Source organism: Apium graveolens, chromosome 7 (assembly GCF_009905375.1).
Source record: "Apium graveolens cultivar Ventura chromosome 7, ASM990537v1, whole genome shotgun sequence".
Classification (NCBI taxonomy): Eukaryota; Viridiplantae; Streptophyta; class Magnoliopsida; order Apiales; family Apiaceae; genus Apium; species Apium graveolens.
Window position 1 is genome coordinate 71,247,769 of NC_133653.1, and position 72,089 is coordinate 71,319,857.

Here is a 72,089-nt window from a genome sequence, read left to right on the forward strand (position 1 = left end):
AACTGAGTTTAAGAATTCTGTCATGAGAGCATTCTGTGAAGAAAATGGGATACTGCATGAGTTTTCAGAAGCAAGGACTCCACAACCAAATGGAGTAGTGGAAAGGAAGAACATATCACTTATTGAAGCTGCAAGGACAATGCTTGAAGAATCTAAACTACCAACATATTTCTGGGCTGAAGCTGTAAATACTGCATGCTACACTCAGAACATTTCTCTGATTAATCAAGCAAGATGCATGACTCCCTATCAATTGTTTAAGAATAAGAAGCCAACTCTAAACTTTCTTCATCTCTTTGGCTGCAAATGTTATATCCTGAGAAATCAAAATGATCAAAATGGGAAGTTTGATGCTAAAGCAGATGAAGGAATTTTTGTTGGATATGTTGTTGGTAAAGCATATAGAGTCTACAATCTAAGAACCAACATTGTTGTGGAATCTATACATGTTGTGTTTGATGATAAAAAGATTGAAGGACTGAAAGATGGAGATTACCATGAGAGCCTCAAATTCAACAATGTGGAGATGGTTAGTGATGACAGTGATGATGAGAGTGATCAAGAAACAGTGTCTAAGGATAATGCAGACAAAGCTACCACCAATGAAGCACAAAACTCAACATCCGTCGAGTTGCATAATGTTTCATCCGTCGGAAGGCAATCTGTGTTATCCGTCGGAAGACAACCTGCCTCATCCGTCGGTACTCAAAATTCACCATCCGTCGGGTTATCAAAAGGAGCAAGAGGTCAAGACAGATCACCTACAGAAAATTATCCTTTCTCAAATCAAAGATCCATAAACTCAGAGGGAGTTTCTAGCAATCAAAACTCAATCACAATTCAAGACAATCATGAGGTCTCTTCATCAAGAGCTAATCTACCTCAACAAAGGAAATGGACAAAAGATCACCCCTTTGAGCTTGTCATTGGTGATGTTTCTTCTAGAGTTCAAACAAGAAGAGCAACTCAGGAAGAATGTCTATACAGCAGCTTTCTATCAAAGGAAGAACCAAAGAACGTAGAAGAAGCTTTGTTGGATCCTGATTGGATCTTAGCTATGCAGGATGAACTAAACCAATTTGAAAGGAATAATGTATGGAAGCTGGTACCCAAGCCTAATGGAAAAAATCCAATAGACACCAAGTGGGTATTCATAAACAAGATGGATGAAAATGGCATAGTAATCAGGAATAAAGCTAGATTGGTTGCTAAGGGTTATTGTCAGCAAGAAGGAATAGATTTTGATGAAACTTTTGCTCCTGTTGCAAGACTTGAAGCCATCAGAATCTTCTTAGCCTATGCAGCCCATGCCAATTTCAAGGTCTATCAAATGGATGTCAAAAGTGCCTTTCTAAATGGAGATTTGGAGGAAGAAGTGTATGTTAGTCAACCTCCTGGTTTTGAAGATCCAAATTTTCCAGAATATGTCTATTATCTTCTGAAAGCACTTTATGGACTGAAGCAAGCACCAAGAGCCTGGTATGACACTTTATCAAATTTCCTTTTGGAAAATCATTTCATAAGAGGTATTGTAGATAAAACTTTATTTTTGAGAAATGTTAATGGCTCTAGTATACTTGTTCAAATTTAGGTAGATGATATTATTTTTGGCTCTACAGATGAGAAACTTTGCAAAAAGTTTGCCAAATTGATGCAAAGTAAGTATGAAATGAGTATGATGGGAGAACTAACTTACTTTCTTGGTTTGCAAGTTAAGCAAGTTATTGATGGAATATTCATTAGTCATTAAATATATTTTTGATCTTTTAAAGAAGTTTGATCTAATGGATTGCACATTTGCAAAAACTCCCATGGCCACTGCAACTAAGTTTGAACTAAAAACTACTGAAAAGTCTGTGGATATTTCAAGTTATAGAGGCATGCTTGGTGTGGCGCCCTCCAAACCCGGGTCAGAAGTTTGGGGTCCACACACACACCTTAATTATAACCTGCTTATAACAATAATAAAGATAATAATAATATATGCAATGACCCTACTTACCAACCACCACGGACCGCAACAGGTTAAAGTATGCACACAAGCCAAACACACTAATATATTACAAACCGTTCAAATCCCAACTATTTCAAATTCAAACTGAGTATTAAACATTATTACAAACTTTTACAAACTTAAATTATTCCAAAAGAAGCCTACTAGCTCAGCTTTCTCAACCTGAACCCCTAGCTCTCGCGCAGGACTGGGGATCCTCTTTACCAACTGGTTCCTTTTTAACTGGAAAGAATATAAACAACATCGCACAAATGAGCTAACTAGCTCAGTAAGTCACAATGACAAGACTGAGAATAATGATCATCAGGTGAATATGGTTATGATATCAAGTGAACAATGGATTATGATTTAGAATTGGATATTATACTTTTAATTTAAAACCAAGGTTAGGCTGCTGATCAGTCACGCACTAACCCCGAGCAAGGCACACAGCATTGCTCTAACTACTGGATCCAAGGCACACATTGGCCTAACTTGACCATTATATGGTCTGACCACGAATCTGGTCCACAATTTTATAAAAACAATCCAATTCTAACATAATAACAGAATATGCAATAATAAACAATAACCGAAATCATTAATAACAATAAATGTTTAACAATGAAAGGGTTTCAATCCATGTAAGGATCAACAAGGTACTCTCAAAGCTTGAATGCTGGGTAATGAGAGAATTGGATAACAAAGGAAACAACGTTTCAGGGTTTCAAGGATTTGGTCTTTCAAAGCATAAGATATCATGGATTGAGTATATAATAATTCAGTTCAGTGTCTGGTATTTAGTTTGTATGTATTTGCGGAGTAGTATCGTAGATTTATGGTTCGTGTTTGGGTATACAATAATCAATGGCTTAGAAAGAATATGGTTCATAGCTCAAGAACAATAACTGAAATCAGGATTTAGGTTTCCGTGCTTCAAAGCACTTGTAATGTCAACAAGACTATCAAGAATTACAATATCTCGAGAAAGTTCAGAACACTTGTCTGATATTAGCTTACTATCCTGCACTTGCTTTCAATCACAATCGTCTTACTCCTCAACTACCTATTTCCCTTTCCTACGCCTTGCCTCTTCTGCTCACATATCATAAGCATCTATCAATCATCAACTCACAGGATTCTATTCAACACATACTTCTATCTACCCTTCGTTTTACCCAAATCCGATTAACGGATTGAAATCTATGCAATAACCAAGTAAACACCGAATATATAGACCGATAGTCAAACAACAGGTCACGTATAACACATAATACATCACGTAATCAATGACATATCATCTATAAAGAAGTCTCGGGTCATAAATATGCTTTCGGGTATTTAAAATGATTTTTAAAACATTTTTCGGAATTAAAACGGGTCGTTGGATCAATTTCGGGTTAATAAACAGGGTTCGGTTGGCCCATTCTGGCTTCAAAATAATTTTAGAATAATTATCGAGCCTTGGAAATAATTTAGAATAATATTTTAAAGCTCGAAACTATTTTTCAGAATTTTTAAATCATTTTTAAATAATTAAATCTAATTAAATAACTAATTAAAATCAATTAATAATAATTAAATCAATTAATCAATTAATTTTTGAATTAATTAACAAATTAATCAATTAAAAATTAACTGAAATTAATTAACTAATTAATTCAGATTTATTTGTGAATTAAAAATAATTTTCGGAATTAAAATAATAATTTTTAGAATTTTCAGAAATTAAAAACGAATTTTTATAATAAAAATAAATAGGAAATATGATTTTTAAACATTTTTAAAACAGAAATCCAATTTTTGCAAAGTCTGGAAAATACAGGGACCAAACTGCATCATTTTCAAAACTATAGGTACTAAACTGTAATTTTCCAGGGGGTCGCCGGAAAATAGTCGGGTTCGCCGGAGAACACGTTCCCGGCGTCCTCACCCCACCAACACCTCCAGATCACATCTACACCACATCAGGAACACAACCATGCAATCAATTCATCCTAACAATCCCTGAGTTGGCCGGAATTTGGCCGTGAAATTTTCCAGTTTCCGGCGAACATCGGAAAACTTCAAAACATAACTCCCTTCTCTACAGACCTTGTTGGTTCATGAAACTTATACGACTAGATTGCAAATTTCACAGAGAACACAACCCACTATACCACAACATCAATCTATCACAGAATAAGAAACCCCCAAATTTCAATTAAGAACATTCATACGGGTTATAAACCCTAATTTTGAAATTTGAAAATTAAACTCAAATTTGAACATGTTATTGAACTCCAAATCAGACGTATGACATATGAAAATCATCAGGAAAACAAGCTCTACAACATGCAATCATCAAATCATACAAACAATCATCCGAACAAAAATTCATATTTTTAATAAAATAAATTCGAAAATAAATAAATTTTTAGAAAAATAACCTTGATTTCTGCAGTGAAACAAAGCTCAGAATCTGATAGAACACCTCAAATCCTTCATTTTGGTTACTCAAGCTTTAAAAACAGAGATCAGTAACGCCTTCGTTTTGCTGTTTGATTCTTAGAACAGTTTATGTAATTAGGGTTTTTCTCTGAAAATTATATAATTAACTATCTGCAAATGATTTTGATACGAAATAAAATACGGAAAAAGGCTATTTATAATTACGGAAAATTTGTATCCCGTTGCATCATTCCGGATATAAAACAGTACGTTTAGCTGAAAAAACTGATCCAAACGGTATCGGTTTTCGGGATAATTATCCAAATCAGTACAATTTGTACTGCGGTCTTGGTCTCAGCGCCTGGTTACACGTATTACGAAGTGATAATTGGGATAGTTTAATAAAAAGCTCACGTTTATCGAAAATACGGGTTTTATTGATTTACCGAAACGAATATTGTATCGAAAATGTTGCGCCGGGACCCGCGCAGGACAAACCCTACGCCGGATCGAAAAAGTCGAAACATGGAATATGCTCGGAATATTACAATTAGGTTAGGAAGGAGTTCTCGGAAGAGTTTCGGGTTCCAAAAACGTAACAACGGTTGACATCGGTTGGTTCCCGTTTTTATAAAATAGATTTTAATTACCCGGAAAAAGATTTTAGAAATTTCATATGATTCTTATAAATCCATAAATCAACATAAAAATAATTAGGAAGATATGACAATTATCTATATTTTATTTTGGACATATAAAAATTAAAATACTCAATTAATATTATTTTTGAATATTCAAGTACAGATAACACTTAACAATTAACTCACAGAATAGATACTGGGCACACATAATAATATCAAAAATAATTACACGATATATCCCGGATATTACAGTTGGCTCACTTCTGTACTTAACATCTAGTAGGCCAGATATAATGTTTGCTACATGTTTATGTGCTAGATTTCAGGCTGATCCTAGAGAATCTCACTTGATAGCTATTAAGAGAATTTTCAGATATCTCAAGGGAACACCAAAACTTGGCATTTGGTACCCTAGAGATTCTGGCTTTGATCTAACTGGTTATTCAGATGCAGATTATGCAGGTTGTAGAATTAATAGAAAGAGCACAACAGGAACCTGTCAATTTCTAGGAAACAAGCTTGTGTCCTGGTTCAGTAAAAAGCAAAATTCAGTTTCTACTTCTACAGCTGAAGCTGAATATATTGCAGCTGGCAGTTGTTATGCACAGATTTTATGGATAAAAAATCAATTGATAGACTATGGTTTGCAAGTTGAAAGGATTCCTATTTTCTGTGATAACACAAGTGCAATTGCCATCACTGAAAATCCAGTGCAACATTCAAGGACAAAGCACATAGACATCAAGTACAATTTCATAAGGGAACATGTGATGAATGGTACTGTAGAATTACATTTTGTTCCAAGTGAGAAGCAACTTGCAGATATCTTTACCAAGCCACTGGATGAATCCACATTTTCAAGATTGGTAAGTGAGTTAGGTATGCTTAATTACTCTTAAATTTATCTGAGTTATTTTGCAAGTTGTAATGCAGCCAGAAATTTAGTTGATCTTTAAATCTTGGATGAAATTTTGGCTAAGTCAAAATTTGCATCTCGACGGATGACCCTTATCCATCGAGTTTAGTCATCTGTCGATATACTACTTGCTAATAAAAGTCAATTATTTTTCTGGAATACTTTATGTCTCGACGGATATCAGTTTATCCTCATCCGTCAAAATGTCTAAATCTCAGCCGTTAATTCCCTGAACATTATCCATCGAGTATACTTACAGTTTGTAAGCATTACACGGCGGATAATGGGTGGAATTTTTACAGTTTATTTTTAAACGGCTATTTCAGGCGCTTTCTATTAGTTAATTTACTTAACTTTATTATTTTTATCAGTTATTTTTGAGATAGTATAAAAGCTTATTTCATTGCAATTATTTTCTTTTATCATTCTCAAATTCAACTACTCTAATTTCATTCTCTCTTAAAAAATTACTCTCCTTCTCTTCAAGCTTTCATTCTCTAACAATGGCACCTGTAGTAAAGATTATATCTCAAACTGGGTTCATTTATGAGAAGAACAATTTTACTGCATTGGTCAATAAGGGTATTCAGCAATCAGAGGACTACCACAAGATGATGAACTTTGTGAAAAATTGCAAGCTCAATTACGCCATGCTGGAATCACCCACAATCTTCTGTGAAGTTGTTGAAGAGATGTGGACCACTGCTATATACAACTCTACTGACAAGACCATCACTCTAACCATCAAAGGTAAAGAATTCTGTATCAATAGTGATGTGATAAAAGCATGTTTCAAAATACCTGATAACAATGTGACTTCACCACACACTGACACTGATATTATCAATATGCTTAATTCCATTCACTATGCACTTTCCACTTCTAAAATGAGTGATATTAGGAGAATGGGTCTTAGGAAGGAATGGAGTTTCATGTGTGATGTAGTTACTAAGGTCTTCTCAGGAAAAATCAGTAATTTTGATTCAGTGAATATTTCCATGCTTAACATGCTATACATGCTAGTTACAGATAAATTTTACAACTTCAGTGACCTTATCATGTTTGAGTTAGGATACAAATTAGGAGAGCTAAATAAAAGAGGGAAGAATGTTTATTATGCCAGATTTTTTATGTTATTGGCTAACCACCTCTGTGAAGAAATAGTTCTTGAGAACCCTAAAAACAAAATGGATTGTTGGGTTCAAGAGAGGAGGATCATTGCAGATCTGAACAGGGCCAACCATCATAGGGATGTGCCAATGTTCTACTTTCCTGTAATGCAGGCACCTCAGGTAAGTGAGGCAAGTTCATCCATCCCAACAGCTATTCCAACCTCCACTATTTCTTTGACTTCAGGGGTAGCTATGGCAACTGTGCCAATGACCAAACAGTTGCCTGCCAAAGCCTCCAAACCCTCTACAATTTCCAAATCTAAATCAAAGAAAACCCCCTCTGGTATCTTTCAAAAGATACCAGTTGTAAAATCCACAAAAGCAAAAGAGGGGAGTGTGAAGGAGGGAAGGTCAAGTGAGGGAAGGGGTGAACATCAAAGAAACCCCAAGAATAAAGATGGAGAGTTAAGTGAATCCCGGCCTAGCCACACTGCAGTTTCCCAACAAACTGCAGTGCTTAAAAAGGATAAAAGCTCACTTCTAGCTACATCCTCCCAAAAGGATGCAGTTATTGAACAAAGCTCTCAGCCAAGAGCACAGGCCAAAAGGGTTAGGGACACAAGATCACCCTAAACTTACATAAGAAAGAAGAAATTTAAGACCTTTGGGGATGTACAGGGCACACACACAGTGCAAACTGGTGCTAAAGACACAGTCCCTGCACTCTCTCAAATTCAGCTTGATGTGGCTCCAATAAATGTGGAGTCACAGCCAAAATCTCTAATAATAGAAGCATCTGAAACACCATATTCACCAACAAACTCTCTGGAAGTGGATATGATAAACACTTCAATTCCTGATTCCCCTTCTTTAACTCTGTTGGGGAAGCCAAAATCTAGTGCAAGTGAGCATCATCTTTGAGATGATTTGTTGGCTCACTTGCCAATTCTTTCAGATTCTAATGTGACATCTGTGCCCCAAATATCTTCAATCAACACAGAGTCAACAATAGTTTCTCTTCCCACCTCATTCATTTCTACTCTCTCGATGGATATTGCTCATCCATCGAGTAGTGATTGTATCCCGACGGATAAGCCTAACAGCAGTTATCTGTCGGATAGCATTACCACTCACTCGACGGATATCACTTATCCGTCGAGTATCTCTGCACAACTTCAAACTTAAATTATTTCAAGTGCAAAAGATTTAGTGGTTGTACATTCACTCTTAGGAATGAGAGAGGAGAGTGTATTGAGTGAGAGGCTGGGTTGCTCCCAGGCAAAAGGAGAGGAAAAGAGTGAAAATCAGCAATCCATTTATTCAGGATTGGCAAAAGTGAGTGAGAGGAGTCCCACCTTAGTAGATGAAGGTGAGGGTGTGAGGGTGGGGAGCCAGGGTGAGACCCTGATGCAACAAAAGAGAGATTATGAGAGAAAAGAAGGTACAGAAGCTATAAGGGTGGATCCAGCCATTGCTAGTGAGTCAATGATTGTGGATGATGCTGAAAAGGAAAGACAATTTCAGCAACATTACAAAGCTGTAATTGATAACATTTCCTTGGATGCTGACAGTTTTACTCACCCTGTGTCAGCCTATCAACTGTTGGCTGCTCAGGGCAATGTGGAGGCAGAACAGACTTTGAACTTAGTACACACTTCAGAATCTCTTCAAAGAGATAAAGCTGTTGTCAATAGGATGCCTTCTCAAGCTGGTGAGCCATCTGAAGAATTTGAAGTAAATTCTAATGATGATGACTCTGTTTCTTAGGATGGAAGCATGAACTTAGGGGGAGATGAAGGCCCAAGTTCTATTCTAAATTTACCTGAATGGGCATGGACAAAGGAATCTACACCAGGACAATTTGGTGTATCTTTGGTTAAGCAGGTTATGGCTATTCAAAAGGCCCTTCAGGAAACTTCAGATTCTGGTACCAAGGCTATCCTTCAAGCTCTCCTAGACTATCTACATCTCATGAAGATACAGCAATTAAGACATAATCTGAGTGTGGATGAACTCAAAAAGGATATAGCTGACTTGAAGACCTATAATTCTGAGAAGCTGGATTCAGTCATGCCATATGGTACCATGCAGGATCTATTACTGAGACTGAGGAGAGAATCAGATTATGAAAAGAAGCTGGCCAAGCTGGAAGATAGAGTTCAAATTATTGAGAATTCAGTGGCTACCCTTCTTCAAAACCAACAGTCTCAGACAAATCTTCTCATGCAACTGGCTAAAGCACAAGGCCTAACTCCTCAACTTGATGATAACAAAAAGGGGGAGAGAGAACCAAGTGAGGGGGAGAAACTTCAAGTTCAAATCAGCAAAGTAATTGTACCTTCAATTACTGTCTCCAAGCCACCAGTTGCAGATGGTATAGATCTAATCAAAGCAGCAGCAGGAAATTTGAAAGTTGTTGAGAAAGGAAAGTTGAGTTTGATCAACTGGGATAAGATTGATGAGGATATTCAGAAAAAGTTTGAACTTGTTAAGGAGCCAGTTAAGTCAGCCATCCATCACTCTCAACTCAAGCAAATCAGTGTGAATGAGATGAGCATGAATTATCTGGAAAGAGGACAATCTTCCTGCATCAAGTCTACAAAGGCTAAAATAATTCTTAAACCAAGGGCAAACTATCCAAAATCATCTTTAAAGAATCCCTTGGACAATGTGTATGAGACACACAAGCCTGATGAGAAGAAGCTTCTGTCAAGATCAATTGTCTTCTATAAAGATCCAGTTGATTCAGCTTCATAAAGGAGAATTGCTAAGATATTCAGAAATGGAAAGGAAATTTGTGTGGTAGCTGGACATCCACAATTTGCTCAAGCAAAGAGAGAAGAAAAATCTAGATTAAAGCAGGAAAAGAAGCAAGCTGCTCTAGATGTAAAGAAGACTAAAAAAAAGAAAGAGCAGATTGCTATCTTGGCCAAACTACAGGCTGTGAATTCATCTCAACAAATCCCCTCTCAACCATCTAAAGCTGCTGAATCAAAGAAGAAAATTGAAGAACATAAGAAATCTCCAAGAAAGAAAGAATTGGCTAGAAGAACAAAAAGGAAACTGGATATTGTTGGCAAAGGATTGGAAGATCAATTTCCTAAGGTACCCACACCAGTTACAACTCAAGCATCAAAGCCCTCTATGGTATTTGAAGATATAAGGGTGGTGGATCCCTACAGGAATATTCATGGTGAACCTATTGTGCCCAAGGATGAGCCAATAGAGTGGGATAAAATACCAATTCCTGACTTCAGTTTACCAATCCTTAGCAAGCCAAAAAGAACAAAGTCAAGGGCAGTCAAGAAAGTGAAGCTGTCACCTCTCAAATCCAAATCAGTAGTTAAAGCTCAACCCAAAGTCAACAGGGGAGACTACTTGTACTTGTGTGACATCAAGGAATTTTCTGATCTAAACCTCTATCTGGATGAACTAGATGAAGTGAGGGGAATTGATGCATACAAAAACCTACCTGAAAGGTTAATGTTCAAGTACAAAGGAGGAAATGAGATTGTGTGGCCACTTCACAGGATTCTTCAAGAAAGCCAAGCTGTACTTATTAAAATTTATTCATCCTTCAAGAAGAACTTTGGGTTCAATGTAACTGCAAGAAGACTAGTATTGAAGAAGATTGAAGAACTAAGGAGTACTAGAGCTAAAGATGCACTCCCAAAGACTCTAATCATCCCATACACAGGGAGAAGAGTGCATCTAAGGCCCTACTGGCTGATGGAGTTTATAGATGACAAAGGTGTGAGAAGATTCTTCAGGTTAGAAGACCAATTGAGTCTCTCTAGCAATGAGACTCTCTTAGAAATGCAAGAAAAGCTAGATCTCTCAGACTCTGATGAACTGGAATTCCACAGGCAGCTCCAAAATCAGATTGATGTAAATAACAGGAAGCTTGGAAGAAGATCCAGACCTTCAAGAAACTAGAAAAATATGCTCAGGCTAGAGGAGCATCTTGAAATGACTGTGAGCCAAACTTTGTACATTTTGATTAATTGAAGCACTTTCAGTATTATCTGTTTATCTTTAAAGCTGTATGTTTAGGATGTTTTGTTATCATCAAGTATCTCTTAATTTATGGCTATAATTCCAGTAGACATAAATTAGGGGAGATTGTTGTGCATATGTTGTGTACTTGATGATTTCATAAACAAAACATCTAAGTAGATTTTACTTAGTAAAATAATGTAGCACTCGACGGATAAGAGTTATAGTCCCGATGGATAACTCATTATAGTCCCGACGGATGTTAACTTATTATCCATCGAGTGAGTAGCTTATGTAATAATAAGTCTGTAGCACAGTTCTATATACATCTTTGTATAGATTCTGTAGTAGCCTATAAATCATGTTAACTTTAACTAGATATGCAGAATAGGTTGATTAATTATATATAAATGATGTCTTGTAATTCTGCATAAGTGAAATGAAGTCAAGTGCCAAAATAGCTACCGACGGATGATTAACAAAGCCATCGACGGATGATCAAATGACTATCAACGGATGTTTAATATAGCAGTCGACAGATGATCAATGAAGCCATCAACGGATGTTCAGAAAGTCGACGGATGATCATATATCCAACGGATATTCATAAAGTCCAACGGATGATCATATAAAGAATTCAAACAGCAGTTGAACAGTGAAAACTGAGCACAGCCGTCGAGATGTATACAAATCTACTGTGGAAGCCCATTAACTAGGTAATAGAGGATGAAAAGTAGCAAAGCTTAAGATTGATAGTTTTTATATTTATTTAGTCTTTTTGACTTTGTAATCTTGGTAATATATAAACCAAGAACGTAGCAAATAAACAAAAAGTAGCTGAGATACAAACATAACAGAGAAATCTTTGTAAGCAATATCTTTAGCATTTCCCTGAATTCTCAGCAGTTCGATTTGTAAGCAGCTGTGAGCATTCTTGCACACAGAGTCCTCTCGATATATAATATATATCTCTGGTGGAATTGTTTAAATCCACCAGAAATTTTTTAAAGACTCTTGTTTTTAATTACTTATGTTTTGATTCAATTAAGTTTCTATTCCGTATTGTGCTAATCAAAACACTTATATCTATATTCGAGTTGAACTTTTTATTTCGAGAAAAAGGTTCAAGAATTCCATTCAACCCCCCTTCTGTAATTCTTGCTATATTGTTAAGGCACTAACACATCTTGTATCCAAAGCATCCCATATCTCCTTTGCAGTCTTGCAATGAATTACCCTATTTGACATGACATTATCAATGGCACTATGTAGAAAATACCTTACCTTTGGAGCTTGGTTGGCTTATGTGGTCCTTCATTAATTCTTTCAAGGTATTCTGGATTTGTAGCTTCCAAAAACATAGCCATCTTCACTTTCCATATGGGATACTCAAAAGGTCTCAGTACGGGAACCTTAATAGTCTCATATCGACTGTGGGTTTGAGTATTTTGAGTTTCTTCAGTTTTAGTGGGCTTGGTTGGAGTTTCTGCTTCTTCAGACATGATTGTTTTGGATCTTTACTGTATGTATGTTAAAATATAAGCTCTGATACCAATTGTTAGGTCACACAACACTGTAGAAGGGGGTTGAATACAATGTTTATTCCAATCAAATCGATTTCGAACACAAGTAATAGTAAACAAAAATATTCAATATAATAAACTTTGTTACAATGGAACTATTCTCTCTCAGTGATGAACAAATATCACTACGAGCTGCTAGGTTACTATATATGATCTTCTCGGTAATGATAACACATATAGTGTAAACCTATGTTTGTGTTTATATAGTAAATAGTTACAAGATAACTTCTGATTGATATGGAATATAATTCTGTCTCCTAAAATATATCAATCAGATATCTTATACAAGTCTTCTTATCTTCTAACTCTTTCCATATATATCTTCTTTTGTTTTAGTCTCGATCTTCTATCCTGTAAATCAGCTTCATTCCTTAACTGTAAGTCCTCTCGTACTTAAGTCCTGATATGACCTTAGGTTTTGATATCTATCTTCTGACTTCCGGTAAGTACTGATTCCAGTAGGTCCTGAAATTTCATGTTTGTTAAGATCTGAAAACTAAACATTAAACATATTAGACATGACATCTCAAATATATCTAACAATCTCCCCCAACTTGTAAATTATGCAAAAATATACAAGTTAATAGATTTGATGATGTTAAAAACATTTAAGTTCAAATGCAATAAGAGTTTAGTAAGACTGTTAACTACAACTTACAGTCCTTGTGGCTTTACCAACATCACTGGATCAATCTGAATCCATAATGATTCGTAAGAAAATCTTTTACCAGCTTATCTTCAGCTTTTCTCAGAACTTCAACTAACTGTGCTTTGACCTGCATCAGTTCTTCATCTTTACTGTCTCCAATTTGATAAATGGTTGTTTTGAGAGCTTGAATTGATGTTCTTTCAAGTCCATCACCAAGTCTGATAACTTTAGAATGTGAATAGTTTTCATTATAACATAAGCATCTTCCTTTCAGAATAGCTTCCACCTTAGCAGAGTTCTTCAGCATAGGAATTTCTCTTCCATCGTTTTCAGTAATCATTGGTATATATTGAGAAGCTTTTGTACCAGAGATTCTGAGAAGATCTCTTATAGCCTTCAAAATGTATTCTGACCATCTTCTTGTAATATCAGATTTTACTTCCAGAAGATAGTGAATATGTTGAAGCTCTCTGACAGACTTCTTTAGCACATCAGTATCAGCTAGTCTGTAGGTTCTTCCATCATTGAGAAATAAGATCAATTTTTCTTTTAGATTTTCCTTATCATGAGCATCTATCACAATTTGAGTAGACAGCACTTTGTCAAGGTGCTTTTGTTTGATTTGTTCATATGGTTTGTCTGTCAACATGAAAGGATCTCTTAGAGTAACTTCTACTCCTATTTGTATCTTCTCTTCATCAGAACCTAATCCAGCTCTATCTCTAGGTTGCTTGGCTCTCAACCCAAATGTTGCGAGTTGATTAATCATAAGATTGGACTTTGGTTCAACTGGAGTAGCTTTCTTCCATAACAGCTTCTTCTTATCAGCATTTGTCATCTTTTTCAAATCAACTTGAGCAATGTCAGTAGTTGATGTCTTGATAGCTTGATCAGAATTTGTTGTTTCTTTTGTAACTTGCTGATCTTCATTTTGAACAACTTGAGCAGTGTTAGAGGTTGTTTTAGATTCTTCAGTTATCTTTCTTCTCTTCAAAATTTGAACAATTTTATCTTCTATCAAATCATCATCATGCATTGTAGCTTGATAGACTGGAACGGAAGAACTTATCTTTTCCTGAATCTTTAAAGGTTCATCAACCTTTTCTTTTCCTTTGGACTTAGGATCAATCTCAGTTTGTGATCTACTCTTGGACTTTGAAGCCTCAGAATTTGACTTTTATTTGATCACAATGCCTTTTTCCTTAGGCCTTGGAGGTTTCTTTGTATCAGAAGCTTTAGACTTAAGATTTGTCTTCTCAGCTGCATATCTAGCTTCTTCCTCCTTGAGAGTTTCCAAATCCATTCCTGGATTTTGTTTCAGAAATAATCTTCTAGCTATCTCCTCATTAAGTGTCTGGATTTTAGGATCTTTGTAATAAACAGTAGTCTGCTTCCCTTTTAGCTTCATAGTTTGTAAAAACTTCTAAGAGTCTTTAGATCCTGACTGAATCAGAATATCGGAACTTGACATCAGACTTTGCTTATCAGAACTTGACTTGTTTTGTGTAGAAGATTTGCTAACATCAGAAATTACTTTCTGTGAAGATTTTCCTTGAACTTTTCCTTGACCTCTGCTCTTATCAGAGTTTCCCTGGTCATCACCTTTATCATCCTTTTTCTTCAGTATTTGAGTAGGTGAGCATTTGGACTTAACTACCTTCTCCCCCTTTTTGGCATCATCAGGAAGTAAGAAAGAGAGAGTAGAAGTTCAACTGAAGATTGGATCTCATTCATTTGAGCTTTCTGAGAAGCTTGGTTAGCCAGGACCTCATCAATTTGGGCCTATTGCTTCTCTTGAATCTTTTCAATGGCTTCAATTTTCTCAAGAGTAGGTCTGATATATCTATTCTTGTTAAGCTTGATCTGTAGATCTAGCTTATCAGCATATTCATTTATTGTATCAACCTTTTCATGAGTAGAAGAATGTAGACCTTGAAGATGTTTAGTAGACAGAGCTGTGATCTTGAGTTGTGTCTTGAAATCAGCATTTATGAGCAACTCATCAGCTTTAGCAATATGCTCTGTCAGAATTTTAGGGCTTGGAACAAAATCTGATTCATTCCACTTCTTTGTCCACTCCACACCTCTGTAAGTATCCTCCCAAGGAATAGGTGCTTCCTTTTCAACAAATTTCTTAACTAGTGCTTCCTTGCCTAGTATGGGAACTGGAGTCTCAACAGAAACACTATCTTCAGAACTTGAGGAAGACTCATTATTTTCTGACAGCACAAGAGTGTGTGATGAAATTGGAGATTCAGGAACAACTTCATTTAAATTCTGAGCATCAGAATTTTTCTCCAGAGCTGGTGTAGATGGTATCTCAGCATCTAAGATTGGAGAATGAGTTGGAGATTGTTGAGCTGCTGTAGTTGGAGCTTCCAGATAAAGAACATTTGGTATATTCAAATTATGAATATCTATCTCAGAGTTTTCAGTCTGTTCTTTAGCATCATCTGTAGCTTTAATAAGAGAGACAGGAGGGGTAACCACTGTATCATTAGCAGTGTTTTTGGCTTATGCTGCAAGGGCTTCAATAGAAATTGGTTCTTGTGAGATCAGAGATTCTTGATCCCCTTCCTCAGCTTCTTCAGTATCTTCTGATGGAGCCTTAGCCAAATACCTCCTAGCCTTCATTTTCTTCAATCTCCGTACCAATGAAGGAGTTGCTTCAGCAGCAACAGAACTTACAGATTTCTTTTTTTTCAAAGTATCAGAACTCTGAGCTGCAGTTTCTTTCTGAGAAGTAACAGTCTCAGCTTCAACTATCACGGGTTCTGATGCATGAACCTGTGCTTCAACTGTACTTGTAACTTAGGATATGTTGATTCAAATGCAACAGTTGTCTATCAAATCAGCACAAATTATTAGTAACCTCAACTTTAATCAAAACATTCATCAAGAAATACAGTTTAAGTGGATGAAGTAAAGATTAATAGGTTTCAATGATAACAGTCATATTCACATAATACGAGATAAACAGAGATTAAATCTTGCAATCAAAAGAAATTTCATTAAACAATCCAAAGAATAGATTCATGAAATTTAGAGATTACATGCAAAAGATTACAAGATAATCCTATTCTAAGATAGTGAACATCAACAGCCTTAGTCCTAGAAGAAAACCTATCGACTAGTTCCTCCTGCTACTGACAAAGTGCACTGCAAGACGGATGATTCGTTCATGCTGAAGAAGAGCCTATCTCCATTCTTCTTCCAAATGATCAAGATGGAGCTGATAGTCCATCAAAAAGAACAAGAGGTCTGTGTGAACCTCATGTGGAACAGAGTTCCAGATCTCTTCAGGAATGGCGGTGACATGTCATTCCTCTTACCAGTCAATACAACTAAACTCTACATTGAAATTTTCATAGTTCATAAACAAGTTAAAAAGAACCATTTTTATGAAGAAGAAAAATGATGAGAAGTAAAAGAGAGAGTATGAGTTTGTGTGAGAATGAAAGATGATTTGGCTGAGATGAATTGTCGATTTAATTAGCCAATGGAATACCAAGGATGCGAGGACTGTTTAACAATAAGAGTAAAAATAATGATGCCTCGTCTCCCTATACCAATGCATAATAATAATAACAGTCAGTAAAAAGTTAAAGCAGGAGTTAATGGGCACGAGAAATAAGTAACAATTACTGTGCACATGCTGTTTTTCAAGACAAACACGTTTACCACTAACCCTTAATGATTATGACTGTTTTTATCTCGCCTAAATATATTCTGATTAAATATGATCGTTTCAGTATTTAACACAAATAAGTCAAGTAAAGAATAATGCCACGTAAGCATCAAGGATTCCATCAGGATTTAATATCAGAACTTAACTATTATCAGAACTTAACAATCATCAGAATAAGGCTTATCAACTAAAAAAGTGAATATCTTTTTCTGTGATTCTTCATACAAATACTGACTTGTTTTCTTCAGAGTTTAATCATCAGAACTTCCATCAGAATTTGTCCTCAGAATTTATGCAAATGACACTTAACTGTTTGTCAAAAACAACTTAATCACCACAGTAATTTTCATCATTCATAGGAAGTGATAGTGTGTGCATTCAGCAGAATATCAGATAAAGATGAAAGTCTAATAAACTTCAGTACATCTTAGAAATAAGGCATAACTAAGAAAAGTGCTTAAAATCTGTCATCAATCATGAAGTCTACTATAGAACAAATTTATGCAAGAGTCCACCTCAACTGTTTGTGCTAATTTTATGCATCTTTTGAAATTCCCTTTTACAGGGATTCTCAGTGTAAGTGAGTCACAACTGCTTATCATAATTTATGCTATTATCAGAGTATTTATCCAATAATCAGAGAATGTGAAAAGTCACCAAGAAAAATTTATTTGCTTTTCTAATGCATATTACTTAATACCAGCAATGCACTTGGGTCTTCCCTTTCACATATTTACTCTAGATCTCAAAGGGGTACCTAACTTTTATTTTATTTTCTTTTCTTTTCTTTTGATAAATGAGGCTTATCAGTATTTAGTTCATTCTTAAGATTTACTGACATCAGAATTTGACAGATAAGAAGCAAGAATCTAGTTTGTGACTTAGTAATAAGATACACAAAGTAAACTTGACTAAGCTCAATATCAGAATTTGCTTGTGTTAATGAGTTTTCACATAAACAACTAATTCAAATATGGGATTTCTAGTATGTTAAAGACTACTAGGTCAGCATCTAGCACAGTTATCCTCATTGTATTGAATTGTCACAGAACATTCAAAACACTTATCAGAGTATATAGATCCATATCAGATAACAATCAGCATTTAATGAATTTCAATTTAAGCACAGATTACATGAAGATAAGACAATCTGTAAACACTGATCATAAAGTCTGATGCATGAGTACAAAAACTAAGTAGATTTAGAGAAAGAACCTGAAACCATTCCAAGTTCATTTACCAGTCTTGTAAAAGTAGCTTCACATGGTGGTTTTGTGAATATATCTACTAGTTGTAGATCTGTTGGAACAAAATGCAATTCCACTGTACTTTCCATCACATGTTCCCTTATGAAATGGTACCTAATGCTGATGTGCTTTATCATTGAGTCTTGAACTGGATTACCTGTCATAGCAATAGCACTTTGATTATCACAGTAAATAGGTATTTTTGAAAATTCTAACCCATAATCCAGTAACTGATTCTTCATCCAAAGAATCTGTGCACAACAGCTTCCTGCAGCAATATATTTTGCTTCTGCAATTGATGTGGAAATTGACTTTTATTTCTTGCTAAACCAAGAAACCAATCTGCCTCCAAGAAATTGGCAGCTTCCACTAGTGCTTTTCCTGTCTATTTTGCATCCTGCAAAATCTGCATCTGAGTAACCTATTAGCTTAAAATCTGATTCTCTAGGATAACACAATCCTAGATCAGCTGTACCCTTGAGGTACTTGAAAATTCTTTTCACAGCTATTAAGTGAGGTTCTCTTGGATCAGCCTGAAATCTTGCACAAAGACAGGTAGCATACATGATATCAGGTCTACTTGCAGTTAAATAGAGTAAAAAGCCAATCATACCTCTGTAGTTAGTAATATCTACTGATGAACCAGTATCTTTATCTAACTTGGTTGCAGTGGCCATGGGAGTAGATGATGTTGAACTGTCTTGCATTCCAAACTTCTTCTTTAAATTTCTAGTGTACTTGGATTGACAGATGAAAGTACCTTCTTCATTTTTCTTAACTTGAAGGCTCAGAAAATAACTAAGTTCTCTCATCATACTCATTTGATATCTTAACTGCATTAGCTTTGCAAACCTCTCACAGAGTTTGGCATTTGTAGAACCAAATATGATATCATCAACATATATCTGTACCAAAAGTAAGTCATTTCCATGGTTGAGGTAGAACAGTGTTTTATCAATTGTACCTCTGTGAAATCCATTTTCCAGAAGGAATTGAGCTAAAATCTCATACCATGCTCTAGGAGCTTGTTTAAGGCCATAAAGTGTTTTGTCAAGCCTGTAGACATGATTTGGAACTTTTGAATCTACAAAGCCTGTAGGTTGTTCAACATACACCTCTTCTTCTAATTCTCCATTGAGAAAAGCACTTTTTACATCCATTTGAAAGAATTTAAACTTTTTGTGAGCAGCATAAGCCAAAAATATTCTTATGGCTTCTAATCTAGCAACTGGTGCAAATATTTCATCATAATCAATACCCTCATATTGAGAATAGCCTTTAGCAACCAGCCTTACTTTGTTTCTTGTAATTATGACATCACTGTCAGTTTTATTTCTGAACACCCATTTTATGCCAACAATGGATCTGTTCTTTAGTCTTGGCACTAGGGTCCGGACTTTATTTCTTTCAAATTCATTTAACTATTCATGTATTACTTGCACCCAATTAGCATCTTGAAGAGATTCTTCCACTTTCTTTGGTTCAGTCTGAGATAGAAAAGAATGATATAGACATTCATTTGATGTTGTAGTTCTAGTTCTGACACCTGCTTCAGGATCTCCAATTATTAAGTCAGGTGTACGTGATTTGGTCCACTTTCTTGCAGATTGAAGTTGACTTCTAGAACTGGATCCTCCCCCATGATCCATGATGTCTCCATCAGTATTTTCTAAAGCTCCCCCTGTAGTTATGCTCTCTGAGACTTCAGAATTTAACTTGGATCCTTCAGGATTTGAAGTATCAGAGTTTCCAGAATTATCAGAATTTGGCTCATCAGAACTAGATGAATCAGAACTTGAAGAGCCAGTGACAGGTTCTGATGCTTCTTGAGAGTCTTGAGATGTGGTAGGATCTTCAGCTTGCTCCCCCTGGATAGGTGCATTTTCCTTTGGAGTTGTTACCACAGATTCAATGACATCAGTACTTGTAGGATCAGAGTATAAGTCATCAGAATTTACAGAATCAGAATTTAAGTCTTCATTTTCAAATCTCAGTTGATCGTGATCAGTGAAATCTTCAAGTCCAGTAAGCTTCTTATCATCAAAAGATACATTGATAGATTCCATGACAACCCTTGTTCTTAAATTGTAGACTCTTAAGGATTTTGTTGAAAGTGGATATCCAATAAAAATTCCTTCATCGGCTTTTAGATCAAATTTTGACAGATGTTCAGGATGAGCCTTAAGAATAAAAAACTTACATCCAAATACATGTAAGTATTTCAGATTTGACTTCTTTTTCTTCACCATCTCATATGGTGTTTTTCCTTGCTTGTTTATGAGTGTAGCATTCTGTGTAAAATAAGCAGTCTGCACAGCTTCAGCCCAAAAATAGGTTGGCAACTTTGCTTCAAGCATAGTTCGTGCAGCTTCAATGAGAGTCCTGTTCTTTCTTTCTACAACTCCATTTTGATGTGGAGTTCCAGGTGCAGAAAATTCCTATTTGATTCCCATGCTCTTTGCAGAACTCTTCCATGATTGAATTCTTGAACTCAGTGCCATTATCACTTCTTATAATTTTAACAGAATCTTTGACCAACTTATCCAGCTGTCAGTTAGAGTAGATGTAGTGTCATCCTTCTTGTGCAAGAAGTACATCCAAGTGTACCTTGTGAACTCATCCACTATAACCATAGCATATTTCTTCTTTGCAATAGACATGACATTGACTGGACAAAATAGATCAACATGCAATAGGTGATAAGGCTCAAGAATTGATGACTCGGTTTTGCTCTTGAAAGAAGATTTTCTTTATTTTACCTTTTGACATGAATCACAAAGGCCATCAGGAGCAAATACTGATTTTGGCAGTCCGCTCACAAGATCTTTCTTTACAAGCTCATTTATGTTGTTGAAGTTTAATTGAGAGAGTCTTTTGTGCCAATTCCAGCTTTCTTCAATTGATGCTCTACTCAACATACAGATTGCATAACCATCAGAACTTGTTGAAAGTCTGGCTTCATAAATGTTACCATGCCTGTAACCTTTCAGAACCACTTTGCCTATAGAATTGCTTACAACTTCACTGTGTTAATCAAAGAAAACCACATGATAACCTCTGTCACAGATTTGACTCACACTCAGCAGATTGTGTTTAAGTCCTGAGACAAGAGCTACTGTTTCAATGATGACATTCCCAAGATTAATATTTACATATCCCAGAGTTTTTCCCATGTTGCCATCTCCGTAAGAAACTCCTGGGCCAGCTTTCTCCATAAAGTCTGAGAGCAGGGCTTTATTTCCAGTCATATGTCCTGAACATCCACTATCCACTACTAGGATGTTTTTCCTGTTGCCCTGCAATCACAAAGACCACTAATGGTTAGTTTTAAGGACCCAGACTTACTTGGATCCTTTGGCCTTTTTAAGTTTGTTAGCATTTACAGCGGATTTAATATCAGAGTTTATGCTAACATGCTATTTATCAGAACTTATATCAGACTTTGCATCAGACTTTACACTAGAAGGAATTAAAATAACTTTCTTCAAAGAAGGTTTTATTTGATAATAATCATAGTACAAACTATGATATTCCTTACAAGTATAAATGGAATGCCATAAACTACCACAATGAAAATAAGGATTTTGTGGCTTAAACCTAACAGACTGACTCTAACCTGACTTAGGAGGTAAAGATGGTTAGAGTTTCCACAGTTATAATATTTCTCTCTAGGAGCATTAGGAACAGACATATAATTATTGCTTTATTCACACCTTCCTTTCCATTCCTATTATTCCTAGCTGCCTTTACCTTGTTGACATTCCTTATTTCTTTCAGCTTATGCTTAAGCTGCTTCTTTGTCAGTAAGCCTATGTTAACTTCAGCTGGTTTATCATGTTCTAATTTGTCAGAAGTTGACTTTTCCTTAACTTCTGCTACAGACTCTTTCATCTTTTCAGAATCAGACTTTACAGTTTTAGCTACAAACTTAACAAGATTTACCTTTGGTTTAGCAGTTTGTTTAACAACAATTGGCTCAATTTGTTCAGTTCCTTTTTCCCTTTTATCATCTCCATAACCTAAGCTCTCTTTCCAGTTTCCACTACTTAATAAATTCTGAGTTGTTCTATCAGAGTTAGTCCAAGTCCTGATAATCTCTCTTTCTTTTTCCAACTCAGTTTTTAGAGATTGATTCAATTTTAGCACTTCATCTCTAATATAAAAAGCATCATCTCTTTCTTTCCGAGTTTGATGGAACATAACTAACTCCTTTTCTAAATAGTCATTCCTTTTCTTATAAGCAAGATTTTCAGAAGTTAATTTTTTCACATGTTAAAGTTTGATCTCTGTAGCTAATAAACATAGTTTTAAGATATAATCTCAACTCAGTAATATCATCAGTATGAAGAGCATAAGTTGTTTGAGGTACCTTCAATTCAGCAGTTTCAGGGCTGCCATCAGCATTTGCCATTAAAGCATAATTCACCTCATTTTCAGAATCTGAAGAGTCTGTCCAGCTTTTCTTCTTTATGACAAGTGCCTTGCCTTTGTCACTCTTTCCTTTCTTGCAATCAGGAGATATGTGGCATCTTTCACCATAATTGTAGTATTTGACATTTGAGTTGTCTCCTCTGTCAGACTTTGCACTTTTGCCTTCATACTTTCTCAACCCTTTCTTATCAGAACTTCCACCTTTCGTGAAAAACTTCTTTCCCTTTCTGAATTTCCTGTAGGCTATCTTTGTAATGCCCTTCACCATAAGAGCACACAATTTCATTATCTCTTCATCAGCATCTATTTCAGGTAAACTTTTGATGATTCTGAATCAGACTTTATGATGAGAGCCTTTCCTTTGTCTTTCTTTGAGACAACCACTTTGGGGGATTCCTCCTCGGCTTTAAGAGCAACTGTCCTTGAATTTCTCCCATGTCTCTTGCTTCTTTGATCCATCTCAAGTTCATAAGTCTTGAGCATACCATAAATTTTATCAAGAGTAGTTTCATCAAGAGTATAGTTGTCTCTTATAGTAGTAGACTTCAAATCCCAACTTTCAGGAAGAGCTAAAAGGAATTTTAGATTTCAATCTTCAAGATCATATTCCTTGTCCACCAGTGACAGATCATTCAAGAGTTTGACAAACCTGTCATATAAGTCAGTTAATGACTCATCAGCTTTTGAGTCAAAGTGCTCATACACTTGAGTGAGTATTGTCCTCCTGTTCTTCTTGATTGCATCAGTTCCCTGGCATCTTATCTCCAAAGCAACCCATATCTCCTTTGCAGTCTTGCAATGAATTACCCTATTTGACATGACATTATCAATGGCACTATGCAGCAAATGCCTTACCTTTGCATCCTTGGCAATGGATGAGATATCTTCAGCTGTATACTCAATTTTCTCCTTTGGTATGGTCTTTGCTGGCTGATCTGCAACTACAACAGAGAGCTTGTTGGCTTATATGGTCCTTCATTAATTCTGTCAAGGTATCCTGGATCTGTAGCTTCCAAAAACATAGCCATCACTTTCCATATGGGATACTCAGAAGGTCTCAGTATGGGAACCCCAATAGTCTCATATTGACTGTGGGTTTGAGTCTTTTGAGTTTCTTTAGTTTTAGTGGGCTTGGTTGGAGTTTCTGCTTCTGCAGACATGATTGTTTTGGATCTTTATTGTATGTGTGTTAAAAGATAAGCTCTGATAACAATTGTTAGGTCACACAACACTGTAGAAGAGGGTTGAATACAGTGTTTATTACAATCAAATTGATTTCTAACACAAGTAACAGTAAACAGATATATTTAATATAATAAACTCTATTACAATGGAACTGTTCTCTCTCAGTGATGAACAAATATCACTAAGAGCTGCAAGGTTATAATGTATGATCTTCTCGATAATGATAACACATATAGTGTAAACCTATGTCTGTGTTTATATAGTACACAGTTACAAGATAACTTCTATTTGATATGGAATATAATTATGTCTCCTAAAATATATCAATCAGATATCTTATACAAGTCTTCTTATCTTCTAACTCTTTTCATGCATATCTTCTTTTGTTTTAGTCTCGATCTTCTATCCTGTAAATCAGCTTCCTTCCTTAACTGTAAGTCATCCCGTATTTAAGTCCCGATATGACCTTAAATTCTGATATCTATATTCTGACTTCCAGTAAGTACTGATTTCAGTAAGTCCTGATATTTCCTGTTTGTTAAGATCTGAAAACTAAACATGAAACATATTAGACATGACATCTCAAACATGTCTAATATATTCAATGCTAGCGGTGAAGCATTTTAATGAGAATTTGAACAGAAGGAACCTCGAACGAAAGCCTATGTTATAAAGGTACGAGAAATTTATTTTGGTTTTTAAATCGTTTGAACTAGTTTAGATTGGTAGTGAAGACGACAGCCAAGCAGACGCTCCGTCCTAGATCGCTTCAGTTGAAACTCAAAGTCTTAAAGGCTCTATCTATTTGACTAAAATGAATGTCCCTTCAATCGACAAGAAATAATACATGGAGATCCACCAAGGTATCAATTAGATGAAGTTCATTAGAGAATTTTGGAAAAATGACACTTTGCCTCTAGACTAAATGGAAGCCTAGAAAGTCATATATCATTTATCAAGTTATGCAATTATTTGGGGTAATTTGTATGTAGGTCGGCTACTTAGCCGCTACTTAGGTGTTTGGACGTTAAACGAAAGATACTAGCTCTGGAGATGGTCCGCATAGGGATGTGCGGAGAACATCTCGTTGATCGATCATTAGCATTTAAGATCCTCAGACAGGGTTCTTTTGGCTGACTTTAAGAGCAAATGTCCATGATTACTTAAGGATATGCAGACAATGTCAGTTATTCAGCATCATGGCGAAGCAGGCGCCAGAAGAGACGTCTTAAGTCCTTAATCCAATTCCGTTTTCCATGTGGGCAACGTACATTGTTTGAATTCTTCCCACCATCACGAAGTATGCCAAGTATTGTACTATGGCCATCAGTTTTATGATAAAGTGGGTGCCCAGTTCAAATGAAACAAATTTAGAAAATTTCTTCATCACTTTGGCATTTAGCAAAATATAGGCTCAGTCGGGCATCCCCAAGGAAATAAGCGAAACAACGAATAAGATATTTTTTGATGAAATCAAGAAGAGGCTCAGTGAAGCCAAAGTTTTATTGACTAAAGAATTTCCATGGGTTCTATTAGCCTACCGAATGACGCCAAGGTCAAAAACTTATTATCGATTTTACAGTCGCTAACATTAGTGCATGTACCAAATAAGTGGTATATTAATTTGTTCCCGTGAGGACTAAATCTAAGCTATTAAATACCAAACACAATTGTTCTCTCAATTCGAGTTGATTAAAATAAGATCAAATTTTATATTAATGACTACTCCTAAATATAAAAATATACAATTCAACTTGAGAATCAAACAAGAGTAAAGATATTTGGACCTTTAACTTCCTCTAAAATTTAACGAGAATCTTTCATCATCTCCATTTTAATATTCTAACCACTAGTCCATGCTACATAAATAATTGTGTGGACCTTTCGAATATCAGTTGATTATAACTCATAAGATTAACTCCCATATTCATATGCAGAATTGTTAGGTCTCGAAGTATCGTAGAAAGGGGGTAAATACGATACTCACTAAATTAAAAAATTCTTTCGAATCTTTTGCGGATAAATAATTTAGCGTCCGATTAGTGGTTCCATGTTCTTTAGGTGAATAGTGTTTGGAACAAAAAAATGAGGAACACAAGATATTCGGGGAAATATATATTCAAATATAAATCCACGAGGGTGTTTCTACACTCCGATAAATAAATTAACCAGCTATAATATAAGAACTACAAAGTTCCTAGATACTAAAAAGATCAACAAATTAAATCACATACAATGATCTAGCTTTGTTTGTCTAAGAATTTAATTACGGGGTAACGTTTATAATGCCTATATGAGTATATAAGAGTTAAATCGAGCACTATAACGTTACTCCGGTGAGAAGATTAACCGATATAGATTTTGGTGTGTATCTCCCCTATCTCTCTTTTGCTTCAAATCTTCAGCTCTTTGAGAGAAGATGAACAGAACAATACAAAACTGAATTGTTAAATTGATTTGCTGCTGAGTGTAGACTTTATATCAATTGCAATATGTGGCTAAAAGTCAACCACATAAATTAATTGATTGTACAATAAAATTGTGGCTGAGATGTGACTTGTGACCAGGATATTAATTTCCTTTCCTTGCGACCACAAGGTAAGAGTTTGTACTGGGAAATATTCATCAATCTCTTACTTGCGTATACAGTCTTTTCCAAGGAAATTTGTTTTCTTACTGGCGACCACTCACAAGTACTGAACTTCCTTTTCCTTTATTTTAACTTGCGGCCAAAACCTTACTAGTAGAAGTACTTGGCCTGGTTTCCTTTGTAAACAAAAATGGCCACCTCCCTTTTTCCTTTTTTTTTACTAAAGTTTAAATTGTAACTTAATTGATTTATAAAATAAACTTAAATAAAACTTATATAAATAAACTAATTTTGATTTATAAAATAAACCTATTTAAATTTTATGAAATAAATCATTTTAAGTTTATTAAATAAATTATATTAAAGTCCATTAAATAAATTTGTTGAAATTAACAGTCAAACTTTGAACTTGGCCAATTCCTCGAGTTGTTTAGTTGTATACCCCGGACACCTCTTCTCGTACTTTAACAGATAAACGTTTACTCCAATTACGTTCTTCAACTTAACAATTTTTCTATAAATTATACTATGATTCCTTTTATGAGTTGTTGACGCATAGTGCAACTGGTATGGTTCACAGACGACTAACTCTAATTCAGGTCTTCATATTATGGCCTTCATTACATAGTTAAGCTTGTAATAACTTTATCGCTTCGAACACTGAATGTCAATAAAAAAATGTACTTTCACGGGAATCCTTTCTGGAACTTTAGAAAACGTCTTCATTGCTATTACAATCTTAAATACTTCATTCACTGTTCTTCACTGACACTTGAACATATAAATGAAATCCTGTCAGTAAGTATAACTTCAAGACTACAACTGTCTTCTTTAACCTCTGTCTATACTATATCTTCAATTCTTCAGATTCCTATGCTTCAAACACTGTCTATCTTTATTCAATGCCAGTACACTAAATCTTCTGGTAGCATTTATACACTGAATCTTCATCATTTCTGAAACCCTAAAAGTCTTTAACCTTTATTCTTCACTGAGGTATGAACATATTAATGAACTTCTTTCAGTGACCTGTAAATAGACTTCAAGCCTTCTTCTAATCTTTTGATTCTTTGTATTTGCATTGTCTTCATTTCTTCCTGATTTCTTGTGTAGACATAGTAATATTTACATGTCATGTTCTAGTGTTGATCTAGTGTTAAGTTATCACGTATACTATTCATACAGTTACACAGTCTCACCAACAATCTCCCCCTATTTGATTGTTAAACCTAACAAACAAATTAAATAGAGAGGATAACTCAACTATCAAATAGAAAAAGTAAAGTACCGGGACTTGCGAATAATGCTACTGGTTTTCTGGATTAAATTCTTCATTTCTGGATTTCTTGAGTAACTAGAATGAAAGATGCTTGTTCCTCTAGCACTAAACTGATCTTTACGTAGTTTCATCTTCATTTCCTTGGTTCTTCAAATCTCTACCAGATAACTCTTCTCAGTCTTGAAGTAATCATCAACGGCTTCTTTTGTACAACCACATTTCCTATTGAGAAGAACATATCTCTCTTCCTTCTCCCCCTATGAGAATCAACTACTTAAAGGAGATCACCTCCGTTAACCACATCTCCTGTACAACAGGATCCGCAGATAAAAACCAATGGTACTCCCCTTTTGGAAACAGCTTCTCCCCTTATAAAGAACAGTGATGAACCAATCCACTTCTTCTGATCACTAGGAAATCATCTTCGTGTTTACCACCTCTCCCGTACAATAGGATCTGTAGTTACAAACAACAATGGTGTGATGTAGTGTACATGTGCTTTACCTTTTTCCTCATGCCTGCTATTTCTCCCTCTTAGTTGAGGAATCCTTCAAACTATTATTTAAGCTTTTATCTCCCCCTTAGAGAAGGAATGTATGTTGTTGTCTGAAGGAGTTCTCATATTTTACTTGGTTGGAGAAGAAATAACAAGTCATAGTCAGATCAACCATGTTACTTTAAATGCTGCAAAAATGACTTCACCGTTGGTCATCCTATTAACCAATCTTCCCAACATCCTTATACCTCCCAGCTGTTAGATCACAATTGTTAGGCCCAACTATTCAAATCCAACCTGTATACGTTAGGTCTCTAAGAGTTAGGTTCTGGTCATAAACAAATTTGAGGTGAAGTATCAAGTTGGATCCCTAGTTAGGTCCTGAGGTATCAAGAACCATATTTAGGGATAGGGAATGGGATATGGTGTTTCTCTTTCTTCCTAACTGTGAGTGTGCGATTCTATTTCGTATACCTCACAAGTGCTTCAGTCTTCTCTCCACTCATGTTTACACTTATTCTCACAAGTGTATCACTCCTCTCATAGATCCAAAATCCAGTTGTACCTGCAAGAAAAATCACCTTAGTCATCCTTAAGGAGGTCACAGGTGGTGCAATAGGAGTTCGCAAATCCCATCCTCATTAGACTCGTCAGATGAATCTGAGTCATAATCTATAAGTTTCCTTTTGAGGGTTCCAGATTTGAACTCTGGGAAGGTAAACAATGATCCAAAGAATTTAGCATAAAGATCAAAGTTTCGTTCTAATGTCTGTGAAGCCATTTCCTTGTGACTCATCAGGTAAATTTGAATCATTGTCAACCAATTGCCGATCTGCGCCTATGTCAGATCCACTATCCGCAGATGCATCCGTGGGATTTAAGCCTGGGGAGGTAGACACTGACCACTGACATATGGCTATTGGATCAGTATCCTCTCCTAACACTTGTAAAGGAAATTGGTCCATTAAAGAACCTTGAACAATCGAATCTAACCTTAAAATGGTCGAAACTCTTATTTCCGTCAACTCTTCCTTTATGTATGTAACCTCTCCTTGTGCATCAAGAATTGTTTATGTTTGAGGTGGTGACACTACATCGGATACCCTGGCTGACAGGAGAATTTCAATAGACGCGCCATGTTGAGAGGATGACTCTAGTAACTGTTTTTGTTCCTTTTCAGCCATTACATCTTTTTGAGAAGATGTATGGGGGCTATCAGTTGCCTTAGTTTTAATACTACTCAACTTTGTAGGAGAAAGAGCTGTTGGGTTGACTTCAGAACCTTCCTTATGCGGTGCTCTAAGAAACTTTCTCCCTCACGCTCATTCATACCTCATTTTAGTGGTAAGAGAGTGTTGGTTGGTTCTGTTTATGTATTTGTCTTTACAGTTTGGGATAGAAGTTGTGGGTTTTCAACCTCATGACTATCAAATGAAAGAAGTCCATTGAAGGCTAAACTTGCATCATAGAACATATGACAATGTAGAGATAAAATGCACTTAAATCTATAATAAATGAAAAATATGCATTTACTCTTTGAGAAAAATGATGTACATATGTGATTTCAAAAATATTTTAATGAAATAAGCAATCACCACTGTAAAAAGAAGTTTGATCTTTCTCTTAAGACTGTTCGAGTGCACAAGTCTATTTTTATGCATAAAAGGATAAACAATCATGTCTTTGATATTAAAAAGACACAGACTTATGACCTAGCAGTGTTATGAATAGAAAGAAAGATTTTATCTTTCAATATGAATGATTTTTTGTAAAAGCATTGATCACTTAGGGTAAAGTCTAAGCAATTCTCATTCATGTCAAAAGCTTCATAATCTATCTTTATAAAATTATTACCAACAACAGTGTTTATTGATAAGTAATCTTAATAAGAGTGACTATGCTGCTGGTTTCAAATTGTAGTGAATCTATCAGATATAGCAAAGCATATAATTTCACCAGAATTTACAATCTCACAATTATCTGCAACAAAATATTAACAACATATCATTGACTGATACTTGTCAAGTACTTTAGATACTAATAATTATGTTACACCCTATTTTAAATATTAAAACAAGATATCAATAAATTAAATACCAATTATCTATCAAATAGACATTAGCATTCAATTTCATATATCATACAATTGTTAACTCCTAACAATTGTAATATCTCAAACAATATTGGTTCGATAAATAAAGTAACATTAACTAACATTGTCGTGTTTGCAATCTTAGAAAAATATTCTAAGTTCCATATACTTTTATTCATTGCGTATTGCATCTATATCAAAGCATTTAGGAATTTGCAAGTAAGTATGAAAATTATTCTAAGTGGACAACACATGGTTACTTTTAATAAAGTATTATCCACTGACCATGGTTGTACTTAAGAAAGATTTTCAAACCTTTTTATATTAGTATAAGTGACTGAGAATAAGCATTGATTACTTAGAGGAGTTTTAAGTAATGTCACAAATACTAATACTTCAGAATTAGTTCATAGTTAAACTCTTAACTAAATATCATTAACTGATGTGAGTCAAGAATTAGCACATAACTAATCATGCTACAATCATGATTCCGATTTCAGTGAATTCTGAAGATATAAGTTGATAAATTCACTAAAACCAAAGTCTCACAATTAACCTATAACAATTTAGTTACAATCAACACACTAGATGTCTACTGTTAACAGATTTAGTTATGATCAAACATGTTGTTTATTTATTTTAAGTTAATTTGAATTATGGAGCAAATAAAATCATTAAATTGCTTCAATTTCCATAATCCAAACATCCTAAAATAAATAATAAAAATAAATAAATACTAAATATCTATGAATTAGATACTAGCACTTAAATATTTACAAATATTCTTGAATAATCACCAATAGAATATATGACTTATATACATGGCAAATACTCTCTAGTTAATTAGTAATTTTAGACATATTTTCTAAGCATATAAAATATTGAGAGTTTTATGCACATAACTTAGAAAATACTTCAACTTTCAATATTAGTGATTTTAGAAAAAAGCATTGATTACTTAGAACAAAAATTCTAAATAATATCACTAATACCAAAAGTATCATAATTATTCATACAAGATACAAATAACTATATTGCATATTATTTTAATATAATTTAAATTATGAGACTGATATGAAATGAAATTATCTACCATCATAATTGTAATCAATTAAAATAAGATTCAAACTTAATGATATAATACTTGACTACCACAGTTGTATATGATATTGTAATCATGATAATCAAGATAGCAGCACTAAGTACGAGGTATTGGATTATTGATAAATTCACAAGTCCTTTAAATATTGAAGATTTAATACCTGTGAACTTATATTAAGAATTCCTTACAGATGGGATTTCCAGCTAATATGCAATGAATGGTATCCCACACTTACAAACCAGTCTTGAAAGATTAACTTTAACAAGTGATTTAATAAATATTTCTGTAAGTGACTCTTTGACTAAAATACATGCTCTCTAAAGTAATGATACATGGAGTGAAGGTGCCTTGTCATAGAGTATTCCACATAGTTGTTGTATTTGAAGTTTTTTCTTATCATAACAAGAAATTAATCTTCTTCCATGAAGTTAACAGCTTCTTAAGATGCTTCTCCTGTCAATTGAGTTGATAGATTTCATATATGCTTCTCCTATCTTTCTTACAGCATGCGTAATCTATATCTATATAGCCTAACATGTTAAGCACAATATCTTCAGGGTACTTTACTCCAAGAGTTGGTAGTCCCGTAAGATATTTAATAATCTTGTTAATAGTTATACGATTTAATTCTCTAGGATCCACTTGGAACCTTGCACATTGGCATCTTGAGAGCATTACATGTTGTCTATTAGGATTTGAGTAAAAGAGTGAGCTTGTCATACCTCTATAGCTTGTCATTATTACCTGAGTTACACTGATCCAGCTTTAGTGGTTTCTTCATTCTTTTGGTTTACTTTCGCTCCTAAAAGAATTATTCTTTTGGCTTGCTTGTAGTAATTCCAATTAGAATTGCAACCTTTCAACATGCTCCTCCATAACTACTTTGCAATTACTTAGAAAATTATCTTGCACAAGTTTTTGTTAGTAGACCAACATATAACATTATCATTATATCACTGTACATATATAACATTATGTTTGTGCCTAGTGATAAGAGAGTTATTGATATAACGACTCTACCAGTTCAAATTTAACTGTAACTTCAGTTAGAGTGTCATACCATGTCCTTGATGATTTCTTGAGTAGTATACTAGTTCATACCAACCTGAAGTGAGCTTGTAAAGAAGAGATATACAGAGTCCAATAGTTCTGCAACTGCAAAGTCCATGAACTGTTGTGCATTGACTTCCTCTTTTGGCTCACCAACTAGTAGTGCACTTGTTCACATTCACTAAAGTCCAATTCCAAGTTTGAATGTGCATCACGTTCCTGATATTTCGTAATATCCTCAAGTCTCGTCACTGGTGCTTTCTATTACAAACTGCTTCTAGATAATTACCTAGCATCTGGTTTGTCCTTGTCCCTCGTAAAAATGCTATAATCATCCAGATTTGACTTCTGGTTATCCTTGTACCAATTATAATATTATCATTTGGTTTTGGATACCAGCTTTCCTACAATCTGCTTTTTGACTGATTGAGTTCATTTTGCTTTGCAATCTCCCAATCAATCCGGATCTATCAGGGCTTCTGTAACTTTCTTAGTTTCCTCTTCAGATAGAAAACTAGAGAAATAATCATTCATACTCAGTAGCTCTGCTAATCGTTACTTCACCATGTGGATCACTTAAGAACTAGACTGTGGGAGTAATATTGACATCAAACGCTTTATCTCGGTAGATATGTTCTTGTTGTGTCCTCTTGATTTATAATATGGTGTTGAGTCTGACTAGTTGATCTCTCTATTTCTCCCCCTAAGTTGTTGCTGGAATTTCCTGAAAATCCTTACCCTTGTTGACTAGCTTTATTAAATTAATGATATGTGTATTATACGCCATTCCTTTGCTTGGATATGAATCATCAATACCAATAATTTCTCCTTTAACAACTTGGAGCATGTAGTTATTGAAGTATACATTTAGACTTTCAATCATCTTCTGTTGATCAACAACAAACACCCTATAGGTTGTAGACTCCACTGAGTAGCCATGAAGAATATCCTTATAAGTCTTAGCTGCAAATACCAAGATCTTTAAACAACTATAATCATTTCATTGTTTGATACTGTAGAATATTCTCTCCAAACACTTTCAGGTTATTCAGTGTTTGCTTTTGTTGGCCATTAACTCATTAGTGGTCGTCATGTATACATCCTAATCAAGGCCTGATCTTACTTGTAGCAAACTGTGTTGACTGCTCCATCCATTTAGAAATTTAAAAAGTCTTGATTTTCTTGGTATTACCCTTGTAGCTTTAATGAAGTTATGGTTCTTTCTTTGTACCACTCCATTCTGACACGGAGCTACCAGTGCTGAATATGTCTCAAAATATTATTAATGTTATAGATATTAATCAGAACTGCTTTTTTAATTCAGTCCCATTATCTGACCACAAGATCATTTCTTTTACAGTTGCTTCCAGCTTGATCTTCTGATATGATCAATCACCATATGTGATGTCTTGTCTTGAGAACGCACAAATAACCACTTTATGTTAAGAGTAGTCATCAATGATCACTAAGGTATATCTTGACTTGATGTGTTATTGTCTTTGACTTCTCTTCCTGACATGCATCACATTCTTTATCCTTCTGAATTCTAGATGACATAGTCCTCTCACTAATCCCTTTTCACAAAAGAATTCCTTTAATTGATGTTCAAGGGTGAGAGCTTTTAGTGCTATAGCTAAACTTTTGTCAGATGAAGCTTTACAGTAGAAACCATTGACTTCACCTTTCCGGAAATTCCAGTCTAGCCATGAGCATATCCTTTCCTTACTCTTAACAAGAGCAATCTTTTCAACCTTCCTGCTTGAGATGAAACACTACTTCTTCATTGAATTGACATTCTATCCTTTTTTGCAAAACCATCTGATAAGAAGATTTGTATCTTGATTCTTAGCAAGAAAGATGCTTCAAGTGTTATCAGTGACACCAATGATTGGTTGTTATCAGTGATACCAATTGTTGAATCCATGCTGACATCCCTTTTTCTACACAGCTTTGTCCCGTAATGTAAACCTTTGTTGTCATCTCCAAAGATTATTGACGGAATAGCTTTTGTCAATCACATTTGATTATGAGGCTCTTTCTTTGATCATATGCCTTGAGTATCAATTATCAAGAAAACATATAAATCAATTAACTTGTTATGTCATGCACTCACAAATGAATTAACAGTTCTTGGTACCCAACTTCTCAGTTTAGGTCCAGATGGATTAGAGATTTTACTATAAACAGAGATAACAACAGCTGCAAACTTTATCATGCTAATTCTTATCTTTGACTGACCATTTTCTCCACTTAAATACCCTTGACAGATTTGTCTCTAGGCTAAGGAAAAATGGTTCCAACCTTACATAAGGAGGACTAACAGTCTTTGCCCTATTATAATCCTAAAACATGTTTTCTATAATTGATGCAAGTACTAAGAGATGCATGCAAGGAATTGAAATAAATAAGCATTGTATCAAGAATACATGGCATTCATTCAAAAACATTACGCATAAGAATTAAGCAATAGGCAATATATGGAACAAATAAAATTAACAAATAAATCACTAATTCTATCTAGTCCAGTCATGTTGATGTATCTCATCTAGGTATCTCAATCCAATTATAAACTAATACAACTTAACAAACAATTCAAATCAAATGAATAAATCACAATATAATAGGATATATAGAGTAAGCATAAACAAAGGTCTTAAGTGCTGAAAAACATATACCTAGTAGAGCAATAATTAATGTTCAACAAATATTCAAACACATATTTAAGATCATCTAAAGTAACATGCACAAGTTAAACATCAATCCTAGTTACCAGAAAAATATTCTAGTGAACTAGTTTAGCATTATCTATGTATGATGTTATCATGCTTGTGCGAGTGTTAAACATTTAAACACTAAGATCTTATCATGCTTCATTCATTTCCCGCATCTGAAAATCCGGTGGTATCCTATGGAGTAAGCCTTTGACAAAATTCCACAATTTTCTTCCATAGGTCTTAATATCAGCTTCAATAGAATATTCTTTGAAAGATTATAATCATCTTTAAAGCCCGGAGGAATCCTGAGTCCAACAATCCTTTGATAACCCTTAATTTAATATTTAAGAAAAAATTAAATTTCCAAAATTTTTCATTTTCTTAGAAAATAAATGTAATAACCCCAAAAATTTTGAACTTTTAGTAACCCTTATGAATAGTGTTTTGCTGATTATGCTGAATAAGAAAACTTTCCATGCCACGCTATGTAGGGGTTCTTTTATTGTTATTCTGAGATCTTATTAGTACTTTATATGGGATATCAATGTATGTAAAGATCATCAGAATCCAAATTCGAACACTTTGATTTTTCCCGAAAATCCACCAGATACCGAAAGAATTGAGTATAAGGGAACAGGATAAAAAGAATTTAAATTCAAGGATTATAAGAAAGGATCATAAAAGGAATATAATGTATTGAGAAAGGTTAAGGGAACCCAAGTAATAAGATCCCGGGTATGATCCCTCAAACGATAAACGAAAACGAAAGTTAAGCGAACCGTATAACAGATCAGCGGTCATTAGCCAAGTAATTAGGAGCTAATCAAAGGGGTTAGTGAGGATGATGTCATCAAACCAATAAGAAGAGGACAAGCATGGGAAGATGACATAAGAATGATGAACTAAGCATGACCAAAAAGGAAGGAAGGTTGGTTGATTATAAACCACACAAAATTCACCATGGTTAAAAGGTAATAAATCAAAACAAAAGTGGATCAACCAAGCTAAACAAATCATAAAACACAAAAACAAAGTTGACTCTCATTATTCAAGAGAAGCTCTCGGCTTTTCTTATTTTTCAAAGAGGAAAATTTCAAAATCCAAGATCCAACCATTGTTAAATTGCAAGGTAATTATCCAAGGTTCCTTATGATTAGTTATGGCTATCCTAGGAGTTTAAGCTCCAAATTCCTTCACAATCTCTTTCAATAAATCATTTAAAAAGAGAGTGAATAGTGTTTTCAAGAAATTTAAATTGTTTGATCTTATGTTTTTGGTTAGATTAAGCTTTGGTAAGGACTTTCAAGGGTGATTCCAAGCTCCTTAGTTACTCTTACTCACCAAGGAAGGTATAATCTCTTAACCTAGAATTGTTATTGAATATAAAGAGCTTATTATGAGTAGGATAGTTCATGAGAAGCATGGTGATTGAATATGTAGAGATTAGTTGGTTTTGTGATGTTTTTGGAGTTGTAAATCTTGGTTATTAGTTAATGAACTTAAGAATAGTTTTAGTTCATGTTTGAGAATAATATAAATTGGAGAACTTGAGGTGTTGGGGCTGTTTTAGTAATGTATGGATGGATTTTGGTTGTATGGTTGAATTGTGGTTGATTGTGGATTGATTTGGAGTAGGATAAAATTTGGTAATCGCGTAAACATAGCCGTCGTAATGCCCGATTTACTTTAGACTGTTTTTGTTCTTAACATCAGGACCCATGAACTCACTGTTAGGTTCTGACCATTACCATGATTAGATAGTTCATGTTATGAGCTTCGTTTTGATATGTGTTTCGTTTGAATCCGATGTACGGTTTAGGAGAAACGACCGTTTTAAGTAACGGCGCTTCGCGACCGAACCATTACCCCTCGCCTTACTTTGAAACCTTGGTTAAGGAATTTAAATGACTAATTGGGGTATGAAACAATTATGTTAAGTGGATTAGGCAGTTGGTAAGGTACTCGCGAAAGAATCGCCTTAAAACTCTTAATGGTTAATTTATTAAAAATGGTGGAGCCGAGGGTACTCGAGCGACTTAAATGAATCGTTAAGCGCGAAAGCGAACGTTAGGGCTCTAAATGGTTAAAGTCTAGTTTCTTAAGCGACCGTGGTTTAATTCCGGCTTATGTTGTTTTTCATTGGTTACCGGACCCACTCTAAGCTTAAGTCTACCCCGGAACACTCAGGCAAGTTTTTTTACCTGTTATACTGTTGTTGTGATGTAAATATATGTATATGCATTATCTTGTGATAAGTGCATGATTGTTATTAGCAAATTTTACGATATATTGGAGCATGCTGATATGGTATATATGCATGTCTGTTTCGTAATCTTAATATCTAATTGTTGATTCAAATGCTTATAAGTTGCATAATACCTATGCTAGAGATAAGCAGTAGTTGTGTATACCCTTAGTATAGGGGACCCAAAGGTGAACATTTTCTAAACCGGGAGTCGATGTTCCCGAGTATAATATATATATATATAGTTATAGTTTTCAAAACTATTAATCAAATAAGGTTTATTCGATAACTTTATTTTATTTAATGAATATTATTTTGAATATTCATTCGAGGACTTATGACTCCGCTTATTTTATTAAATGAATATTATTTTGAATATTCATTCGAGGACTTATGACTCCGCTTCTTTTATTAAATAATATTCTTTATTTTATTAAAGAATAATGTTTCGATAATCAAACTTATTTTTGATTATTCAAATAAAGATCGTACTTTCGTATAAGTATATTTTTGGTTATTTATTATTCATTTCAAGTATAAGTTTTAAAACTTCTACTTCAATTATTTTTATAAGGATTATCCTTATGGGAATATTATTTAAATAATAATATTCAGATATTTTCTAACATATCGGGACTGATTTATTTTATTAAATCAGCATTACTCCAAACATTCTCAAAAATATTTTCGAGTCTTCAAAATGATTTTAAAAGTTAGAGCGGATCCCAAAATTCGTTTTCAAATTTAAGATCTTCCTTTCGAAGGGGACTTGAATACTCGCTCAAAATTCTAAGGGATCCGGCGCTGTGGTGTATTTTAGATTCGCAACGTGGTTGCTGTTTTGAGAAAACAATTTGATTACTTGCCCAATGTTCGGGAAGTAAGTCCATCTAATTGAGTCGACATAAGCGACAGGCCGGGGTACGGTCTATGAAGGTGTAAGAGGCTGGGTGACAGTCCATCCATGCGTGAGTGGCCGGGTAACGGTCTAGCGCAAGGTCCTAATGCAGCCAGGGTGATGACCGGTGAGGAATTCATCCATTTACAGTAGAAAAGGTTACTTATTGGTATCTTTGCCTGATCAGCAAGATATCGGGTTTATGCCAAAATTCTTTTCTTTCCAAATTCATTGGATATTGCAACTCTGTTCATACTTTACATGACAGAGGTTTTCAGGAAATGTGTGAGAGATATATATGGATACATCTATATCGGGACTTAATGAAGTATCTCGTAACTTCATTTCATTCAATAATATTTCAAAGATTGAATCTATTCAAGTCTTATCTTGTAGTCTCATATGTGTGATGAACTTTTGAAACTAATTATAACTTGAACGGTGGTAGTTCAAGTAGTATTCGGAAAAGATATAAGTATATAGGAGTATCTTGTAACTTCATCTTTTCAACTTATATCTAGTAAATGATTATCTTATGCATGACAAAGATTTTCAGAAAAACGTTGAGACAAGGTTAGATATATGAGATCACCTTGCAACGATATTTTATACAGTTATAAACGGGAACTCTGTATATATTATATATGTCAGAGGATTTTAAAGATTTGAGAAGTATATATGCATATTGAATATTTTGCGACTTTGTCGCATTAAAATAACAAACTTGGTTCATTTCTTCTTGACCAAGACTTTCATGAGTACTATGAGAATGCTCATATATTGTTGATTATAATACATATTATTTCGGTGGGCTTGTTGCTCACCCTTGCTTTCTTCTTTCATCACACAACAACAGATAGACAAAATGAACAGGATCAAGCTCCCAATTTGCGAGCGGATAGGAAATGTTCCGCAGTTTCCTGTAGGCGTTGATGTCGTTGTAGCTGAGGTGGGGTCTACCAATAGGCTAGGCTTTCAACTTTTGATGTACCGGACTTATGTATATTTATGAATTGTAATAATGGCAAAGAATATGTAAATTTATTCAGAAACCCTTTTGAGGTGTAATGACTTATAATTGTGGAATAAAATGACTTGTGTTATTGTTTGGTATTCATCTCTGAGACTATAACTTGTGGTGTGTGTGTGTATATTGTGGGGTCACAGTACGCAGTAGTTGGTTAATTATTAAGATTAAGTATTATTAAGGGAAATAGAACTCGTGACAACCCGGATCCCCGACCCCGGATTTGGGGGTATTACAATAAATTAATCAAAAATAAATATTTATGAAAAATTTAATTTTCAAGAATTTTTATTTTCTTAAAAATTAAATAAAACGTAAATTATTATCTAAGAAAAATTTAAATTTAAGAATTTTAAATTTCCTGAAAATAAATTAATAATATTAAAAATAATAAAATGGGTGGTACAGAATTGAACGAACTGGAGACTCCATTCTCCTCTACACTTTTGGCACCTCACTAACTTGCAACCAGGACTACCTTGTGCATGCCTTTTCTTTTTATTTACTTGCAACTTTCAGCTTGATGTACTAGGAGAGGAGGTTGTCGCAACTCAGATTGGTAATAGGGAGGCATATGTCGCAACTTACTGAAACTTGAACACAAATGCTCTCACGAGTCTTTATAACTAGTCGCGTGTCCAGCCTTCCTGCGCGTGACTCCACGAACGTCAACATGGAGACTAAAACACTGCTTCTTTTCTTCTTCTTTTTTTAAACTCCCCGCCTGAATAAAAAACAAGCCACTGAAGTTTGCAAATAAATAAAACCAGCCAATTGCAAGGTGACCTCCTGAGCTTATCAAAATGGCAGCTATAAATTGGAAATTGGAACAATAAAATAAGGAACACAAAATATTCGGGGAAATGTATATTCATATATAAATCCGCGAGGGTGTTGCTACACTTCGGCAAATAAATTAACCGGTTATAATCTAAGAAAAACAAAGTTCCTAGCTATATAAATTAACCACATAAATAATTAATTGTACAATAAAATTATCACTGAGATGTGACTTACGACCAGGATATTAATTTCCTTTACTTGCGACTACAAGGTAAGAGTTTGTACTTGTTAATATTCATCAATCTCTTACTTGCGTATACAGTCTTTTCCAAAGCAATTTATTTTCTTACTGGCGACCACTCACAAGTAATTAACTTCATTTTCCTTTGTTTTAACTTTCGACCAAAACCTTACTAGTACAAGTACTTGGCCTGGTTTCCTTTGTAAACAAAAATGGCCGCCTCCTTTTTCCCTATTTTTACTAAAGTTTAAATTTTAACTTAATTGATTTATAAAATAAACTTAAATATAACTTATATAAATAAACTAATTTAGATTTATAAACTAAACTTATTTAAAGTTTATGAAATAAATCATTTTAAGTTTATTAAATAAATTTATATTAAAGTCCATTAAATAAATTTATTTAAGTTAACCATTAAACTTTGAACTTGGCCAATTCCTCGAGCTATTTAGTTGTATACCCTGGACACCTCTTCTCGTACTTTAACAGATAAACGTTCAATCCAAGTACATTTTTTAACTTAACAATTCCTCTATAAATAATGCTATGATTCCTTTTACGAGCTGTTGACGCCTAGTGTAACTGGTCTGGTTCATAGATGACTAACTCCGATTCAGGTTTTCGTATTATGGCATTGATTATATTGTTAATCTTGAAACAACTTTATCACTTCAAACACTGACTGCCAATAAACAAATGTACTTTCACTGGAATCCTTTCTGGTAATTTATACAACATCTTCATTGCTACTACAATCTTGAATACTTCATTCAATATTCTTCACTGACGCTTGAACATATAAATGAAATCCTGTCAGTGAGTATAATTTCAAGACTGCGGATGTCTTCTTTAACCTCTATCTATACCATGTCTTCAGTTTTTCAGATTCTTATACTTCAAACACTGTTTATCTTCAATCAATGCCAATACACTTAAATCTTCTGGTAGTACTTATACACTGAATCTTCATCATTTCTGAAACCCTGAAATTTTTAACCTTTATTCTTCATTGAGGCATGAACATATTAATGAACTTCTTTCAGTGACCTGTAAATAGACTTCAAGCCTTCTTCTGATCTTTTGATTCTTTGTATTTGCCTTGTCTTCATTTCTCTCTGATTTCTTGTGTAGACGTAGTATTATTTACCTATCTTGTTCTAGTATTGATCTAGTGTTGAGTTATTATATATATTATTCATACAGTTATGCAGTCTCACCAACAAGAATTTAACGTCTAGCCTTAATTTGATTATTTGTGGTGATTAGGTATATTTTCATTTTAAATATAAATTAGCATCATTGTTAATCATAAGTTATACTGATTAGTTCTAATTTAGGATATCTTTAACTAGTATCACCTAAATTACTAAATCAATCTCAAAGTTAATTATTCTTTGAGAAGCATTACACACAAATCCATATAATCAATCATAATTACAATAAAGTAGAGACTCGAAAAACAAACTATCATAAAAGCTCAAGAATCCATTAAAAGCCCCAGAATTATAGTTAGTTCAACATATTAAAGAAAATCACAATAGAGGAGAAGATGGTGGAAAGATGAACCTCTTTGTGATATGGCTTCAATTTTCAATCTTCGGGTTGTGTTATCTCCAAGTGTCTTCCCATGTTTTTCTGCTCTCCCTTTAAACCTACTCCACTCTATGTGTCTATTTTCCCTGACTATTGTCCAATGTGAATCTGATAATATATATATATATATGTATATACAAATATTTTTAATGATAATAACATAAAATTCCCTAAATAAAAGATATTTTATAGCATACTGTTCATGGACTTTCCTGGACAGATGAGAGAAGACTAACATTTTGAGCCTATAATAGAAATATTTTTATTCTTTTAAGCTTTCAAACAAATGTTTACAGGTTTTAAACAGACTTATAAAACTCCCGATACAAAACAACAAAGACCACATAAGCTGTCCAAACATCAGCATTTTTAATGAATCAACTCCAAAGTTTCCAATTTAAACTCTAGTCAATTATTTTCTTATTCCTATGATAAACATTAGAAATACATTTAATAAAATTTCAACTTTATACAAAATAAGGATAAACTAATAATAAACAACTACTTATCAGTCGTCCACTGGAGAAACCCCCATCAGACTGGCATATGGGACAGATGCATTGGTTCTTGTCAAATTTGGCTTAGAATCTTACCAAATCGAGGCCTTTACCATGTAAAATAATGAGTTGGGGTTGAGTGCGAATGTGGACCTATTAGAAGAAGAACGGAGGCCACTCATCAACAAAACTTGAAGTACCAATTACATGATGCCCAATACTTTGATTCGGACGTTAAGAAAAATCTTTCTAAGTCGGTGATTTAGTGTTAAGGGAATTGGCCACTTCCATGCCAAAGAAGCAAGGGAACTAGAGCTCAACTGGGAAGTGCCATATAAGGTCATTGAGTCCACTTAGTATATATAAATTGGATGGACTGGATGGAATCATGATTAAAAACACTTGGCATGTCACTAAACTTCGAAAAATTCTACCAATAAGGCATCACAAACCCCCTCAAGTTTTTTTAATTAAAAATTGATTAGTTGTAACCCATTTTACTTATGCAATTTATTTCAGTTACATGAAAAGAGAGAAGTATAATTTTGATAGTTCACAATTACCAATAAAAAGTACTTAAATCGCATTATTTATTCATTATACATTTCATGTTAAGCACACTCATGATAAATTGACAACATGATTTAAGTTGGTAAGCTTGTCCATCAGATTTTAAGTGCATAAAAAGTAAAAACGAATGAGTTGTTTATCTACGGAAGCCTCCCGTTGAAGATAAAATAGTTGTTCTAACATTTTCTAATAAAAACTTGAAATAAGTAAATAGCTTATCTAGGGGAGCCGCCCAAAAAAGATAAGTGACTTTCTCGAATATGAAAATTTCCTACAAGTCTTTAAGATTCAAGACTATTTCTTCAGGAAAGGGACGAACGAAAGAACCCAAGTACATAATATCCCAAGAAAGCTGCTTAACCCCTTAAAAACTTGAGGGCGAAGATAGCAATTACATGATAGAGAAAAGTGTTAAGGTAAAACTTAACAGGAGATGCATAATATACATGTCAAAAAAGATATTTTAGATTAATAAATGACAAGGAAAAATAAAGAGGTCGAACGAAGCAAAGTAAATGTTAAGTAAGATTGAAGTTGTAAGTATAACTGAACAATGGTGATTTGGATACTTCAGCATAGAATAAAGGACTTGCAAATAATCTATGTTCCACTAGAATCAGTACAGGTTGATTATTGGGGATATATAAATATTGATGTTGGTAGCTGCAGTGAAGAAGATGTCAATAGAAGTCCGTATGGAGTTCATTAATATGATCAGGCAACAGAGAAATAAGGTTGAAATCTTTTAAAGAAGTTATTAGGATTAGTGTGAAGACCTTAAGGAATCTAAGTGAAGTTGATTGTTTATGGTAGAAGACTTAACAATGGTTTGTAAAGATTATCGTACGAAGGCCTGAGAGCGGAACTAGTTATCTTTGAACCAGACCATTGCACTAGGAGTCAGTGACCCATGAAGGGATTACAAGTACTATCATTAGAAGGATTATTAAGTGAGGATTCATGTATGAATATGAAGGTTATATGGTTTATACGAAGACTCGAAGAGAAGACATGAAGACGGAACAATTAAAGGGTTGGAGTGATCTATATAAACTAAGTAAAATTGATCATTACCTCATAGTAGGAGTCAACAAAACTGCTCTCTTACTTAATAGGAGCAACTACCTTATAGTATTGCTCAAAACCAAAGTTCTAGAAGTTGTCTTGACCTAGTGGGAGCAACAAGGAAGAAATGAGCTCAAAAACTAACTTCAAAAATGCACCTTGGTACACTCTAGGCCCAAGTACTCATTCATTGGCCCCTTGTAGGCGCAAGTGGTAATAACAACTAAGTAAGGAAGAGTTTTTATTCCTCCTAGGCGCAAGTAACCCTCCTTGGTGGCTTGGATGCTCAAGTATCCTGTTAGGTCACACACACTGTAGAAGGGGGTTGAATACAGTGTATAACACAATCAAATCGAATTCAAAGAACACAAGTAACAGAAAACAAACTTTATTAAACTCTGTTACAATGTAGAACTGTCGTCTCTCAGTGATGAACAAAATATCACGAGAGCTGCTAGGGTTACAATGAATAATATTCTCGATAATGATAACACATATAGTGTAAACCCTATGTCTGTGTTTATATACTACACAGTTACAAGATAATCACTAATTGATATGGAATATAATTCTGCTTCCTAAAATATATCAATCAGTTATCTTTTCTTCCAAGTATTCCATTCTTCACAGAATTCCTTCTTCATGCATATCTCTTCTTACGTTTGTCTTGATCTTCTTTCCTTTCAATCAGCCGCCTTCCTTATCTGAAAGTTTCCTTTAAGTCCTGATATTATCTCCTGATAAATATCTCCAGAACCTTAAATACTGATAACTTAAGTTCTGACTTCAGTATAAGTGCTGATTTCAGTTAAGTACTGATTTGTCATGTTTAAGTAAGATCTGAAAACTAAACATAAATCATATTAGATATAACATTATCAAATATATCTAACAATCTCCCCCAACTTGTAAATTAGCATAATATACAAGTTTAACAGATATTTGATGATGTCAAAAACATTAAGTACAAATGCATGAGAATTTGACGAGATAACTACAACTTACAGTCCTTAAAGCTTTACCAACTTTAACTTCTGATAACAACTTCAGTCTGTATACACATCAGAATTTGAGCAGTTGTAGATCTTGACTTGGCTTCACTTTTTGATCTCTTCGATGTCAGGAGTTGTTCTGAGATAGTTCTTTAACAAACATCTCTCAGCATATCTGAGTTCATCAATCATCCTCCTTTTAGCATCTTTGAGTTCTGCAGTATCTTCACCAGTTTGGAAGATAGCATATCTGAGATCATTAATTTTTGTTTTTCTCAACTCCTGATCTAGTCTTATGACATATGCTTTGTCAGACTCTAGATTGAATTCAAGTCCCTTAATACCAAGATATGTTCTGATCTTTGCAGTATTAGGCTTCATATCAACAATATCACCCTTGTGATCTCTGTACTTGGGATAGTATGTGCTGTCAGACTTTACAGAATAAAGCCTTTTCTGTCTCTGAATCTGAGTCTTCAAATAATTTGCAGCACTTTTTGTTATTCTGTCATTCACTTGAAGTAAGAATAAAACATGTTCTAGTTCCTCAAAATACTTCAGTGGTATAGCATTTTCCCTGATATGGTAAACCCTTCCATCTGTCATGAAATATAACAAGATGTGTTCTTTCAAGAAGGTATGGTAGACCATCTGTACAGATTCTAGTTGATTCAATCTTTCAGGAGTTGCTCCAATACCTGGTTCACTTAAGGAAGTTGGATCATTGGTTGTGTTTTGCACTCTTCTTTCATCAGCACTACCCAATCCAGATTTATCTCTTGCTTCCTTTCTAGTAACCACTCTTGCTTCAAAACCACTTTCTGCAGTCTTCAAAGGTTGAGTCTGTTTGGCTTTAGTGAATCCTGGCAGGAGTAACTTTGAGGATTTAACGTGAGCAATGTCAGAGGTTTCCTTTGACTTATCTTCCGATATCAAGCCAACTTGAGATATGTCAGAGGTTGCTTGCTTCATTGTTATATCAGAACTAACTATATCTTGACTCTGAACAACTTGAGCCATGTCAGAGGTTGTTTTAGAAATCTTCCTTAAAGTCAGAGTAAGATCAGCATCTTCAACAGAAATTTCTTCATCCATAGGAGGCACATAAACCTTTACAGGTTCACCAACTTTTTCTTTGCCCTTGGACCTTGGATCTATCTACAATTGTGATTTGGCCTTGGTTGCCACAGGATTTGTCCTTTCTTTTATCACAATGCCTTTAGCCGTAGGAAGTTTCTTTTTAACAACAGAAGCTTCAGATTTGGAGTTGACCTTTTCTAACTTAAGTCTAGCTTCTTCTCCATTAGACTCTCAAAGTCCATTCCTGGATTTTCTTTCAGAAATAACTGTCTTGAAATTTCTTCATCAAGTTCCAAAAGTTCATCAGAACTAATCATTTTACCAATATCAGAAGTTATTCTTCTCCCAGTATCAGAACTTATTATATGACTTGTAGTTCCGGCTCTACTTGATGAGAGACCTCCACCTTGACCACGACCTCCACCCATTCCAGAGATTCCCGGGTCATTACCATCATCCTTTTTCTTCAGTGTCTTATCAGGTTTGCATTTGGACTTAATTACTTTCTCCCCCTTTTTGGCATCAGCAGGTAAAAGAAGAGAGAGAAGCAATTCCACTGAGGATTGGATCTCATTGAGTTGAGATTGCTGAGAAGCTTGATTTTTCAAAATTTCATCAATCTGAGACTGTTGCTTCTCTTGGGTCTTCTCAATGTTGGCAATTCTGTCAAAGGAAGGTTTGAAAAAGTTTTTCTTTTCAAGTTTCATAGTCATTTCTTGCTTGAGTAAAGCTTCTTAAATTTTATGCACCTCGGCATGAGTTGTTGAGTGTTGACCTTGAAGGTGTCTAGTACTCAATGCAGTAACTCTCAGCTGTGTCTTGAAATCATCATTAACTAGCATCTCATCAGCTTTTTCCAAGTACTCAGCAAGAATTCTTTCAGTTGGAACAAAGGTAGCTGTGTTCCACTCCTTAGTCCACTCATGTCCTCAAGGAGTTTCTCTCCAAGGTACTGGTGCTTCCCCTGTAACAAACGTTTTGACTATCTCAGCTTTTGAAGGAGCTTGTAGAGGTGCATGTCCAGAAGGACCAGCTGCATCAGCATCTAAATTTGTAGCAGCATTACCAGTAGCATCAACATTTGCAGCATCAGAGCTTACAGAGTCAATAGCTTCAGCATCTTCTGATAAAAGAACAGTATGAGAAGCTATGGAAGCTTCAACATCATCCTCTAAGGGCTGATCTCCAACTAAGTTCTGATCAACATCTATATTCTGATGCTCACCTAAAATCTGATCTTCAGTATCTAGATGCAGAGAAATGTTGTAGGCAATTCTGGATTAAAATAAGCATCAGGAATTGGTGTTGTTGGTGGAGTGACTTGAGTTGTTGGAGATTCAAGATGCAAAACTTGAGGCACTTCCAAGTTATGAATGTCAATTTCATCACTTGGCCCCTGGGTATCAGCATTTACTAAAGATACTGGAGGTGTAGGAATGTGATTAGATTCTGGCTCATTTAGTGGTGAGTGATCAGTGGAATGAGGGTCTGAATCAGCACTAGGAGAATTGTGAGCTTCAACAGGGTCTTGTGAGATCAGAGATTCCTGATCTCCTTCCTTAGCTGCTGTTTCCATTCCTTTACCAGAATCTTCAGGCCTTTTTGCCAATGTTTTGAATCTTTTAGCTTTTAAGGTGACTTTAGGAGCTGTATCATCAGTATTATGCTTTCTAAGCCTTTTTAGAGGCCTAGAACTCCCAATATCATCATCCTTCTGAGAAGAGACCTTCTCAACTTTTTTAACAACAGGTTCTGATACAGGAACCAGTTCCTCGGCATCTGATTCATCTCGCAGAATGAATCTCCTTCTCTTCTGTTGTGTCTGAGGTACTTTCTTAGTCCTCTTAGGTTTGGAAGATGAAGGCTGCACTGTAGGTTCTGATGGTTGAGATTGAGAAGTTTGTGGTGGTTGAGTAGAGGTGATAGGTGCTGATGGATGAGGTTCGGATGGTTGAACATCAGGATATAATGCAGTGTACTTAACAGGATCATAGGTTATTAAGGCTTGTTTGACAGATAAAGGAATTAAGAGGGGTCTTAACACAGCCTTCTTATTATCAGTAGATAATAAGTCAGTAAAAGCTCTTTTAGCTATTCTGAATGATGAAATTAATTCACTATAACCTTGGGGCTTATTATCACAACAGAAACTATAAATAAGCTGACAGAATCTAGCAAAATAAACAGTATATCTATCTTCATTCATTCTGTCCCCAATAAAACCTAAAACAGCACTTGCATAGTCAAAATCAGTTCGATTTATAAGAGCATACACGATTTGTTGGCTGAATATGGGAATTGCATCAAAATTGGAACATTTGTTTGCAAAAGCTTTAGTTATGCAATCAAAAAAGAAACTTCATTCCCTCCTTATGAAAGATCTCTTCAACTGGCCCATCTTTGCCAATGTTCTTTCATATCCTAGACTGGCCATCATGTTTTGAAGAACTGGCTCGTCAACAGTAGAATAGACACAGTTCTCAGGTAGCTGCAGTGCTTATCGAACCGTAGACAATGTCACAACATACTCATCCTCCCCAGATGAAAAAATAATACTTGGGGACCCTTGAGCACCACCTTCATCATACACACCACTTCTCCAGAACTCCAGTACTTGAGTAGCAGAAACTGCTTCGGGTTAAGTCAGAGCATACCCAATATCAGAACTAGCAAGAAAGTCCTGAATGAAGTGAAGTTCAGAGGGTGCTTCTGACTTGCTAAGAATAGCAGAGAAGTTATTAGGAACAAACGTTGCTCCATCGAAGATTATGTCCTTGGGTGCCATGAGAATTCGTGAGAAAGAAAATTGCCTGTAAGGTGTTTGAGAAAATGTGTGTATGAAAAATCGTCAGTAGATGAGAGAGAATAGAAGTAAAAAGAGAGAGAGAGAGAGAGAGAGAGAGAGAGATAAAATATGAAAGTAAAGAAAAGATTTTACAATCTTTTCTCTCTTTTACTTATACACGGTAGAAAAAGTAACTGTTGAGACACCTGTCAGACATGCAGCAGTAAAAGATATTTAATGGGCACGGGTATTCAGTAATCATTACTTATCACATGCATTTTTTCAGGAAAAAAAACGTTCCACTTACCAAGTAATCCCATTAATCAAGGTAGTTCAGTTTTATTTTAAAATTTAAAATTGTTCCCACTTAAAAAAATTTATCACTGCGTGACCAATATTCAAAAAAAATGACCAATGAGAGAATGACCAGTAATAAACCAAGTAAACAAAAACTTCCACGTCAGAATCAGAACTTGATTTGTATCAGAGCTAAAAAGGTCATCAGAATATGGTTAGTAGCAGGATTTAAAATGTTCTCAGAATATCAAACGACTCAGAGACAAAATCTTGCATAAATATAAAATTTCATTAATAAATTGAGCAAATACATTTCATGAAATATAAATTACATGCTTAAAAGTAGAAGATTGTCCTAAGCTACAAATCCTAACATCAACAGCTTTTGTCCTAAGCTAAGAAGCCAGACAAAGCTGACGGTGAAGAGAAACAGGGAGCAGAAATTATTTCTTCTTCCTACTCTCAACAAAAAGAACAGCAAGACGAATAATACGCTCCTGCCGTCGGAGAGCTTCCAGTCGTTCCTCTTCCAGTCACTCAAGATCGATGGTAGTCCATGTAGAAGAACAAGAGGTCTGTGAGGACCTCTTGGGGAACTGAGTCCCAAATTTCATCAGGAATGGCAGTGACATGCCATTCCTGCTGCCAGTCAGTACACCTCATATTGATAGTGAAGGTGTCATAGTTCAGAACTAAGTTATAATGAACCATGGTTGTGATGAGTGAAAAAGAAACGAGTTTGAGATAAAATGAGAGATGTGTTGGCTGGAATGAGGTGTTGGTTTATATAGCCAATAGAATGCCAAGAGACACAAGGAAAATTGAATGGTTATAGGTAGAAATAATTCTACCTCGTCTCCCTAGACTGATGAGAATAAAAACAGCTATTGGAAGTTTAAAATAGGATTTAATGCGCACACGAAACAAGTAAAAATTATTGTGCATAGACGTGTACCACTAACCCAAATTATATTGACTGTTAATATCTCACCCGAACATATTCTGATTTTAAATAAGACTATTTCAGATTTTAACCATAAATAAGTCAAGTAAAGAATCAGAGTTTAATATCAGAACTTAGACTTAAATCAGAACTTAACAGTCATCAGAACATGATTTCTTAACTCAAAAAGTGAATGCCTATTTCTATAATTCTTCACACAAATTCTGATTTCGTTTCTTCAGAACTTAATCATCAGAACTTCCATCATAACTTGTCTTCAGAATTTATGTAACTGAAACTTTAACGTTCATTTAAAACAACATTTATCACCACAGTAATTTTCATCATTCATATGGAGTGTATGTGTGTGCAGTAAGCTAAATATCATATAAAGATTAAAGTCTGATTCACTTCAGTACATCTTAGAAATAAGGCATAACTAAGAACTTTACTCAAAATCTATCATGATTCTGAAGTCTACTTTAGAATGAGTTCATGCATGAGTCCACCTCAACTGTTTTGTGCTTATTTTATGCATCTTTTGAAATTCCATTTTACAGTGGCTTCTCAGTGTAAGTGAGTCACGACTGCTTATCAGATTTTATGCTATTATCAGAGTATTTCTCCAGTAATCATAGAGTGTGAAAAGTCACCAAGAAAAATATTTATTTTGCTTTTCTGATGCATATTACTTAATACCAGCAATGCACTTGAGTCTTCTCTTCCACAGTTTTACTCTAGATCTCAAAGGAGTACCTGATTTTTATTTCTTTTTCTTTTCCTTTTCTTTTGATAAGTGAGGCTTATCAGCACTTAGTACATTCACCAAATTTACTAACATCAGAACTTAACAGATGAGAAGCATTATTCTAGTTTTTGACTTAGTAATAAGATAGACAAAGTAAACTTCACTAAGCTCAATATCAGAATTTGCTTGTGTCAACAGATTTCCACATAAACAATTACTTTAAACATGGGATTTGTTAGTATATTAAAGACTACTAGGTCAGCATCTAGCATATTTATCCTCATTGGATTGAATAATCACAGAAACATTCATATCACTATCAGAGTTTAGAAATTCACATCAGACAACAATCAGTACTTAAGCAATTTTCAATTAAGCACAGAATACACAAAGATAGTAATATCTGTAAATACTGATCATAAAATCTGATGCATCAGAACAAAAACTAAGCAGATTTAGAGAAAGAACCTGAAACCATGTCAAGTTCATTTACCAATATTGTAAAAGTAGCTTCACACAGTGGTTTTGTGAAGATATCTGCTAGTTGTTGATCTGTTGGAACAAAGTGCAATTCCACTGTACCTTCATCCACATGTTCCCTTATGAAGTGGTACCTTATGCTGATGTGCTTTGTCATTGAGTGTTGAACTGGATTACCTGTCATAGCAATAGCACTTTGATTATCACAGTAAATAGAGATTTTAAAATATGTTAACCCATAATCCTGTAACTGATTCTTCATCCAAAGAATCTGTGCACAACAGCTTCCTGCAGCAATGTACTTTGCTTCTGCAGTTGATGTGGAAATTGACTTTTGTTTCTTGCTAAACCAAGAACCTAATCTGCCTCTAAGAAATTGGCAGCTTCCACTTGTGCTTTTCCTATCAATTTTGCAACCTGCAAAATCTGCATATGAGTAACCTATTAGCTTAAAGTCTGATTCTCTAGGATACCACAATCCCAGATCAGCTGTTCCCTTAAGATACTTGAAAATTCTTTTCACAGCTGTTAAGTGAGGTTCTCTAGGATCTGCTTGAAATCTTGCACAAAGACAGGTAGCATACATGATATCAGGTCTACTAGCAGTTAGATATAGTAGAGAGCCAATTATACCTCTGTAATCAGTAATATCTATTGATTTACCAGTATCCTTATCCAATTTTGTTGCAGTGGCCATGGGAGTGGATGCACTTGAACAATCTTGCATTCCAAATTTCTTCAGCAAATTTCTGGTGTACTTGGTTTGACAAATAAAAGTGCCTTCTTCATTCTGCTTGACTTGAAGGCCCAGAAAATAGCTAAGTTCCCCCATCATACTCATTTGATATCTTGACTGCATCAGTTTGGCAAACTTCTTGCAAAGTCTGTTATTTGTAGAACCAAAGATGATATCATCAACATATATCTGAACCAAAAGTAAGTCTTTTCCATGGTGGAGGTAGAACAGAGTTTTCTCAATAGTTCCTCTGTTAAATCCACTTCCCAGAAGAAACTGAGCTAAAGTCTCATACCATGCTCTTGGAGCTTGCTTAAGGCCATAAAGTGCTTTATCAAGCCTGTAGACTTGATTTGGAAATTTGGAATCTACAAAGCCTGGAGGTTGTTCAACATATACTTCCTCTTCCAATTCTCCATTGAGAAAAGCAATTTTTACATCCATTTCAAAGACAGTAAACTTTTTGTGAGCAGCATAAGCCAAAAATATCCTTATGGCTTCCAATCTAGCAACTGGTGCAAATGTTTCATCATAATCAATTTCCTCCTGTTGAGAATATCCTTTTGCAACCAGCTTTCCTTTATTCCTTGTAATTATGCCGTCACTGTCAGTTTTGTTTCTGAACACCCACTTTATACCAACAACAGATCTGTTCTTTGGTCTTGGCACTAGGGTCCAGACTTTGTTTCCTTCAAATTCATTTAACCCTTCCTGCATTGTTTGCACCCAATCAGCATCTTGAAGAGCTTCTTCCACTTTCTTTGGTTCAGTCTGAGAAAGAAACGAATTATAGAGACATTCACTTGAAGTAGTTGTTCTAGTTCTGACACCTGCATCAGGATTTCCAATAATTAAGTCAGGTGTATGTGATTTAGTCCACTTCCTTGCAGATGGAAGGTTTTCTCTAGAACTGGATGCTCCTCCATGATCCATGCTATCTTCATCAACATTTTCTGATGCTCACCCTGAAACTATGCTCTCTGAGTTGGATCCTTCAGAAATTGAGTTTTCAGAATTATCAGAACTTGGCTTATCAGATTTTGAAGAGCCAGTTGTATGTTCTGATGCTTCTTGGGATGTGGTTGTATCTTCAGTATGCTCCCCCTGCACAGGTGCATCTTCCTTTGGCGTAGTCACCACAGTTTCAATAATATCATAGTTTAATCCATCAGAGTTTGCAGTATCAGGATTTAGACTATTAGGATTTTCAGTATCAGAATTTAAGTCTTCATTTTCAAATCTCAGCTGATCATGATCATTGAAATCTTCAAGTCCAGTAATATTCTTATCATCAAAGGAGACATTGATAGATTCCATGACTACCCTTGTTCTTAAATTATAGACTCTGAAGGCTTTTATGGAAAGTGGATATCCAACAAAAATTCCTTCATCAGCTTTTAAATCAAATTTGGATAGCTGTTCGGGGTGAGTCTTAAGAATAAAACACTTGCATCCAAATACATGAAAATACTTCAGATTTGGCTTATTTTTCTTCACCATCTCATATGGTGTATTTCCATGCTTGTTAATGAGTGTTTCATTCTGAGTAAAACAAGCAGTCTACACAGCTTCAACCAAAAAATAGGTTGGTAGCTTTGCTTCATCAAGCATAGTTCGTGCAGCTTCAATAAGAGTTCTATTCTTTCTTTCAACAACTCCATTTTGCTGTGGAGTTCCAGGAGCAGAAATTCCTGCTTGATTCCATAGTCTTTGCAGAACTCTTCCATGATCAAATTCTTGAACTCAGTGTCATTATCACTTCTTATGATCTTCACATAATCTTTGACCAATTTATCCAGTTGCTTGACATGATCAATCAAGATAGATGCAGTTTCACTTTTTGTGTGCAAGAAATACACCCATGTGTAACTGGTGAACTCATCTACTATGACCATAGCATATTTCTTCTTTGCAATAGACATGACATTCACTGGACCAAATAGATCTATATGTAGTAGGTGATAAGGCTCAAGAATTGATGATTCAGTCTTGCTCTTGAATAAAGATTTTCTTTGTTTAGCCTTCTGACATGAATCACAAAGGCCATCAGGAGCAAATACTGATTTTGTCAGTCCTCTCACAAGATCTTTCTTGACTAGTTCATTTATATTGTTGAAATTTAAATTAGAGAGTTTCTTGTGCCAATTCCAGCTTTCTTCAATTGATGCTCCACTCAACAGACAGATTGCAGAACCATCAGTACTTGTTGAAAGCTTGGCTTCATAAATGTTACCATGCCTGTATCCTTTCAGAACAACTTTATCTGTAGATTTGCTTACAAATTCACAGTGTTCTTCAAAGAAATCCACATGATAACCTCTGTCACAGATTTGACTAACACTCAGCAGATTGTGTTTAAGTCCTGAGACCAGAGCTACTTGTTTAATGATGACATTCCCAAGATTGATATTGCCATGTCCTAGTATTTTTCAAATGTTGCCATCTCCATAAGAAACACTTGGGCCACCTTTCTCCACAAAGTCTGATAGCAGGGCTTTATTTCCAGTCATATGTCCTGAGCATCCACTGTCCAGAACTAGGATGTTTTTCCTGTTGCCCTGCAATCACAAAGACCACTAATGATTAGTTTTAAGGACCCAGACTTGCTTGGATCCATTGTCCTTATTAAGTTTGTTAACATTAGAGCGGATATAGCATCAAAGTTTATGTTAACATTTTTCTTATCAGCATTTACACTATTAGACTTTGTATCAGAACTTACACTAGAAGGAACAATGCTAACTTTCTTTAAAGAAGGTTTTATTTGATAATAATCATATTACAAACTATGATATTCCTTACAAGTATAAATGGAATGCCATAAACTACCACAATGAAAATAAGGATTTTGTGGCTTCTATCTAACAAACTGACTCTTAACTCCTGACTTTGAAGGTAAGGAGTTTATGTTCTTATTCTTCCTGCAAAAAGAGGCCAGATGCTTAGAACTTCCACAGTTATGACATGTTTTTCTAGGAGCATTAGGAACAAGCTTATAATCATTGCTTTTATTCACACCTTCCTTTCCATTCCTATTTTTCCTAGGTGACTTTACCTTGTTTATATTCTTAACATCTTTCAGCTTATGCTTAAGCTGCTTCTTTGTCATTAAGCCTACGTTTACTTCAGTTGTCTTTTCCTGTTTTAGTTTGTCAGAAGTTAATTCCTCTTTAACTTCTGATTTCTCAGTATCAGACTTTACAGCTACAAACTTAACAGGTTTTAACTTTGGCTTTTGTTTAACAACTATAGGCTTAATTTCTACTGTTCCTTTATCATTCTTATCATCTCCATAACCTAAGCCCTCTTTCCAGTTTCCACTACTTAACAAATTCTGAGTTGTTCTGCCAGAGTTAGTCCAAGTCCTGATAATCTCTCTTTCCTTTTCTAACTTAGTTTTTAGAGATTCATTCATTTTAAGTACTTCATCCCTAACATAGAAAGCATCATCTCTATCTTTCTAAGTTTGATGGAACATGACTAACTCTTTTTCTAAATAATCATTCCTCTTTTTACAAGCAAGATTTTCAGAAGTTAATCTTTCACATGTTAAAGTTTGATCTCTATAACTAATGAACATGGTTTTAAGATATCTTCTCAACTAATTAATATCATCAGTATGAAAGGCATAAGTAGTTTGAGGTACCTTTAACTCAGCAGCTTCAGAACTGCTATCAGTATTTGCCATATCAGCATTTGCCATCAAGGCATAGTTCTCCTCACTTTCAGAATCTGAAGAGTCTGTCCAGCTTTTCTTCTTTGTAACAAGAGCCTTGCCTTTGTCATTCTTCACTTTCTTGCAATCAGGAGATATGTGGCCTTTCTCACCACAGTTGTAGCATTTAACATTTGTGTAATCTCCTCTGTCAGACTTCCCTCCTTTGCCTTCAAATTTTCTGAAACTCTTCTTATCAGAACTTGAACCTTTCCTGAACTTTCTATATGCAATCCTTGTGATTCCTTTCACCATAAGAGCACACAGCTTCATCATCTCTTCATAAACATCCATCTCAGGCAAGCTTTCAGTTTCTGAGTCATCATCACTATCAGAACTTGATGACTCAGTATCAGACTTTGTGATGAGCGCTTTTCCCTTGCCTTTCCTTGAGGTAGCTACCTTGGGGGATTCTTTCTCAGCCTTAAGAGCAACTGTCCTTGACTTTCCTCCTTTCCTCTTGCTTCTTTGTTCCATCTCAAGTTCATGAGTCTTGAGCATCCCATAAATTTCATCAAGAGTTGTTTCTTCAAGATTATAGTTGTCTCTTATAATTGTTGCCTTCAAATCCCAACTTTCAGGAAGAGCTAACAGGAATTTAAGGTTTGAATCTTCAAGATCATACTCCTTATCAACTAGTGACAAATCATTCAAGAGTTTGATAAATCTGTCATATAAATCAGTCAATGACTCATTAGGCTTTGAGTCAAAGTGTTCATACTCTTGAGTGAGTATTGTCTTCATGTTCTTCTTAATCGAATCAGTTCCCTGGCACCTTGTCTCCAAGGCATCCCATATCTCCTTTGCAGTCTTGCAGTTAATTACCCTGTTTGACATTACATTAATAATGGCACTATGCAGCAAGTGTCGTACCTTAGAAACCTTAGCAATTGATGCGATATCTTCAGCAGTGTAATCACTCTTCTCCTTTGGTACAGACTTTACTGCTTCACCTGCAACTACAACAGCGAGTTTTGTTGGCTTGTGAGGTCCTTCATTGATTCTATCAAGATATTCCGGATCTGTAGCTTCCAGAAACATAGTCATCCTCACCTTCCATATGGGATATTCAGATGGTTTCAGTATGGGAACTCTAATAGTCTCATATCGATTATGGATTTGAGTCTTTGTGGGTTCTTCAGTTTTGGTGGGCTTGGTTGGAGTTTCTGCTTCAGACATGATTGTTTTTGGATCTTAAACTATTTCTGTGTTAACAGATAGGCTCTGATACCACTTGTTAGGTCACACACACTGTAGAAGGGGGTTGAATACAGTGTATAGCACAATCAAATCGAATTCAAAGAACACAAGTAACAGAAAACAAACTTTATTAAACTCTGTTACAATGTAGAACTGTCGTCTCTCAGTGATGAACAAAATATCACGAGAGCTGCTAGGGTTACAATGAATAATATTCTCGATAATGATAACACATATAATGTAAACTCTATGTTTGTGTTTATATACTACACAGTTACAAGATAATCACTAATTGATATGGAATATAATTCTGCTTCCTAAAATATATCAATCAGTTATCTTTTCTTCCAAGTATTCCATTCTTCACAGAATTCCTTCTTCATGCATATCTCTTCTTACGTTTGTCTTGATCTTCTTTCCTTTTAATCAGCCACCTTCCTTATCTGAAAGTTTCCTTTTAAGTCCTGATATTATCTCCTGATAAATATCTCCTGAACCTTAAGTACTGATAACTTAAGTTCTGACTTCAGTATAAGTGTTGATTTCAGTTAAGTACTGATTTGTCATGTTTAAGTAAGATCTGAAAACTAAACACAAATCATATTAGACATAACATTATCAAATATATCTAACATATCCCTACTTGGTGCCTTGTAGGCGCATGTAACATCACAATATAAGGCAAGTGAACTCTTGGTTGCTAGTAGATGCAAGTACTACCTCCACCACTCCTTGTAGGCGCAAGTTTCCCTTAATTCTAAGGCAAATCGCCTTGTCTCTCCGAGTCACAATTACATCATCCATTGGTCCCTAAAAACCGCAACATGCATACATTCTTTAAGAACCAAGTACTAAAGTCCCTTTGGGGGCCACATGAACATATGGGGATGTATTTAGGCGCAAGTGGTTAATATATGCAAGTTGTCAATTCAATTTACTTGGTTATCAGCTTGCCACATATGCTTTATCTCTCTTTCCAAGGTACTACTCTATCTACCAACCTATATAATTAAAAAAGAAGCATATTGGAATTGTATCTCTCCAACAGTGATAAGTGCGAAGCTCTTTCAAATTATTCTTAGCACATAAAAACATTAGTTTGATAGCTTATATAGTTGTATTGACTCTTTCTTTGTGTAAATTTGAATCTATATTCAAAGGTGTAAGCAAACCTTTTTGTTAAATTTCTTTATATAAGAATTATTCCGCGAAATCTCTTGTGTTTGTTTATTTCATTTTAAAATTTCAATTTCAGCTGTATTTTAGATTTAAAACGAAGGACATACATTCACCCCCTATGTATGTACCTTTTGGACCTAACAGTAAAAGCTATGTCCAACCAATATTAAGGAAAATTGTAATTGTCTTACATTGAATGAAATTTTAAAGACACATAAACTAAAACAAATAAGCTATGGAAAACCATAATTAATATTAACTTGCCCGAAGGCAACAAGTTTAATCCCTGAAGGCCATTAAAAAGTTATGTATGCAAGATGAGTTTACATCAAAATAAATTGCAAGTACATTTAGAAAGATCTTTTTATGTGCCAGGGGAAACTTTAAGAGGCCCTTCAGATCCTTCCCGACCGACAGGGTCAAAAATATCTTTGTCCAGAATGAGCTTATGATCACATCCAAGACCATGAGCCTTCTCAACAGCAAGGTCAAAGCCGAACTAGAAGCAACACTCTTCGGTCAACTCTATCTTCAAGTCACGCTTGTGAGTTTCCTTTCAGTAATCCTTCATCTAATCATTCCTTCGACTGACAAGATAACAGACTGAGTCCAAGTCCTCCCCCAGTTTCTGTTAGGACAAAAACTTGCGCTAATTTACATGCAAGTATATGCGTTCGCAAGTAATATAGAATTCTTTCTAGTTCATTCGCACAGAGACTGGTAAGGTTAAGTTCAATTTATGCATTTATGCAACAATGGTATGGTTATTATTCAATGCTAAGATGATAACAAGTTGGGGTTGTTTATAACTACGATTAACCAAGATATTATACTAAATAACATTAACTAAGAGAATTAAGGTTGAATTACTTATATAACACAAACATGGGATTCTAACTTCATTACTACTTCATTCAATAGCCTTTGTTCTTAACCTTAGCATGCAATGGTGATGACAACTAATCAAATAACACGAAACTAGTAAACGCCAACTTTCGTTGCACGAATACCCTACTACCAGACATCCACAAAAGAGATAGAAGCTGAATAGACACCAAATATGTTGAGACCCTATATGTCTATAGAATTTGACAACATAACGGTTTAATGCGCAGGTTATCTATCATGATTACATAGGGCAAGTAAGATGGTTAAAATTACCCACGAATCATGCATAACAAATACATGAACATATGCTAGCATGGCAAGTTCTAAACCCCTATATTCACTTTCGCTTCAATAGAGATTAACACGTTATCTTATAAGTTCGCGACGCTCATAAGAGGAATAAGCTCAACCAATAGTAGGATATCATACAATCACCACACACAAAGATATAGAAACAAATAAACTATTGAAATCCATAAGTAAATCCGCTAGAACCCCACGATAACGATTAGCCCATAACTGAACTCATCATCACCGTGGGTTCCGATGAAAGCATGGTATAATAAATTAAGTCTTTATAAACTGAATAATAATCAAAGTACGATCATAAGAGTAATAGGTTCAACAAATAAGAAAACAAGCATCTAAGATTACAACTTAAATAAAGAATCACAAGAATAAACTAGATCTTCTTCGCCTTCGTTGTATTTGTGCTCCTAGGTCTTCTCGTCGTCTTTTCCTTAGTCTCTCTCTGAAAAACATCTTTAGATAGTCTTTATATAGCAACCCAAATCGTCCAAGAGCCCAGTAAATGGATCTTCTATTCAAACCAGGATTCCTGGAAAATGACCCGGCATGGCCGCGCGCTATCCTAGCACGGGCGCGCTGTAACTCTGACCAACCGGCGCGGTCGTGCGCTAACATAGCGCGGGCGCGCTAAGCTTCTGGAGAAAAATTATTTTCTTGTTTTCTTGGCTGGCTTTTGATGGCATTCAACGAGCAATCTTCCGAGGCACCTTCCTAACACCAGTTTAGCACCAAAACAATGTTAAATCTCCTCATTCCTTTATATATGCCTGAAATGCTAAACACTATAAAAACATGTCAAGAACACAAATAACTCGAGTAAAAAACACCAATTCAAACCTTTATTAAGCATTCTAAGTGGACATAAATGCCACTTAACACACCCCCAAACTTGAATCGATGCTTGTCCTCAAGCATAAATAGACTCAAAAACAAGAAAAAAAAATGCATGAATGCAAACTACATGAATGCAACGTTCCCCTCAGAATAACTAAATCAACCAATGAGAAACATCTCAACAAATGCAATTATTCGCACAAAGATCAAACAAATCCCACAATTCAACTCACAAGCCAGAAACGTGCGTGTGTGCAAGTGTTTAACAGATATAATCTCGCAACTAGATCAATAACCATGAATCACTACTCATCAAGACAATTATATGGTTGTAAATAGAATAAACGATAAACTCAAAATGACTGACAACACTTCAAAATTATCGGAGTTATACACTGATTCATGCTTTTATTTATAACTCATAACAACACAAATATGCTTATTTGACCGTGCAATGAGTGAGGTCCATAAAAGACTTATACAATAATACATATGTAGCGAGCGTTAGGTTAGTGGATCCCAGACTATAAAAGCCTTAGGTCACTAGGCACAAAGTCCCCTAAGAACTTAATAACTCGATTATTAAAGAGCCCACTCGTGATCAATCATGCATCAACATATATGTTTTTTTTCTTTTTTTTCTTTTTTCTCTTTTTTCATTTTTTTTCAACAATTTCTAAACGAGTACGTTTCGCTCCATTTCGCTCAACCCTAGACTACTCATTTAAATATGAGCCGGCTACTAGCCATTTGACATCTAGAAATGAAATCCAATGTTTTTCCCCAATTTTAAAAATCCATGTTATTTCACCATTAAGAGAATATCCTAAATTCTAAACATAAATAAGTGATTAAACCTTGACAAACAAACAAACCATGATCTTGATCTAGCACACAAGCAACCTATAAGACTTAGTGAAAAATTCTTTCTTCTAGCATGCAAATCAACTCGATAGGACTTAACATCCCTCAATACGATATCACTATACTTGAATCAATATCACAAATTAATCGGAAAAGCAAACTTAAGTTATCATGATAAAATGCACACGCAACTATATGCAAACATACTAATATGCAAAATAAATAAGCAAAATAAAAAAAACTACATGACAAAAAAACTACATGACAAATATATGCAACTATATAAACTAAACTAGCATGAATATGCAATAAATGGACACACACACAAACATATTCCTTAACTACCACCCCCAAACTTAAAATTTTCACTGTCCTCAATGAAGGTAATAGCAAGGAATAAGGCATACCTACTCGGAATCATAATCATCACCCTCCACGGGTGGAGTGTCAGGAGGCGGGTACACAGCATCATCACCGAAAATTGGCCACTGGATGTCAACTCCTGTGGCTCTAAAAGCAGTCCCCAATGCCTGGGTGAGATCATGTGCAAACCTACTATGGATGTCATGCATCGCATCCATCCGCATCATCAAACGCCTATACTACGCTGAACCCAAACCAGCAATGTCCTCTATATCCTATTGTTGTTGCTGCTGTGAAGAACTGGCCACCCCCATCTGTTGTCTCCATGCTGCTCTACTAGCCTGAGTAGAACCACCAGCATATATCTGATCAGCTGGCCATCCTTCCGGCAAATGATCATAGGAGTAACCGAGCCCCTTCTCACCATCCTTTCCCCCGTACCACTCTTGCATCACTGCTATCGTTGAACTATCAATCGGGGCACTAGGAAACTGCGGCTGCTCGTGTGCCGGCCAATGAACTCCAACCGCCATACACAGCTTCGTCACAATTGATGTAGTGCCCTCCAAACCCGGGTCAGAAGTTTGGGGTCCACAACACATATACAATATATAAACCTGAATAAGAAATATTATTTGCAATGACCCTGCTTTACATAACCACAGATCGCAACAGGTTAAAGTATGAAAGCAAGCCACAATCCTAACCTTTATTACAATGTACCAAATTCCAACTAATTTAACTTACAATTGATAATAAAATCATTCTTACAATCTGACTATCTCTATATAGCATGAAGCTTCTGCTAGCTCGATTCAACTCAACTGGCACCTTAGCCCGCACTTTGGACTGAGGAACTTCACTATCATCCATATTCTTTTCAACTATAAAGTATATAAAAGAATCGCAAGGGTGAGCTAACTAGCCCAGCAAGTCATAATAGTGATAACTGAGGATAAATAACGATCAAATGAGATGATTCAAAGGAACCAAATTTCTTTTAACTAATCATTAGAATTGGATATTCATTTTAAGTTTTAAAAACCAAGGTTAGGCTGCTGATCAGTCACGCACTAACCCCGAGCAAGCACACAGCACTGCTCTAATTACTGGATCCAAGGCACACATTGGCCTTACTTGACCATTGGTATGGTCTGACCACGAATCTGGTCCACATATATAAAAAATATCCAATCCTAAAGCAGTTCAATATGATAACAATATGATTCAATAAAACAATATTATAATCGATGATGGTTAAACATTTGCATAAAAACGTAAGGAAACTCATGGATATCTCAAGGGTATATCAGGTATGTATAAGAAACGGTTTTTAGTTTGTACAAGGGTCAGGTATCAGACCAGTAATGATTTTTCAGGATATGGTTCTTTGATGTTATTAAGAATGATTGGAGTATAAAAGTTCCTGTGTTTTCAAATCATTCTCTTTCAATGGTTGGTGTTTGGTAATTATATCTTTAAAGAGTAGTATTATATTTGTATGGTTTGGTGTCTGAGGATCAACAAAGGACGGTTTGCAAAGAATAAGGCTTACGGCTCAAGATCAAGAAAGAATCAGGGTTAAGGGTTAAGGGTAAATAGTTTGAAGCATATGCATTATAAAACAGGAGTTATGTTTAATACTAGTAATATGTTATGAAACAGTTCGAAAACATTGGTAATATATCTTGAAGAAAAGTTCAGAAATACTTGCCTTACAAGGCTTTACAACTATTACTGATCAACTCTGAGCCGACTTTGCTGCTCAGGCTCTAACGTCCAACCACTAGATCCCATTGGATTTGATTTCGACACTCAGGTCTTCCTGTTGAAACTCTACTGAGCTCGTCGACTGACCACTAGGTTATCTTTAATCCATCGTCCACTTTCAGGTTCTCGACTATAATCTACTGGGTCGAAATACCCTATGTTAGACGTCTAGGTATGCTTGACATATCCTCGATACTAATTCTTACCCAACTATATTCAAACCCGACTCGTAATTATTCATATTAGAATAACACATAAAACAATTAGGTTTCATATTCTCAAAATCGATCCAGTGTTCATTTTCAGAAAATACGTATACTCGTCATTTTACGAAATTAGAGTTACTGTGTTTTGGTCAAAACATACAACACATCATACCATCAGGTTCTGTATAAACATACGTATATGTATTTACTTATACTCGCTCAACGTCCCGATAATCCTCGGATACGCTCCCGTATTTCCGTAGTTCGATTTTCCCAGAAATCGGGTAGCATCCCCTTTGTTTATCGGACTACCCGTCGAAACATCAATCGACGTCAATTCAATAACGACAATCCAATACAATTCCAATCCTCAGTTTAACCCAACAATCAATCCAATTACAATTTGTCAACTAAACTACGTACTTGACTTAATGTAAAATCAAATTCTCGTTTCAAAAATAATTTCACGAATTAATTGATTTATTTTATGAAAATTAGGACTCAGAATAAATTCATCACCGTCCACCGTCGACTCACTGAAGTTCACCGTCAACGGCGGTAAAATTCGTCGGTGCCCGAATAATTCCGGGTTTCTAATACGAATTCTACCGATTATTTGCTAATAATACCCGCATAAAATATTTATTTATTTCACGAAATCAGTCAACTATTCCCTGCACGGATTATAAAGAACCATTCAATAATTACCAACTGGAAACAACCATACGGCCGAAAGGACAAAGGCCGGAGATACCAAAACCAAAATTAGGAACACAGAAGGAAACACAACACCACGTATACGCACATAAGTACATATATAACAGCAACGCAACTGGACCTCAAGCGCGTGTATCACACGCACGCCGGCCACCATGCCGGAAAAGCACACGGCGGCGGTCGGAGAAAGAAAAGAAAACCCAGAGAAGGAAGCACAGAAAACACACGCACAGACTTCACATACCTCCACACATATATACATAGAACTGAACACACACATCATGTGTATACATACGCAGCAGAACCCACACAATTAATCACCACCAGCGGCTACTCACCGGAGCAACACACGGAGGCGGCAACCGAGAAACAGCAGGGGAGAGGAGAATAAACAAGGAGGAAAAGAAATAAAAGAGAACAGAGGTAGATTCGAGAGAAACCGAGAGATTCGAGCTCCACTTGAAACAAACTCAGAAAATCACAAAAATAGTCTTAAAATGTTATAAATATCCCGGAGTTTATAAAAACATAAACTTTGTAATTTTAAAATAATTTCTGAAACGCAACTTATACCCGCTTATAACAATTAAATGAATCAACGCACGGTGAAATTAATCCCAAAAATTCCCAAAATAATTTTAAAATTCTCGGAATATTCCAAACTTAAATAAATACGAGTTTCATAATTTTTGAAGAATTATAGAATTCTATATGGATTTTGCGAATAAAAGCATTCAGAAAATCATTTAAAAATAAATAATTAATAAAATATTGATTTCTCAATTTTATAAAATCTTAAAAATAATTAATGTGATTGTAAAATCATAAAAACAATTTAAGAGATACTCCAAGTATTTACGCAAATAAATTTGCACCAAATTCACTTTTGAAAATAAAAATAATCCAATACGATCCTATAATTAATCACACGAACAATCCAGTATATTACAAATCACACATCAATAGTCAAACAACACATAGCTGTCAAAACCAATACACATATTTTATTTATTTAATACTTTCCATAAATACATAAAGAAATAATTCAAAAATACACGAGTCGTTATATCCTTCCCCCCTTAAAAGGATTTTGTCCTCAGAATCTGGTCTAACTAATTAAGTGAGGATATTTGTTAAGCATATCTGACTCAAATTTCCAGGTAGACTCTTCTATTCAAGGATTTCAAACGTATTCACAATAGTTATACACTCATTTCTAAAGACTCGCCTTTAACGATCAAGAATTTAGATCGATTACTATATGCAAAACAACTTGGACCAGAGCCTATTGGCTCCTGATCAACCACTTGGTTCGAATCAGACACTTATTGCCCTAACCTTGACAGGAAAAACACACTATATGTACATACTGTCATGATGGTAACATTAACTCATGAACAATGTTGTCTATATTTATCAATACCTCGAATGGTTCACTAATTTTAGGACTTAGCTTGTCGCTTCTACTCAAACTTATCCAATCTCTTTCAAGATGACACTTTTACTAACACTACTGGTCCTATTTCTATATTCAAACTTTCTCTCGATACAATTTCGTCTTCTTTCTTTATCTACTCCGAGCTGTTTTAATCAATATTACTATGCTTTTGGTGTGCCGATTTAACTTAGAATTTGACAACCTTCTTTCTCCCGCTTTATTTTAATAGAAATGGGGAACTACACTTGCGTTCACATGAAGCTTGATAAAGTGGCATTCCAAAGCTGACATCGCTGATAAATGATCGTTCCAATGTTTCCTTAAAACTTCACCTCTCAACATATCTTACATTTCCTAAATCATTTTCGTACTTTGACTCTCCACATAAGGATGTTAGACGATGTTCGTTTTCCACTTAGTTTTTAAACGTTTAAGCATCTCTTATCATTTTTCATCAGTTAAGGCAAAAAAGTAGTCTTATATATTCACGTATTATCACTTTTAAGTATTAAAGCTTCAGATTCCACTCTTTCCCATTCATCTATTAATTTCTCGGTGGTCTTAATTACATCCAATCTTCTCTGTCAGCATAATGCATCTGTTACCATACAGCTTTGCCTAGGTAGTTGTTAATGGATTAATTCAGAATTTTTTGTTAACCCTAGTCAAAATTTCATTCTTGAAGACTCAACATATAGTTGTTTTCCTTCTGATTTTTAGAGAAAAATCCTTGGGCATCCCACGCAGATTTTCTTATTCCTTAAGTAGCTGAGGATGTTATCAATAAATACAGTTTGCTTATCCAAGTACTCCTTATACACCACGTTCTTTAATTCCTTATAGCTACCTGATACACTCGTCATTTCACCTAATATCACCAGAGCTTGTAATGCTCTTAACTCACTTTAATCGTAATCTCTGATATTTTCTCAGGTCAGATCTTAAGTTAATTCTTAATACATAACACACTTCTTAAATTATGTCTTATAAGTAATCAATTCTTTATAGGGTCTCACTTCTTCTTATTCATTATTTTGTTAAATTCCCGATAATCAGTACATACTCTTATAATTTCATTCCTTTTCTCCATGAACCTCACTGGTACCTTTCACGATTCACTTCTTGTAAAACCATTCCATGGGTCTTCCTTATCCATTAGGCCTCCAATATTTCACCTTAATTCCTTGACGTGTCCAACACTTTCTAGTCCATTTTGAAATATCCTTCTTATACCTGGTTATCGTTGTTTTTCTTTTATTTCCATATATTTTGGCATCTCTTCAATAGAGTATATACTTTATACTACGAATTCCCTGTGGCATTTCATATCTTAATTCTTCTACTTGTAACTTCCAAGAGCTGGAGGAGAACCTGGGGATATCGTGATCATTCTCCTGGGCGCATAAATTTCCTCTCACTACTGCTAACATCGTGATCCATTATCTTCTCTTGACATTTTATCTTTCCCTTCACAACTTCAACTGAAAGGTCACACTATCCATCTTTCTTCCTTTTGGATTATGAACTTTAGCTTCCAATTCCAACTTCGAGAATCCTATAGTTAATCCTTCTGGTGTAGTCTCTATGTTTGTTCTCTCCTTTTTGTTTATCGTTTACCACTACATTTGTTTTTCTCGTGAATACTTACTTCAAACTCTTATGGTCCGTAGATCTTACACCTTTCTTCATACATATCATGTCTCCCCATTTTTCAAAACAAATATTATTACTGTTAGACCTAATGATGAGTAGGATACTTCTGCTCATAAGATTTCGGTTGTCTGGGTGCATATACAATAACTTTATTATACCGCATCAACACACATCCTACTCCCTTATGAGAAGCATCACTATAAACTACCAAATCTCCTTGATATCTTCAAAGTGATAAAGCAGGTACTATAACCATTCCTTCATTTAACTCTACAAAACTTTCTTCACCCTTCTCCATTTCATACTCACTTATTGCTTTTTCCTAATTAGCTTCATCAAAGGTATTGCAACTTTCAAGAAATCTTGTACAAATTTTCAGTATAGCCGGTCTATGGTAAAACTTCTTACTTTTGTTGATGCTTTTGGCCTTTCTTTATTCATGGTGACTTTAATTTCGACTGGATCTCCTCTAATCTCCTCCTCACTAATTATTTACGCTTTCTATCATCAAAACTTTCACCCTGCAACTTTACATACAACTTCTTTCTTTTTCTCCAACTTCTCAGTTATCATTAAATGCATGGTCCTCCGTTAACTTTAAGTAACATAATTACAACTCATCTAGATATTCCTTAAAGATTCTGTCCCTAGGTTCAATCTCCAATTTGTAACGCCTAAATCCTAAATCAATTTTAGATAATACTTTACTTCTTCTGTTTGATCAACAAATCAGTAGTTCGAAGTAACAAATATTTACTCTTGACAGTAAACTTGTTGAGCTTGCTTTAGTCGACACATAATCTCATACTTCCATTTTCTTAATAACAAATAGTACTGGTGCATTTCATGGGATACACTGGGTTTAATTGCTTCTTCTTCTAGCATTTCTTGCATCCGCTTTGCTAACTTCCTCATTCTAACTGGTGCCATTTTATGTAAGGCCCTGGTCACTGGCTCCGTTTCAGGTGTTAAGTCAATCGCGAGCTTCATTTCCTTAGCTGGAGAAAATTTTGGTAATTCGTCTGGAACTATATCTTTAAACTATAAAATCTTCAAATTCTATTTACTCCTGATTTCTATTCATAATCACCATAGTACTTACCTCTTGGTCACCGTAACCTCTTAGCTTAAGTCTTCGTTAACAAATTCTCTACCTTCTTTCATCTTCTGAACCTCACTACCTACTCATTTGGCATCCTCGGAACTATCCTTTCATCACGACGGTCTGTCTGGGCATCATGCTTTAATAGTTAATCCATTTCTTAGAATAATATCAAATCCTTTCATCTTTCCTGATATCAATTCTTCACAACTTATTGCCAAAAATCTCAATTCCCCCATTGGTACCCACTTATTTAGCAATTACACATTCTTGACTTACTAGTCCTTTAATCACAATCTTATCAATTCAACAGGGTAATTTATTTTATCAACAAAACCTTCAGAGATAAACAATTAAGTTTCTCCCACATCTTTTAATACTTTAACGCATAAGGTATTCACCCTGATCATCCATATCATTACGTCCATATTCTGAATAACATATTTCACAGGAAAATCGCATATTCTCGTTCTCGAAAATGTATTCCTTATTGAAGTAGATTCCCTTGACTCGTAATGCGTCCCTGGCTAGGGTTAGTGATTTGTAATTCTCACCATATGCCCTTGTTTCCTTTCCATGCATGAGAGATAGATGAGACTTTGCCCGTTGGGTGTATAATACGTTGACTTTTATTTGAAAAGCTCTCGCAAAGAACAACGGTACAACGAAACAACTAGAAGAATTCATAATTTTAATAAACTTAGAGTTGAAAAGAAAGAAGAAGTAATGATTTGAATATGAATGAGACAACCACATTGGTACTTAAGATGGCCAGTCTTTCATACCGTATGGTATACAGCACATGATTAGGTGGCGTCCCACCCGACTCTTTGTCATTCCGACAAAGTGTCTCACCATAACACTGTTTGTCCCAATCAGAAAGCAAAACTTGAGGGAAGCAAATAAATTTGAAAGGAATGGAATATCCTCTTTTTCGATATCATTGAAAAGAGCTCACTGGAGAAAAGAAGTTCATACATTTTTAAGAATTGAGAAGGAATATACGCTGTAATATTGAAAGCTAGAACGATACCATTGGTCACCATCCACATTTCACTTGTATTCATCTTTCGAGCTTGTTCAATCACATCCCAATTGCGTCATATAACAACTTTAGAAAGTCCGCTGAAATGTCTTTGCAACCAAGCATTATAACGAATTCTTATTTGCTAAATTTTGCGTCTTTAACATCGCACTTTCACGTATAATACCTTAACAATTCGATCATAATGGCATTCTTACCTGATAACTTCGAGATTCCTCGTTTAATTTAGAATAACCACGTACCATTCGACATAACGATCCTTTGTTAATAATATTCTGCTTTTAGAGAGGTCTGGAAATTTTTCCAATCTTCTTTGATCACGCTCCGGCTTCTGTTAAATCAATGAATTCTTCGAACTCTGATAATCCTATTAATTGAATGTATAGTTACTCTGTATGCTGATTATGTTGTAAATTTTATCAAACAATACTTGCACTTACTGTTAGGAATAATCAACTTCTTCATAATCATAGGTTACTTCGTTCTCGGAATTAGCAATACTAAGTCTGAAACAGCATCCTTCTAAGTAATCCGGGCTTTCCAACAAACAAAAAACTCAAGTAGTAACTTGACAACCAATGTTTAAAAATCATTTTATTCGAAAAGGCTTTTAGAAATTTGTAAAAGAAAATCATTTTCGAAAACTTATTTAAAAAGTTTGGAAAATCACAAACCTGGTTGTCCTTACTATATGAGTTGGTTGTTGTCCTTCCGACCTATAACAAGGTACCATATTAAAGAAATAATTACATAAAAGTTTGTTCACTTCAATCTACCTTTTCTCCTTTATCGGGTCCATTTTCCTTCCTTAATCGACGAAAACTTCAATTGTTGTTGCATTTTATCTTATTCGTAGCTTCACATCAAGGCGCCCATACTGGTAATACTCCTGACATTATCGTTGCAGTAGTTAAGTAGAACATGCTACCCAATAGTCAACAAGTCTATTTCATAAATAAAGTTTGCTCGTATCACATCACATCACTACTTTATATATCGCATTTATCATTTAATTCCACCAAAAATTCCAGATTTATACCTTTCTCTCTAATTCTTTCAAAATTCATCTAATTCATCCCATAATTATTCACGGGTGGCTTAGTCACTAATGGCTTCTTTTAACCCAATAACAACTATCCTTTGAAACAATTAAATTTCCTCTCTAAACTTCTTCTCACCTTTATTTATATCTCAAGTGCTCCCCATTTACTATAACTCTCGAATCCATCCTCGTAGATACAATCACTTCATAGGACAAATTCTAAACTGGGGGTATAGAACAGGATATAGGGTAAACTAAAGAGATACACTCACAGCCCAAATGTCCAGTGAAACAAGAATAACTAGATGGAGGTTCTTGAATAGGTAATCTCATATCAAGAGGTGGAAAAGTAGCGTAGAATAGCTTGAAGAGGTGCAACTGACATAACGGAAGGTAGTGCCATTAATACTGATGGAGAAATAAGGTGCAAATCCAATCTGAGACAAGATGACAATCCACGAACGGAAAGCTCCAAATGATCAAATGACACCGGAAAATCAGGATCTGCCATTGCCGTTGTCTGGAAATCACATCACAAGCTAAGAATCCCGAATCGCAACACGAACCGTGCCGAAGACTTACTATATAGTCGCACTCATCCTCACGACGTCTTATCTTTCTATTTTCCATTCCTAATCCTAACCCTCTACCCAACAATCTAGGCTTGTTTCAGTGACTTATAACCTGTAGCTCTGATACCAACCTGTAGCGCCCTCCAAACCCGGGTCAGAAGTTTGGGGTCCACAACACATATACAATATATAAACCTGAATAAGAAATATTATTTGCAATGACCCTGCTTTACATAACCACGGATCGCAACAGGTTAAAGTATGAAAACAAGCCACAATCCTAACCTTTATTACAACATACCAAATTCCAACTAATTTAACTTACAATTGATAATAAAATCAATCTTACAATCTGACTATCTTTATATCGCATGAAGCTTCTGCTAGCTCGATTCAACTCAACTGGCACCTTAGCCCGCACTTTGGACTGAGGAACTTCACTATCATCCATATTCTTTTCAACTGTAAAATATATAAAAGAATCGCAAGGGTGAGCTAACTAGCTCAGCAAGTCATAATAGTGATAACTGAGGTTAAACAATGATCAAATGAGATGATTCAAAGGAACCAAATTTCTTTTAACTAATCATTAGAATTGGATATTCATTTTAAGTTTTAAAAACCAAGGTTAGGCTGCTAATCAGTCACGCACTAACCCCGAGCAAGCACACAGCACTGCTCTAATTACTGGATCCAAGGCACACATTGGCCTTACTTGACCATTGGTATGGTCTAACCACGAATCTGGTCCACATATATAAAAATTATCCAATCCTAAAGCAGTTCAATATGATAACAATATGATTCAATAAAACATGATTATAATCGATGATGGTTAAACATTTACATAAAAATGTAAGGAAACTCGTGGATATCTCAAGGGTATATCAGGTATGTATAAGAAACGGTTTTCAGTTTGTACAAGGGTCAGGTATCAGACCAGTAATGATTTTTCAGGATATGGTTATTTGATGTTATTAAGAATGATTGGAGTATAAAAGTTCCTGTGTTTTCA